At 40.2% G+C, this 69,393-nt stretch overlaps 8 protein-coding genes across 9 annotated transcripts in view; 2 read left to right on the forward strand and 6 right to left on the reverse strand.

Annotated features, from left to right (window-relative positions):
• Nucleotides 1-15,355: 15,355 nt before the first annotated feature.
• Nucleotides 15,356-21,366, reverse strand: tspan34b (tetraspanin 34b). Its single transcript, XM_085453390.1, has 8 exons — nucleotides 21,143-21,366; nucleotides 19,265-19,342; nucleotides 18,638-18,853; nucleotides 16,635-16,709; nucleotides 16,436-16,543; nucleotides 16,228-16,347; nucleotides 16,041-16,133; nucleotides 15,356-15,932 (listed from the first exon to the last, which is right to left on the reverse strand). Exons 2-8 carry the CDS (start codon nucleotides 19,319-19,321, stop codon nucleotides 15,873-15,875), a joined length of 729 nt encoding a protein of 242 aa, XP_085309516.1. The 5' UTR covers nucleotides 19,322-19,342; nucleotides 21,143-21,366; the 3' UTR covers nucleotides 15,356-15,872.
• A 6,166-nt stretch (nucleotides 21,367-27,532) lies between these two features.
• On the reverse strand, nucleotides 27,533-35,310 carry znf653 (zinc finger protein 653). 2 transcript variants are annotated; one of them, XR_014920040.1, is made up of 11 exons: nucleotides 34,887-35,310; nucleotides 34,416-34,456; nucleotides 32,760-33,077; nucleotides 32,126-32,652; nucleotides 31,862-32,039; nucleotides 30,769-30,853; nucleotides 30,529-30,640; nucleotides 30,336-30,450; nucleotides 30,153-30,252; nucleotides 29,555-29,939; nucleotides 27,533-29,448 (listed from the first exon to the last, which is right to left on the reverse strand). XR_014920040.1 is itself a non-coding variant. In XM_085453391.1 (10 exons), the coding sequence occupies exons 1-10, from the start codon at nucleotides 35,189-35,191 to the stop codon at nucleotides 29,762-29,764; spliced, it is 1,959 nt and encodes a 652-aa protein (XP_085309517.1). In that variant the 5' UTR covers nucleotides 35,192-35,310; the 3' UTR covers nucleotides 27,533-29,761. The 2 variants fall into 2 exon arrangements, 1 of the variants encoding a protein (XP_085309517.1); XM_085453391.1 differs by having other exon boundaries at nucleotides 27,533-29,939.
• A 13-nt stretch (nucleotides 35,311-35,323) lies between these two features.
• Nucleotides 35,324-37,711, forward strand: swsap1 (SWIM-type zinc finger 7 associated protein 1). The gene is made up of 2 exons (XM_085453393.1): nucleotides 35,324-35,803; nucleotides 36,810-37,711. The coding sequence occupies exons 1-2, from the start codon at nucleotides 35,534-35,536 to the stop codon at nucleotides 37,368-37,370; spliced, it is 831 nt and encodes a 276-aa protein (XP_085309519.1). The 5' UTR covers nucleotides 35,324-35,533; the 3' UTR covers nucleotides 37,371-37,711.
• Nucleotides 37,486-42,914, reverse strand: epor (erythropoietin receptor). Its single transcript, XM_085453392.1, has 8 exons — nucleotides 42,595-42,914; nucleotides 42,346-42,481; nucleotides 41,916-42,082; nucleotides 41,421-41,572; nucleotides 41,176-41,332; nucleotides 40,937-41,024; nucleotides 40,717-40,804; nucleotides 37,486-40,594 (listed from the first exon to the last, which is right to left on the reverse strand). The coding sequence occupies exons 1-8, from the start codon at nucleotides 42,698-42,700 to the stop codon at nucleotides 39,851-39,853; spliced, it is 1,638 nt and encodes a 545-aa protein (XP_085309518.1). The 5' UTR covers nucleotides 42,701-42,914; the 3' UTR covers nucleotides 37,486-39,850.
• A 2,322-nt stretch (nucleotides 42,915-45,236) lies between these two features.
• Nucleotides 45,237-57,975, reverse strand: rab3db (RAB3D, member RAS oncogene family, b). Its single transcript, XM_085453394.1, has 5 exons — nucleotides 57,671-57,975; nucleotides 55,076-55,312; nucleotides 49,934-50,052; nucleotides 46,321-46,445; nucleotides 45,237-46,163 (listed from the first exon to the last, which is right to left on the reverse strand). Exons 2-5 carry the CDS (start codon nucleotides 55,310-55,312, stop codon nucleotides 45,976-45,978), a joined length of 669 nt encoding a protein of 222 aa, XP_085309520.1. The 5' UTR covers nucleotides 57,671-57,975; the 3' UTR covers nucleotides 45,237-45,975.
• Nucleotides 57,976-60,459: 2,484 nt separating this feature from the next.
• Nucleotides 60,460-63,577, reverse strand: tmem205 (transmembrane protein 205). Its single transcript, XM_085453396.1, has 4 exons — nucleotides 63,444-63,577; nucleotides 61,859-61,966; nucleotides 61,607-61,770; nucleotides 60,460-61,480 (listed from the first exon to the last, which is right to left on the reverse strand). The coding sequence occupies exons 2-4, from the start codon at nucleotides 61,956-61,958 to the stop codon at nucleotides 61,178-61,180; spliced, it is 567 nt and encodes a 188-aa protein (XP_085309522.1). The 5' UTR covers nucleotides 61,959-61,966; nucleotides 63,444-63,577; the 3' UTR covers nucleotides 60,460-61,177.
• A 2,059-nt stretch (nucleotides 63,578-65,636) lies between these two features.
• On the forward strand, nucleotides 65,637-68,210 carry elof1 (elongation factor 1). The gene is made up of 4 exons (XM_085453398.1): nucleotides 65,637-65,720; nucleotides 66,781-66,903; nucleotides 66,975-67,045; nucleotides 67,494-68,210. The coding sequence occupies exons 2-4, from the start codon at nucleotides 66,788-66,790 to the stop codon at nucleotides 67,556-67,558; spliced, it is 252 nt and encodes an 83-aa protein (XP_085309524.1). The 5' UTR covers nucleotides 65,637-65,720; nucleotides 66,781-66,787; the 3' UTR covers nucleotides 67,559-68,210.
• cnn1b (calponin 1, basic, smooth muscle, b) overlaps nucleotides 68,208-69,393 on the reverse strand; it is a 13,374-nt gene continuing 12,188 nt past the window's right edge. Inside the window, exon 7 of the mRNA XM_085453397.1 lies at nucleotides 68,208-69,393. This exon is cut by the window's right edge and continues 1,364 nt beyond it. The gene's annotated coding sequence lies outside the window, so the exon portion shown is untranslated.

Consider the following 69,393-nt stretch of genomic DNA (forward strand, 5'->3'; position numbering starts at 1 on the left):
TCCATACTTGCAGGAAGAGAGTGTTGTGGGGTGTCACTTTCTGGTGGCACAACTGGCTCTTGGGCGTGAACAGACAGTTCATCTGGGTCCATGGATGTGTCCTTGAACAGACTTGGGTGTATTTTTCTCAGATGTCTCCTGTTCCTCCTGAGCACCTCACCCTCTGGTGTTTGCACAGTGTAGGAGCGTGGTTCCTCTCGCCGATGAGCTACAACAGCTCGCTCCCAACCGCGCCGTGTTTGCATGTGCACAGTATCGCCTGAGGTCAAAACAGGCAGTGGTCTTGCATGCTGATCAAAGTGGTATTTCCGCTTTGACTGCAGTCCACGCACTTTATTGTGAATGTTCTGTGGGGTTGACTGTCTCAACACAGCACTGGCGCATGGCAGCGTGCTGCGGAGAACCCTTCCCATCAACATTTGTGCAGGTGACACATTCAGTCCTGTGACTGGAGTGTTCCTCAGAGATAACAGCACTAGATGTGGATCTGTTCCAGTTCGTATTGCTTTTTTAAGTGCATGCTTAACAGTCTTTATGGCTCGCTCCGCCATTCCATTTGAAGAAGGAAAACCGGGACTGGAAAAAGTTAGCTTTATCTCCCAAGATGCTGCAAACGATCTCATCTCGTAGCTGGCAAATGGAACATGATCGCTCACTATCTCTTTGGGAATCCCGTGTCTTGCAAAGACTGATTTCATCTTCTGAATCACAGAGTGTGCCGTTTTGTCAGGTAAGTTAAGAACTTCTGGGTATTTGGATAAATAGTCAACTAACAAAAGATATGGCTGACCGTTCAGTTCGAAGATGTCTGCTCCGATTTTCATCCATGGCAGCTCTGGAATCTGATGTGGAATAAGCGGCTCAGCCTGGTTCTTTGGCTGCATTTGCTGGCATTGTTCACACTTTTCAAGCATAGTCTCTATATCGTGTGACATGCCAGGCCAGTACAGTACTCTTCTTGCTCTGGCTTTTGTGCGCTGTACACCTTGGTGAGCGAAATGCAACTTCTCCAGGATCACTTGTCTGAAGCTTTGGGGTATTACAATCTTGTCCCCTATCATAATAATGTCATCGTGGATACCGATATTGTGTCTCATAGGCCAGTAGCTGTGGAGTGTTCTGTCTAAACTCTTCCTTTTAGCTGGCCATCCGTTGAAGTGTCTTCCACGCACAGCTTGTAGCACGCTGTCTGCTGCAACTGCCGTTCTCAGGTCACTCAGTGTTTTCTCACTCAATGCTGCTGTGGCCTCCAGAGCATACACAACTCTTTCATCATTTGTGTTTTCACTCACATTTTCATTGTCACTGGTGGTTGTGGCATGTGAAAGTGCATCGGCTATGAACATGTCTCTGCCGGGGGTGTATGTGACGGTGAGATCATATCTCTGTAGTTGCAGCAGCATTCCTTGTAACCTTGCTGGTGCCTTGCATAGCGGCTTACGCATTATCACCTCCAGGGGTTTATGATCAGACTGCACGGTCACTGGTCTTCCATAGACATACTGGTGGAATCGTTTAGTGGCAAACACAATGGCTAGCAACTCTTTTTCTATTTGTGCATACCTTTTTTCTGTGTCTGTGAGTGCTCGTGACGCATAGCACACAGGTTGCCCTTCTTGTAATAGGCATGCACCCAGCCCATCTTTTGAAGAATCAGCCTGCAATGTTAATGGTTTCTTGTGGTCATAAAATCTCAACACTGGTGCTTGTGTGAGCGTCGCCTTGAGCATCTGCAACGCTGCTGTGTGGTGTGGCTGCCACTGCCACGCTGTGTCCTTTTTGAGTAGCTGTCTTAAAGGTGCTGTGAGTGATGCTTCATTTTGAATGTACTGTGCCAAAAACTTCGTCATTCCCAGCAGACGCTGAAGGCTTTGTTTGTCTTCTGGAGTCGGCATGTCGACAATAGCTTTGATCTTTGAAACATCTGCTTTCTGCCCTGCTGCTGTGATAATATGGCCCATGTATTTCACTGTGTCAACTTTGAACTGAATTTTGTCCTTGTTAAACTTCACGTTAGCTGCTCTTGCTTTCTCCATGACCTTCTGCAGGATTTCATCGTGTTCGTGCTCTGATGTAGCTGCAATTATCATATCATCTGCAATGATAAATACACCAGGAATGTTGCCAAAAGTCTCACAATTCTTTTGTTGAAAAACCTCGCTGGCGGATTTGATCCCGAATGGGAGCCGGAGGAAACGATACCGGCCCCAAGGTGTGTTAAAGGTACAAAGCTTTGATGACAGCTCGTCCAGCTTGATCTGCCAGTATCCATCTTTTTCATCCAATATGGTGAAGATGGATTTTCCTGCTAGCTTGCTGCGAACGTCCTCGTGTGTGGGGATGGAGTAGTGCTGGCGTTTAACTGCTTGGTTCAGATCACAAGGGTCCAAACACACCCTTAGTGTTCCGTTCTTCTTCTGTGTGGCGACAAGACTGTTGACCCAATCTGTAGGCTCATTGACAGGTGTTATGACATCTCTGTTTTGTAAGTCCTGTAGCGTCTTCTTCAGCGGGTCCATTATGGAGAGAGGCACGTTCCTGCATGCATGAATCACAGGTGTTGCGTTTGGGTCAGTGTGTATGTGGTGAACTCCAGGGAACTCACCTAAGCCTGTGAACACATCAGCATACATCTCCACAAGCTCTTCCTTGGTAGAAGGTGGTTTGGCTAGTTTCGTTTTAGTGGATGTTATGGCAAGGGTCTCAACTCGTTTCACCAGATGCAGCTCTTCACAAGCTTGTCCACCTAGGATCGGTTTATCAGCATGGCCTGATACAAGAAAGTCAAACACAGCCTTGTGGTTCCGTGCTTCACACTCAAGAGACACCACACCATCTGCACGTATGCGGGCTCCACCAAAAGCTATGAGTACAGTCTTTGTGGGCTGTAACCGAGGCATCCCTGGTAACTTGTTGTAAACTGATCTGGGGAGCACATTTGCGTCCGCACCTGTGTCTAGCTTGAAGGTGACTGATACGTCTCCGATTGTTACACTTTCATGCCAACTTTCAGTTTTGTGCTTGTCACTGCACACCACGCCAATGTACAGTGAATCCCCATCAGTCTCAATGTTATTAATAGTTTTTGTTTTCTTGTAGTTTCTACTTTTCTCTGCGCCTGCTCTGCATACTTTTGAGAAGTGGTTATTTTTCCCACACTTGTGGCATGTTGCCCCATAGGCTGGACACTGTCGGAGCGCGTGTTTGTTGCCGCATTTGTAACAAACCATTTGCTTGTCGTTGCTTGTTTTGTTTTTACTGTGTCCTGATTTAATGTGTCCTGTTATCTTTCTTAATGCGTCCACTGACGTATCTTGGGCTGCAGTTGTTGACTGCATAGCCTGAATCTGTGACTTGGCCACTTCTGCTGATCTGCATATTTCTATCGTTTTGCGCAGTGTGAGGTCGTTGTCACGAAGTAATCTCTCTTTTAGTCTTGTGTCATTTATGCTGAACACCAATTTGTCCCTGATCATGTCGTCCCCATTGACCCCAAACTCACAACTTTTACTTTTCTGACGGAGTTCTGTGATATATCTGTCCACTGTTACACCTGTTGACATTGGGTATGACCAGAACTTATGGCGCTCAAAAACAACGTTCTTTTGTGGACTACAGTAGTCCTTAAACGCTTTCAGAATGTCCTCCATTGCTAGCGCGTCTCCGGCCGGGGTTACAGTGAGTGTGTTGTACACATCAAGCGCCTCCTCGCCGATAGCGTGGAGAAGAATGGCTGTTTTAACCTTTTCATCTTTCTCCAGCGCACCCGTAGCAGTCATATATAGTCTGAATCTTTGTTCCCACCTGCGCCAGGTCTCAGATAAATTGCCGGTGAGCAGTAGCGGCGATGGTGGCCTGAATTGCTCCATGCCGTTAGCAACGTCTACCGTTAGCTAATCTACGGCTAGCTTACTCACGTCGCGGTCCCCGTTCACACGGTCTCGCCAACTTCTGACACCATGTTGTAACTTTATGCAGCGTTGTACCAACTGCTGGTTTGACGTGGGTTGCGGTCAAAGTCAACTTTAGATCAAGCACAGAGGACTGAGACAAGGCTATGGTGGAGGTCAGGTCTTTTACTCAGCTCCCTTTCAATCACATACAATACCACAGTACCACCTACTGGTGGGAGGTAGTAATAGCTGCTGCTTATTACAATATACCACACAGTCCAGGAAAGGCAAACAGTTATCCTTTGTGTCTTCCCTGGTGAACTTGATGTTTTTATCCACAGCGTTAATGAGCGCAGTGAAGGATTCCACTTCTTGTGTCTTGATTTTGACCCAGGTGTCGTCTACATATCTGTACCAGTGGCTGGGTACTCTTTCACTGTACCAGCCAAACTAATACTAAAGTAATACTTTCCATTTACTTTCCAGTTAATCAAATGGCTGCAGACATACCTACATCAACTATACCCTTTAAAATGGCTAATTTGGGGTTTAAATATCTCAGGATTGCAATTTCACGATCTCTGAGATTAGTGCGGGAACAAAATATTACTTTACTTACAATGAAAGTTAAGTCTGATCTTCAAAGATGGAACTACCTACCGCTGTCTTTAGCTGGTAGGATTCAAGTTATTAAAATGAATGTATTACCTAGATACAGTATCTATATGTATTTCAAAGTTTGCCCATTTATCTGCCTAAACAATTTTTCAGAACTATAAATGACGCTATTTCATCATTTATTTGGGCCGGTAAACGTCCAAGGGCTAGTCGCTCGCTTCTTTATAGGGATAGATCAGCTGGAGGATTAAGACTGCCTAATTTAATTGGGTATTATTGGGCATCTAATATGTATAATATATTATTGTGGTGTACGTCTCCCTATACTAATTGGTGCCAGAGTGAAGCGGCCTCCTGTTCCTCGTCAGTGCTTTAGCATGTGATACCTCACAATCATCCCTATCAATCCAGTTGTCACGGAAACATTAAAAATTTAGTCACAAATAAGACTCCACTTTGGTTGGCTCACCCTCCCTCTTGCAACCCCGATCTGCAACGATCACTTATTTGTTCCAGAAAAGACGGACTTAAGATTCTCTGTTTTAGACGATAAAGGACTTGGTACTCTAGGTGATCTATACATTAATGAGGTTTTTGCAAGTTTTAACAAACTAGTTATTCGCTTTAATTTCAATAAATCCGATTTTTTTTTGGTACTTCCAGTTGCAAAGAAATGTTCAACTTTATTCCCACAAATCCCAACTTCCAGAGGAAGTGGCTCAAGAGTTGGGAGTTCGCCTTGTAATCGGAAGGTTGCCGGTTTGAGCCCCGGCTCGGACAGTCTCAGTCGTTGTGTCCTTGGGCAAGACACTTCACCCGTTGCCTACTGGTGGTGGTCAGAGGGCCCGGTGGCGCCAGTGTCCGGCAGCCTTGCCTCTGTCAGTGCGCCCCAGGGTGGCTGTGGCTACAATGTAGCTTGCCATCACCAGTGTGTGAATGTGTGGATGACTGGATATGTAAAGCGCTTTGGGGTCCTTAGAGACTAGTAAAAAGCGCTATATAAATACAGGCCATTTACCATATATTTGGTTCTCAGAGCCAAAACTTTGGTAAAGGGTCATATTTCTTACCTTTATAAACTAGCTTCTCCACCTAGTGAAGCTCTTTCATACAGGACCAAGATGAAATGGGAGTCAGAACTCCATATGAGTTTCTCTGAGTCGTTCTGGGAGGGAGCGGTAAGGGCCATTAATTCCTCTTGTAGTTGTGCCAGACTTTCATTAATACAATTTAAAGATTTCCACAGATTACACTACAGTAAAGAAAAAATGTCACAATTATACCCAGATAAATTTGATGATAAATGTAACAGATGCTCACAGATACCTTGCAATCTTACTCATATGTTCTGGGCGTGCCCTAGGTTGTCTGTATTTGGCATCAGTTCTTCAAAATAATTTCGGATATATTGGGTATAAAATTGACTCCGATATCGATATATTTGGCAAACCACCAAATAACCTTCATACTACAGCTATTCAAAATAACCTTATTGCCTTTGCTTCTCTCATTGCTAGAAAAAGAATTTTGTTGTTGTGGAAATCGTCTCAGCCACCATTAATTAAAGTCTGGCTACAGGATATCTTAAGACTCTTAAAGCTGGAGAAGATAAAATTCTCCATCAGAGGCTCATCGGATAGATTTTTTACTCACTGGAAACCATTACCGGTACTTAAATACTTAGAAAAGTTACCAGCACGAGAAATCTCTCTGTAGTCCACCATATGACAGTGTACAATTTTTTCTGCTATTCCTGGCAGTGGCTGTTCTACCTTAGTAGTAATCATTAATATTAATATTAATATTGTTACTATTGTTAATATTGGTTAAGATTTATATCAATACTGATTAATGTTAAGACCTTGTTTTTTGAGGCTAGCAGATGTTAATGTTAATATTAAATTATAAGGATACGTACTACTAACTTATTGTTGGATTTTTATTTTTTTTTTGGTTTGTTTTGTCTTTTTCTTTTTTTGTTGTATGGGTTTTGTATTTTTTGTATGGCTCTATTCATTTTCTCTGTAACATATTCATTTTTACATTATTGGGAGGGAGTGGGGGGTATTCAGGTACACAGCAAATCCAGCATGTCCAAATTAACACTGTCAGATTTGATTTCAACACTATTTCACAAATATTTGTCCGTTATTTGAAAGATTGAACTGTTAAATTCAAATGTAATACTATGGAAAAATATATAATATATATTTCATATATCTGGAGAACTGGTGCCAGAGGAACAACCTAAACGTCAGTAAGACAAAGGAGCTGATAGTGGACTTCAGCACTAAGCAGGAGAGGAACTACCAGACCCCCGTCATCAACGAGTGCCCAGTGGAGAGAGTGGACAGCTTCAAATACCTCGGAGTTCACATCACGCAGGACCTGTCATGGTCCTGTCACATCAACACCGTGGTGAAAAAGGCCCGACAGCGTCTCTACCACCTCAGACGCTTGAGAGACTTCCAACTGCCCTGCAAGGTGCTCAGGAACGTTCACTCGTGCACCATAGAGAGCATCCTGACGGGAAACATCTTAACCTGGTTCGGGAACAGCACCATGCAGGACAGACGAGCTCTACAGAGGGTTGTGCGGTCAGCTGAGCACACCATCCGCTCCGAGCTCCCTGACCTGCACTCAATCTACAGCAGGCGGTGCTGGACCAAGGCCAGGAAGATCATGAAGGACCTCAGCCATCCCAACAACAGACTGTTCTCTCTGTTGAGGTCAGGAAAGCGATTCCGCTCCCTGAAGACCAACACAGAGAGACTGAGGAGGAGCTTCTTCCCGCAGGCGATACGGTCTCTCAATCACACCACCACACAGTACTGACCCACACATATAGTTCTTACACACACTGGACATTCTGGACATTGTTTTCACTTCATCACTTGTACAACTGCTGTTATTGTGTATATATATATTTATATTTCTTCATACATTCTTATATATTTCTATACTGTGTATTGTGTATTTTGTTGTACAGTTATTTTATTTTCAACTTTAATTTATATATTTTATCTTATTCTTTCCCAGTTATAATTACCCTTCATTTTAATTTGTGTTGTACAGTTATTTCATTTTTAACTTTAATTTTTATATTTTATTTTATTCCTTCCTAGTTAAATTTACCCTTTTTAATTTTCATATTTATTTCATATCTTATTCATAGCCCTTTCTTTTTTTCTTTAGGTCACGAGCAGTTGTCTAAGCGTTTCACTGCATATCGTACTGTGTATGACTGTGTATGTGACAAATAAAATTTGAATTTGAAATAAAATGATTCTTATAAACTTTTTTTTTTTTTTTTTACATCAAATAATGTTATTTAGGGAGATCGTGGCTCAAGAAATGGCAGTTTGTCTTGTAATCAGAAGGTTGCCGGTTCCAGCCCCAGCTCGGACAGTCTTGGTCGTTGTGTTCTTGGGCTAGACACGTCACCTATCACCTACTGGTGTTGGCCAGAGGGGCCGATGGCGCGATATGCAGCCTCGCTTCTGTCAGTCTGCCCCAGCTGTGGCTGCCTCCACCAGTGTGTGAATGTGAGAGTGAATGAATAGAGGAATTGTAAAGTGCTTTGAGTGGCTAGAAAAGCACTATATAAATGCAATCCATTATTATTATTATTTAAACCAACTGTTAACTGCATATTTCTGTACATTTAAGCATTATTATTCATATTGCCGCATTCATTGACCTTGTTTATAGGTAATTTCATTGTTTATTCACATTAAAATGTTCCTAATGTTTATACTTGAAAAAGGCAAAATCCCATGTAAAATTAGGGCAACAAACTGTATTGTCATTACTGAAAATAACCGTATTTTTATGAGAAAGTTATTTTCCTGTTATTTTCTGCTATTATTTTGGCGCTCCAGCTGCCGGAATATTACTGTTTTTTTAGGATTCTTTTTTTTTTTTTTTAACAGTGTAGTGTACCGTGAGAATACCCTTAACAAGAGTACATGAGACTTTTCATGGACTGCGAGGGAGCAGATGTCTCTCATGAAGTGTGTTAAGCTAAACGTTTACTAAAAGAAAAGGCAACACAAGGACTAAGGACTTCTTTTCAGGACAAGCAGTCAATGATGTATTTGTCGTTTGAGAAATGTTTTTATTTGTGTTTGGACTTAACATGCGTACTGTAAAGTTATTAATTGGTTTGTAAGTTCACTCGTGACCAGTTCTAACGGCGTCTTGGCGTACTGGCGATGGTGAAGCTAAGGAGGAGAGAAAGCCCAAATAATAAACGCCCATTTCAAAGAACCGACCTGTGTCTGTGTTGTCGTGAAGAGAGCTACACTTAACAAAGTAATTAAAAAAGAAACAATTATGAATAAACAGTTTCTGTTTCTCGCTTTCTACTTCCGAAAATTCTGTTTTTAGCTTTGTTTGTTTTTATGAGTAGAGTTTAAAACAACAACAACAACAAACAAACAAAACAAAAACTGGACAGTCTGAGCTACCAGAACTTTTACTGTAATTTTACATGTTTATTTCTTACAGTTTAAGCCCAAAGAGTTGTGCTGACAGATGTCTTTCTTTGTCACAGCAGCTTTTTCTTCGTCCTGTGGAAAAACAGTTAAACGTGTAACTTCTTTATACTGACTGACTGGTGCGGCCCACTTAAAGTCAATGTAAAAGTTTGACAAACCGCAGCTAAACTGTAGCTTTTAATTTATTGTCACATGCTACGGTGTACCTAGGAAATAACCCAACAACGGAAACTAACGGGTGTCATCTTTTTCTTTTCAATCCATTAACTTACACATTTTGTAGACTGAGCAAGAAAGAAAGTAAGCGCTTCATGGTGACCCCAGAAAATTTCTTGTATGACTTTCTAGCATACAGCTGACACTGTTGGACGTCTTACACTGCAGTATAAGAGTCCCGCCACTAAGAGGCACTACAGGCTTTCAAACCAACTGTTTGCATCACATTACAGGGGTTGAAAAAAAACCCCTTTGCACTGACTATAGAAGTACTACAACCCGGCCTTTAAAAAAAATTAAATAAATTGCAGTCCTCTATTTTACAAATGTTGGTCGTTATCTGCTAGAATAAGGGTTCGGGTAAACACTTGTGATTGTGTGTTTTTAATCAAATATGTTTTATTATTGATATTGAAATGGGTGTTAATCAGGTTGGTACAGTTCTTGTTGTTGGATTTTCCCACACATATACCTCTGGGATTTACAGAGAATGGTCAAGATGAGGGGCCCTATTTTGTGGCCAGTCCCCTTAATATCAAAGGACAGTCTTATATCCTTTATATTGGAAGCCCTTGTTAATGTTTTGTGTGTTCGCTGTTCAGCGAGTTCTGGTTGCAATGTTTTGAGGTCTGGGTTGATTATGTTGTATTCCACATGTCCAATTGATGGTTTATAATTTCTATAAAATGCTGTCACTAAATGTAAATGGCCTGAAAAGTCCCATTAAAAGAAGCAAACTAATTGCCAAATTGAAAAAGGAGACAGTAGATAAAGCATATTGGCAAGAAACCCATCTAGGCAATGCAGAACATGAGAAATTAAAAAAAATGGGTTTCAGACACACATTTTATTCATCGTATAGGGCGAGGAAAAAACGAGGAGTGGCTATCCTTATCTCAAACAAAATAAAATTTGAACATATATCTAACATAAGCGATAAGGAAGGTAGGTTTGTCTTAGTAAAAGGCAAGATAGATCACAAGGCTGTCACACTATTAAATGTCTACGCACCCCCAGGAAGCAACACAAGTTTCTTCAAAAAGATATTTGATTTGATCTCTAAGGAAACTCTGAGAACTCTCATTCGTGCAGGAGATTTTAATTTACTGTTAAACCCCCAATTAGACTCAAATAATAGTGGCAGGAAAAGCACGTCTGGAGAGAAACAAGTTAAAGGAATGTTAACAGAATTAGGGTTTATTGATGTGTCTATTCATGGGTCAGCATCAGGGTTTACCTTTTACTCTGCTCGACATCAAGTGTACTCAAGGATAGATTACTGTTTTATGTTTAATAGGGATTAAATAGATGTTTACATCAATGCTGTAACTGCAATAAGTTAATTAACCGATTCGCACTACAACCTGCTTTGCCTCTTATCTGTAGTTATTTTTATTGAATTGAATAACTGTACAGTACTCTCTGTATATAGTAACCACTGTGCTTGATGTAAATATGTAAAAATTGTGTAAGTTCCTGTTCTGTGTCCTGTGTACTGTTTGTTTGTATATGTGTCTCTTTGGCTGCTGTTACAACCAAATTTCCCCTTGTGGGACAATTACAGGATTATTCTATTCTATTCTATTCTATTCTATTCTATTCTATTCTATTCTATTCTATTCTATTCTATTAAACAGGATAAAAGACTACAGAATAGGTCCAAGAGATTTCTCTGACCACAGTGGAATTTATATAACATTACATTTGGATGGGAAACGGAGGACAACCTTGTGGAGACTAAATACTGGTATGTTAAATGATCCCGCTTTTGTGAAACAAATGATAGCTGATCTTAACTTGTACCTGCAGGACAACGATAATGGAGAGACAAACCCCAGTATCGTGTGGAATGCAGCTAAAGCTGTCCTCAGAGGAAAAATAATTGCATGGTCAACCATGCTTAAAAAGAAAAAGTCACAAGAACTGTTACAACTGCAGGATAGATTAAAGGTCTTGGAACAGTCAGGTCTGAAGGATAAAAATACAAGAGTAACCCACCAGATCAGACAGATCAAGCAGGAAATAGATAAGATATTAGGTGAAGAAGTAGAGGAAAACACAAGATTTATGAAACAGAGATATTATGAGGCGGGACCTAAAGCTGCGAAGCGGCTAGCATGGCGGATTAGAAAACAGCAAGCTGAAAATACTATTTATAAGATTAGAGACCCAGTTGGTAATAAAGTTGTAACTGACTTGGACAAAATTCAAAGAGCATTTGAAACGTATTACAAATCGTTATATAGCCAGTCTATCCAGGGTGACGTAAATAAGATAACTGACTTTTTGAACTCTTTAGACCTGCCTACAATTGGTCGGGAAGCAAATAATAGGTTAACGTCTTTAATATCTCAGGAGGAAATAATTAAAGCTATTTCTAGCCTTAATTCCAATTAGTCACCAGGTACCGACGGGTTCCCTGCCGAATGGTACAAAACCATGAGTTCCTTCTACCCTTGTTGGAAACCAGTTTTAATTATATCTTGAAAGGAAGACTGGTACCTCCCTCCTGGAAGGAGGCCTTCATATCTGTTTTGTGAAAGGGGGGACAGGATAGAATAAATTCCAAATCTCATAGGCCAATAAGTGTTCTGAACTCAGATTACAAACTATACACAACTATTCTGGTAAAAAGAATGGATGCTGTAATGCCTTCATTAATTGATGAAGACCAAACGGGTTTCTTGAAAAATAGACAAACCCATGATAATATTAGGAGAGCTTTACATATCATCGAACACATTAATAATAGGAAAAATAGCTCAATTATTCTTAGCTTAGATGCTGAAAAAGCTTATGATTCAGTGAATTGGGACTTTCTCTTTCTAGTGATGAAAAGATTTGGTTTCTGTAGTGAAATTATAAAATGTTTCCAAGCTCTTTATTCTCTCCCTACTGCCAGAATAAAAATTAACGGTAGTCTCTCCAATACCATATTTTTAGAACGCGGATGCAGGCAGGGGTGCCCAGCAAGTCCCTATCTCTTCAATTTGTTTATCGAACCCCTAGCCCAGGCTATACGTCAGGAAACATCGTTGAAAGGGATTGTAATAGGAGGGGACAAGTACAAGGTATGTCTATACGCAGACGACGTCTTGGTAACAATCACAGACCCCAGCTCAGGTGTACCAGTATTAATGAAGATGTTAGAAACATATGGCTTATATTCAGGGTATTTTCTTAATGTCAAAAAAACACAAGTTCTGACATTTAATTTCTCTCCAGATCAGACACTATTGTCAGAATTCAAGTTTAAATGGAAGGCAACCACTATCAAATATTTAGGAGTGTTCCTGCCTAAAGACCTAACACAACAGTCGTCCTAATAGAGAAATATACAGTGACCTCAACATTTGGAGCCTGCTCCCTCTCGACTTTGGCAACAGGATACAGATAATTAAAATGAGCATTCTTCCTAAATTACTCTATCTCTTCCTTGCTTTACCTATTCCAATTCCAGAGAAGCAGTTCAGGGAATGGAATAAACAGATTTCGAGATTCATTTGGCTTAACAAAAGACTAAGGGTAAAGTTTTCTACTTTGCAGTTGCCGAAGGAGAAAGGGGGCTTGGCTCTACCTTCATTAAGGGATTGCTACTTGTCTGCTCAGCTGAGGTCTTTGGTGTGTTGGTGTAACCCATCCTTTTGTGCAAGGTGGAAGGCGATTGAGATGTCTCTCTCGGACACACCGATCCAGTCTAGACTTGGTCACGCAGCTTCTGAGTTGGACAATATCTTGACAACCAGCCAATGGGTCAATTTTACATTAAAGATATGGAGGGGAGTGGTCAAGCAGGCACAACTTCAGGAAGAGATAAAACTTCTGAGGTGGCCAGTGTACGACCCTGATTTTTTACCTGCCTCCCACGACAGTAGATTTAGACAATGGGTATGGCATTGAATTACTGCTGTGTGTTCAGTTATCATAAAATCTAAAATTATGGCCTTTGATACCTATGCAAGACTTACGACCTCGAGAAACAAGACTTTTTCCGATACTTGCAATTCCGTGACTATATTGGCAAAAGAATAAACAGCTGTGTCCCTGGAGACTTCTCGATTGTTAACATCTTCATTGACGCTTATGACTCTGGGAGTAACAAAGCCCTGATAAGTAAACTGTACAAATGTATGACTAAGCTCAAAAGGGACTCAACAATTTACATAAAACAGAAATGGGAAAAAGAAATGGACATCGAGATTACAGAAGATGGGTGAACACGGATTTTGGAAACACAGTTTACCACAACTAACTCCAACATGTGGCGGGACTTTTGTTGGAAGAACATTATACGCTTTTTCATAACACCTAAACAAAAGTCTAAATTCAGTGCTACACCTGCGCTTTGTTGGAGAAACTGTGGGGAAGTCATGGCAGACCACAGACACATATTCTGGTCCTGCCCATCCATACGACCCTTCTGGATGGAAGTTGTAAAAATAATCACAAAGGTACTTGGATTCAATGTGACTTGTACATTCGCATCATTGTATCTGGGATATTTTGCAGAAGATTTAGTTACAGATTATGTTTATCTCCTGAGAATTCTCTTGGCATCTGCAAAAAGGCTATAACAAAACGCCGGCTTTGTAAAGACCCTCCCACTATAATACTTTTTAGCTCTACAGTGGAAGACATCAAATTGATGGAATGTATGACTTTCACCCTGCGACTTCAGGGAGACTTGGGAAGGAGACGTTGGAGAAAATGGCTGGGCTTTACAAATTGTGGCAGCGCTCTTTAATGCATAGAACTTGCAATACCAAAGTATTGATATGTATGTGTGGATGTGCAGCTGTATACACGGGCATATATTGTCTTCCCATGATCTCATAATATTTTGTTTTTTTGGGGGGGTTTTCTGCATAAAAATGTTCCTAAATAAATAAATAAAAAGTATCAAAAAAAAGAGAGAATGGTCAGAAAGGCAACAGCAACTCAAATAACTGCTTGTTACAACCAAAGTATGCAGAAGAGCACCTCTGAACACACAACAAAGCAAACCTTGAAGCAGTAGAGCTCGCTAGGTGCCCCTCATGTCAGCTAAGAACAGGAACCTGAGGCTATAATTTGTGCAGGCTCACCAAAATTGGACAATACGGGACTGGAAAAATATCGCCTGATCTGATGAGTCTCTATTTGTGGTATTGGGTCAGATTTTGGGGAAAACAACATAAAAGCATGGACCCCTCCTGATCAGCTCAGGCTGATGGGTGATATTTTCTTGGCACACTTTGGGATCATTGATACCAGCTGAGCATTGTTTAAACATCACAGCCTTCCCAACTATTATTGCTGACCATGTCCATCTCTTTATGATTACAGTGTATTCATCTTCTGCTGCTTCCAGCAGGATAATGCAACACATCACAAAGCTCAAATCATTTCAAACTGCTTTCTTGAACATAAATGGCTTCCACGGTCACCAGATTTCAATCTATTTTGGGATGTGATTTAACAGGAGATTCACATCATGGATTCATATCAAATCTGCAGCAACTGTGTGATGCCTCCATATCAATATGGAGCAAATGATCTGAGGAATGTTTCCAGCAGCTTGTTGAATCTGTGCTACAAAGGCAGTTCTGAAAGGGAAAGGAGGGCCACGGGTGTAACTAATGTAATGGCTGTTAAGTGTATTTACTACATGGTGGAAATCTTTGCAGGCAAATTGTCTTAGACAAGTCATTTAACCCTTGTCCTGTACTTTTATTAACCAGCAAATTCCAAAGATCAACTGTTCACTCAGCACCAGGAAGTTTCTATCCAGACTCTAAGTGTCCAATGAAGCCAGAGTCCAAATTTATACACGACTAAACTAGGATGAGAAACTTCAGCTCTGCTAACAGTTTCTATGTAGGTAATTCATGCTGCCTGAGTCAAACATAGAAGCCTTCTTATTTTAAATTAAAGCTGCCATTTGCTCCAAGTTATACAAAAACATGTAGAATTTCACATTTAGGCTCATGTTTCCTGTCTTAATGGTTTCAGATAAGTTAAACTCTCTAGTTAAAAGTAAAAGGTCTATATGTCCAATGTGTTTTCTTGTGTAATAAAGTGTAATAAATAATAAATTAGTCCCTTCTTACCTCATAGCTTCTGTAAAATGGCACAAATGCTTGCAGCCAGTTCAAAAACTCCCAGAAATGTGGACTTTATTTAAGAATCAGTCACTTTTAGACCATATAAACATATCATGTATCAACTTTGGTGCTAATTTACAAGCTGAATTGTGCAAAACGAACACAAGCAAACAAAGAAAAAAATCCCCCTTTCAGTGCCCAACATTGACAACAGGTTTTGTTTCATTATCACAATGAATACATTTATCACTGAATTCCTCATTAACGGACTACATTAAATAATCATTGGTCAAATACACAGTGTGTGTGTGTGTGTGTGTGTGTGTGTGTGTGTACAGTGTGCTTAGCTGATTAAGTAGATAGCATACATACATAGATGTTTACATGGATAAAATACATTTGTTAATCGCATCTATTAGCTAGATTTAAATGTAGCAAAAATAGATTTGTTACATTAAATTATTAAATCTGATTGCACAAGACTTTCATTACAGGAAGTGATAAAAAAAATAGAAAGATTCCAGTGATTTAAAGGATTTCTCTCAGGCCTTTGTCCTTTGTAGTTAGACACTTTCAGATTTTATCCTGCAGTAAAGGATCATTGAGACAGCCATGGCACATAACTGAAGGGAATAAAATTTCAAAAATAAGGTAAGAAAAGGTGCCAAAGGGAGAAAAATGAAACATCCATTTACCATATAGTTCAACCTAATGTAACAGTGGTGTCATACCTCCAGAGCTGCAATCCCGAGCGCCACTCCCACTATAGCAGCGGTGTTATCGTCAATCAGCTTCCGGATCTTTGGGAAGCAACCAGTGATTGTCTAAAGAAAATATGTAGTAGGTTTAGATTAAAGATATCGTAATTATAAAGACATTTTGAATTATTTTTTTTCTACTACTTTGAATTGTCCTTACCCCATCAGTACATGTGCTTCCAGGGTTCAAACAGCACTGTGGTGGAAATGTATTGTTGTGGTTTTTATAGTAAGGAGACTCCTTGAATTCTGATGAGTTGTAGAATCCACAACATTTAAACTAGTGTAGACAGAAAAAGTGGGCACGTTACCAAAAGTGTTGCTGAAAACAGAGGCCACTGACTTTATTGTTTAGCAGATTTTTGTACCGTGCTCATTGTCGAATTCCACAGTCCTGTGATGTCAGTATTGTTCCCATAGCCCTGCTTGATGCTCTTCACTGCTTCCTGACCAATCTTGTTAAACAGCTCCTCAGCCTAACATACACACATGAAGCAAATTTTGCATTCAAATAGTCATGATAATGCAGCTACTAAGATTATCTCTGTAAGTTCTTTGGAGACTTACCAGCGGTCTGAATACCAAAATAACCACTGCTCCTGCCACCTCTGCTATGAAGATCAACAAGACTATGATAAAAAACTGTTGAGGAGATAAGAATATCCATTACTGGAATGGGTTTGTTTAAAGTGTAGCTTAAATAAAAAAGAATAGAAAAAAACTTGTTTGAGAGAGCATTTTAAAAGAAATTTTTTGACCTTTTATTTTCACAAAGTATCCATAAATTAATTTTCTTGCGTAAAGAATTACAAACAAACATGGAGATATAGCCAGCAACTGGCTATACCAAAAGTGTTGGTGGGGAGCTTAGTAGCCCTCTTCTAACCAAGCAGCAATCTCAGAAGGTGGAACATGAAGCCAAAGCTGAAGTGCGAAAACTAATTACGTTCCTAATAATTTTGCGTGCTTCCTGTAACAGACTTCCAAAAACGTTTGTTCTTCATTTTGGTGATTAAACAATACAGCTATTCATCTTGTTACTTATGCTTTGATCCATTTGAGGTGGAAAGTCAGGAATCATGAGTTTTCTTTTGAAATGATCAGGAAGTCAGACTTCCCACTCTGATGGTCAGAGCAGCCACACCAACACCAACTTCACAGTTCAAGATAGCAGAAGTGGGCGTAAGCAGACAAACCAGTAATCTGTCCTGCCACTGTTGTGTAATTTTCTTGGTAAATTATCCATACAGAGATCACGGATCAAGCTGTATTCGTTAACCTGCTGCAGCAGTGTTTTCAGTACAAAGATTAAAGGCAATGGATTGTACTCCAGGTCAAGCTGGTGTCGGATAGATGGCTCCACATATTCTACCTTAAAGAAAAAGAAACTCCACTATTACTGCAGTGATTGCACTTATTACTTGCTATAGCTGGGGGTAACATGTGGTCTAAGTAGCAGGTAGCACACATCTGTGTTTGTCTGTTTCTCTTTTTCAGGGTAAACTATTGCTCTGTAGTGCCTCTGTGCACAGACTAGAATAAAGTTTTGCAAACTGTTGTTTACATGTTGTAGTTGTTTACTGTCTCTAGAGAACAGTGTCACAACCATCCAGCCTGTGGGCAACCCTAGCTTGAGTTGTTGGTCCTTGGAGAAGCGTGGAGAAAAGCTGATCTCAGTTTGTGTACGAGAGGAAGAAAATGATGGTCTGCATTGTTGATATAGACATTACTTTTATTCCTATTGCACAAAAGGACAAGGGTGCAATGGTAAAGTGCAAACTGCATCTAGGACAGAAACAACCACATTACGCTTCAGGTCTTTGCAAGCATCTGCATGGACAACACATTAATGCAAAGCTAGCCAAGAACCCTGAGTGATGTTAAAGTGTAGCACTTGCTGACCCTAGCCCAGCAGCCATACCGTGAACTTCAGCAGGTAATAAACAGATGAGCAGTGAGGCTCCAGCCTGTTTCTACCTGTTTATGTTTCTAAAGTAGGATCACTGTGGTGTTCGCTTTGAAGTCTCTTTGGGCTGGTCTTCATCTTTGTGTTGTCGGCTTTGTGTTTATAATACTAAAAGAAAGATCCTACATGTGTCTTCATAAGGATAGGGATTTGAACTGAAGCCCAAGGCTTATATTGTTAACTGGTAATTATGTACAATTCAGGTAATTTTATAGACCATACATTTGCTAAAGGTCACAACTGCTGTACCAAAAATTCTCAGTTAGAGTTTATAGATATGTCTTGCTAATTAAGCTTGTTAGCAATAACTGACAACATAGTTCCTTAACCTTTATATCGTAACCTCTGTATTGTCACTCAAACTCAAACTCAAAACTGAAACCAGGCTGGTGAGTCCTCTCCCTTATTTGTTGGCTGTATGCATTTTACACAATGAATTATTATGTTTGTACTAGATGAATGGACTTGTGTACTGAGGGTGATTTGTTCCCATAAAATAAAAATTACTGCCCTATTGACCTTCAAGGGCTCTACAATCAAGAAAGTGTGCCAAAATGTCAAAGTATTTCTTTAAGCCTCTATAAAATAGCAGGCAACAACCTACCAGCAGTAGCATACACTTGCTCTCCCTCATGGCTCCACAGCAGCCTAGAAAGCCGATGACGACTAGCAAGATCCCAATTGCAATCAACAGGTAGCCCACATTGAGCACCTGGCTTAGCTCTGCTGGCATGTTGTCAATTTTCCCAAGAAAGGTAAGGACGGAACCGCTATCCACCTTCACCCAGATCCCAACACCCAGGATGGCAGCACCTGCCAGCTGAAGAAGAAACATGTGGAGGGTGGAGAAGTTAAAAGAGCACTTCACAGATTTTATGCATAAGAGACAGTCTTTTTTGTCACGGTGACTGCTACCATGCTTTTGTCTGTTAAGACTTAGGCAGGGAGGGTTTTGCCTTGAGACTGTCTTGTAGAAAATGCATTTTTACTCTAATAACTTTAAAATAGATAAGTCCAATACTCAATGTTCTGAAAATATTTGTAATGTGCAATTTACAGTTTACAACTCTTGTTGGTGGTGTAAAAATAACCAGTGATTTGTATTTGTATGCTTTTGTACAACATTCAGACTACACAGTACTGCTGAGTCACACTTAAAGAAAATTGTAAGTAACTGTCAGCATCCTTCAAACTTAAATAAAATTATAAAACAATGAGAGTCTTTACTTACAAAGATGATGCCGTTGAACACAAACATCATGAATTTGAGGAATTGAAAGCATCCCATTTTTGCTGCTGATATTTCTACCTACAGTCAGAGGAAGAATGATAGAGACACATTTTTAAACTTTAGTCTGGTTTTATCTCACTAAGAGCACTTATTTAGCAACACTTTGCTTTTACCTGCATGAATGTGTTTTTCTATAAAGAGCATTAATCATCCTGCTCACCTGTTGTCTCAGGTTTCACTTCTTCCTTGAAGAAGCAAATTAGCCAATGAATTAGTAGAGCTGCTCTGTGAGCAGGGAGGCCACAGGGTGGGGTAGCTTCAAACTCTTGTCACCTTTTAGTCTTTGTGAGCTTAATAACTTATCTTAAACTCTTGAGCCTGTCATTTATACTATAAGGTCACTCACGGTGCACATGTAACTGTGAGCGCTTTTGGTTTAGCAGTAATCGGAGAAGAGAGGTGACGATAGAGGAAGTAAATCTCACTCTATACTGGAAAGTTTGTCACCGCACAAAACAAAACAAAAAAGCCCAGCGGCATGCAAAGGAGGGGAGGAACCAAATTCGGAAGATGAATACTATTGATAAGCAAATATTCCTTATTTGTGGACTTTTTTTTTTTCATCTCACCAGTGCACTTGCTATGTCCTTTCATAATATTTTTAAATGTTAAGAATAAAGAGGGTATAGATCCTAGTAAAGACACCAGTGTATGTATTTGCATAGGCAGCGAACTCTGTGGCCAGCCAGCGCACCATTCCCTGAACATGCTGTGGGGGTGAGTTGATGTTTGAGTTTAGGCTAAACTGAGGTGTAGTGTGACAACCCTTTCGCTAACTCTGTACAAGGCTCTTTACTCCAATGCATCATCCATCAAACTCAGGCACACAGATGACAGCATGCTGTCACTAAGTCTTCTCCTACCACCCTCTGTTTTGAGTCACTTAAAGATTGTCACTTACAAATGTGTGTGTGTGTGTGTGTGTGTGTGTGTGTGTGTGTGTGTGTGTGTGTGTGTGTGTGTGTGTGTGTGTGTGTGTGTAGATCTCCCAGAATGGGAACAGCACTCTTTGTGTGGTGGGAGGAAACAAGACAAGTTGTTAACAGCTATGACTGAGCAGAATCCGCCTGTGTACAGCAGCAGGCTGTCTTCTGCATTACCTTTCTTGGAAAATTTAAACCACAGCAGCCTTTATAGTTCTTCCCTATCAGCTTACACCAAACATCCATTCATCCAAACATATCACATTAACCAAAATCAGGAAGTAGTTTCTCTAATAATTTAGCTCTGCTGCTCTGTTTGAGTAAAGCTGGTTGTCATCAAGTTAATCATACATTCAGATGCCAGGATACTGCTCCAAGCATAATGACTTGTTGCCTTGACTCCCCCAAACTTTAGCTTGTTCACTCCTTCAAGCTCTTCCTGCTTCCTTAAGGTCACTGATTCACTCTGACACTGAGGAGTGGGCCTGGTGATGTATTAATGAGCCCAAGTCACAGAATAATCTCAAAATGCCTCCGTGATTACTGTAAAAGGACCCAACGGCGTACTGACTGGAAGAAGCAGTCTTGTCTGGAGGTGAGATATTTTACATTTTATGCGTTAAACATGACGTGCTGTGTTTGTGTTTTTAAATGGAACCTCTAAACTGTCTCCAATTCGACAACCACCATCAAAGAAAACACAGATGGAGAAATCTCAAAGGATCCCATTGAACAGAATAATTGCAGGCAGGTCTCAGGAGACAAAGGATCATTGTTGGGTGGATCTCTCCCTGTGCGGGTACAGCTCTCATACAAAATAGCCAGACTTGCACGCTCACAAGAAGCAGCCTCATAGAACAGTTAAACAGCAACGAATCCAAGTGAAGCGGCCTACCTTTTCTCAAGTGTTATCCGAGGACGTTCTCCGGCTCCTGCCTTCACTGCTGTGATTCAGGCAGCTGCTGTGGGAGCGCACCGTGAGGTAACAGGAGCACAGGGGTTTGTTGTTTTGCTGTCCTCACAAAAATGACCCACACTGTGAAACGTACGTCTCGCTTCTGTGGCTGTGGCACTGTGTTATGTGTAAACAACTTGCAAGAGACTTTTTCAGGATTCTGCTCTTATTTTTGGGCTGTTGGCTGATTATAAGCAGAGTGAAGGGAGGGGAGGGCACAAGGTGGGTGTGACCGAAGCAGCTGAGTAATAGCACATCACTATGGATCTAGCTTTGTAGCTCCCAAGGGAGGGAGGGAGGGAGGAGGGAAATGAGGGAGGGATAAAGATCACCTGTGCATGGTCAAAGCACCATTCAACATTTGCTCTGTTTCAAGGTGTTAATTTGAGCACAGCATGTAAATATGGCCTAATTATGTGACCAGTTGTAATAATTTGCAATAACCACAGGCTGATCTTAAAGTTACTGAAAACTGTAAATGTTTTTTTTTTCTCTACACAAAAGAAAATGTCTAATATGGTTTCAGATGTATCTATATACATAGGTCTGAGAGTTTAACTTCAACATGATGTAAGTAATACATTACAAACAAAAAAAACACACAAGCAAATAAGCTCACCCCTGAAAAGGTCATGGACCAAAGGAAGCAAGGCCCCATGGTACACTTTACACGCATGTGCTTTAAAGAAAATATGAAATCAAATGGAAAGATGCAAATCTAAAATCATCCTTTCCAAAGGTTTCTCTGGCTCATTTCCAATCACTGAACTCAGCTTATCAAATAGGGTGTCATATGTGTATTCTCGATCCAGCAATTTTACTCAACGATACGTCATCGATCCAACGATCCAGCCTAACCCTGAAATCCTTGAAAAAGCTTTTGCAAATTACCTGTACCTCCTTGCAGTCGGGGCATACAGCACATCATATCACAGAATCAGAACTGGTGAAAGTTGCTATTGATCTTCAGACAATAATATTTTTTATTTTCCTGTCAGATCTCAATGTAGGTTGGAAGACCACTGATGAAGTTTTATTCCACACAGGAATGTGTCATTGGGATTAAGGGATATGCACTACTCTGGTTTAAGTCATATTTCTCTGAAAGATCATAATTTAGTTGTGTAAAGAATATCTTTAGCTTTAAAGTTTCACACAGTTCTCTGCAAGTACCGGCGCTCATCCATTACTTAGATGGCTATGATAATGTTCTAATTTGGAATAAAGAGGCAGGTGGGATATATCACATGCTGTGAACCCAGAGACCGTGGTCTATGTCTGAATTCACTTGCTGTTTATTACCTCCGCAGAGGAGGTCATGTAGCGTGTGTGTGTGTGTCATTCTGCCAGCTGCAAAATTTGCTTTACATTCACCAAAGTCTTTAAGGTTAACTTAATGATTCATGAGTAAAAAAAAGGCCTTATCATTTAGAAAATATTATTCTGAAAAGTGTTGTGTGTACTGTCAACATATAGAAAGACTTTAGATGAGGGTCACGTGGTACGCCGGCCCAGGATGGCAGCTTAAGTCGGAGCAAAGCTCGTATTCCTCCCAAACTCTCGGAAAAAAATAAGTTAAAGTCCATTGATTTTTTTTTTTTGGTCTAGGTCCTGCAATTGCAGTGGAATGAGTTAGAAAAGTCATTATTTCACACATACCCGGCCGAGTACCTCGCAAAGGGAAAGCCAACAATTCTCAGGCTACTTCGTTATCCAGAATAGCTGAATCACTAGATGGAGCTGACGTTAGGAGTTCATCCAAAGATAATGTGGCTGCTGAGTTGACTTGCATAAGATCTATTCTGGAACTGACAGCTCATGACATGAACGCAGTGAAAGGTGGAATTGAGTCTCTTAATGAAACTGAACAGAATCTCCCGCTTGGAGGAAAAGATGGAGTAAAGATGATTGTTTCCCCAAAGCTCCAGTATAATCTGTTTAAGTTACCTATAATGTTTCCACACAACCTCTTCAAGCTTTATAATACAGTTGTGGGGGGGTATGTGTGCGCAGGCAAAAACACAGTCTTTCTTTGGTCCAAAGTACATGCTGTCAAAGATAGTGGTGGATTAGCACTATCCAAGATGGACTGGTTATGCGTTTTCTCTCTCCCAATTAGCTAAGATAAATAACTCATGCTGGGTAGTGACTGAGGAAAGCCTAGTGACTCAAACATCTTTAGAGGCCTTTTTCTCTCACAGGGGAAGACCAGTACTGGCTTTTAAACAAGAGACTTGGTTTAGAGCTCACCAGTTCATTAATACCAATCCTTATCTTACCTCTAGAGCCTCTATTTGGTATAATAAGAAATTATTAATTGGTAAGAAACCGTTCACGTAGTCTAGTGCAGGAATTAAGTTGGGGGATTTATTTGGTAACCAAACCGTCTAAATTCTGTGGGATCTTCAGAGAGGCACAATCGCCTGTCTAGAGGGGCTGAAGCTGGGCTGGGAGAGAGATTTGGGAATCCAGATTTCAGAGGACAGTTGGAAGAAGCTGGTTATATGTTGGTATGGTTGCTCATGCCACACGCAATCACAGCGTATCCAGTACAAATTACTCCACAGAAGCTATTGGACCCCTAGCAAACTATTCAGACTGAATTTAGTTGACAAAGACACCTGCTGGAAGTGTCAGAAAGAAGCTGGGACTTTAGTTCATATGCTGTATGCATGTGAAAAAAATGTCCACATGTGCGATGGGATCATTAACCTTTTGAAAGGTCCTTTTCAATTTGATCTCTCGAAATCTCCCGCTTTGTGTGTCCTGAGTCTGTTACCAGATAGCATGAATCTATCTGGAAGACAGAAGCTGTGGGTGCGTCTGGCCACCATAACAAGGTGCAGGATAATAATGGGACACTGGACGTCATCTAACTCTTGCTGCTTTAAGGAATGGACTGAAAAAAATGGCTATATATGAACAGGTAACTTAGAGGAGAGAAGATATCTTTGATCAGGGTCCCTTCTTGCACTACATAGAGGATAGGTCTGTTTAGACAGATATTGTGATATGTATTTTGTATTGGATGTAAACGTTTAGTATATGCCAGAGGTCAAGCTCAAGCTAAGTTTATAAATACTCTGTTTTTACTTTTTTAAATGTTTGTTTGTTTGTGATTTTGTTTTCACTTTTGTGCGTTATGGTTTTTTAAGTACTATTCAAAAAACAGGACAGAGACGTGACTGTATGGGGATAACTATTCCTGTAGTCAATGTTTTTATGTTCTGCTGTCAGACAAAAACATGAACAAAAAAAAAGAAAAATAATTTATTTAGAATTTAGATTGAAAAAAAAATCATGTCACATCTGGCCTTTGACCTTTTCTCAAAGGCCGGTAGATTAATCTGACGGTTAGTGACAACAATACTACATAAAGCTTTCTAAAACTATGTTTAGCACTGCCATTGCTTGTATTGACAATATATAGACAAATAGAGAGTGATATATAGGGATTATAAATATAATATTCCTTTGACCTTTGACCTCTTCTTCAAGGTCAAATAAGGTCAAATGTTGAGAGAATGTCTTTTTTATATTTAAAACTTTGCTTTGAATTCTGCTGCCGTTGTTTGTATTGGCAAGACTTTGGAAATGATACTACTAAATGACATGTCTAAATATCCCACTATGTAGTTGGCATCCAAAGATCATGCCACACACTTGACCTCTAATTTCAAGTCTTCCTTTCTTTCAGGTTGTCATTAGAAAAAATGTGTTAAAGAAGAGAAATAAGAGAAACAGAATGCTGCCTAGTTAGTTAGAAATATACTGCAGTATAATATTATATAGTAAACTCAAGTTATTCATACCCGATTATTTATAAATTAGAACCTAGTATCATCCATTACCTACTCCTTTATAAACTGAACATTTGTCATGTTACCCGTATCTGATATTTACTGCATCACAAACTTCTTAAAGTACACTTAAAAAGAACAAAGAAAACAACATGAATATGTACAAAATACAAAATGATTCGCATAAAAGTAAATACAGCAACACATTACAGTGCTGTGTCGTTAGTTATTTAACAAAAGTGAGCTAAAATGCGGTAGCAGTGTGTGGAAAAACAAAGCACACCCTTACAGCTTCCATAGGAATTAAAAGGGTAAGTACCGACCAGGTGCTGATAATCAAATGCAGTTGCTTAACTGATCATCAGCGAGTGTGAGCACCTCTATAAAAGCAGGAGTTCTGGCAGTTGTTTGCTGCTCTGCAGCTTTCACATGTGTGTTAACACAATATCGTATCAATATCTTCCAAACATCAGACTGTGCAATGCTCAGAAAAACTGTCAAAAAAAGACACCCCTCCCCCCCCCAAAAAAAACCCAAAACAAAACAAAACAAAACAAAACAAAACAAAAAAACAAAACAAAAAACAAAAACAAAGGTTATCTCTCAGACTCTACAGGCCTTAGTTAGCATGTTAAATGTTAAAGCTGATGACAGTATAATTAGGAACAGAGTGAAAAGGTGTGACTTGTTTATAAAACGAACAAACACCGTTTAGGTTTGCAAAGCTGCATCTGAACAAATCCTTTGGACTGACGAGACCAAAGTGGGGATGACTGGCTATAATGCACAGCGCCATATTTGGAGAAAACCAAACACAGCATATCAGCTCAAACACCTCATTACAAACTGCTCAGTTATTGCTGCTGAAGGTTATTCTACAAGCTATTGAATCATGAAGTATACGTTCCCCACTCTGCCGCTGGATTAGGTTTTGTTAAATAGAATAACACACATGCTGTTGTTCATCTGACGTTGTATTTACCTAATTTTAAGACCTGGTAAGGTCAAGATAATTTATTATGTCTTGAATCATATACAAACTTTAGAATCAACAAAGAGTTTAACTTGCTTTAACCTCCTAAGACCCAAACTTGTTTGTTAAAACTGAAATGACCATTTGCAGAAATTCAATTAACTGTCAGCTCACTAATAATTAACAGTGATTTTTATACCAAAGTGATATGAGCTTTTTCCCAATTGGACCAACAAACAAAAGAAAAACAAAACGATCTGTGTCTCGTGCTCAATTGGGGCACCCGATTATTCCATCCGAGCAGGGCAGGCCACCTATGAAAGAGGCAGGGAAAATATGGGACAGTGCTTTTCTATTATAATGTGAAAGAAGTTGTTTACCATGATGACGTACTGAGGGAGTGCCAGTTTGCACAAGCATCAGCAGAGCGGCTATTCTCTGTGATATTTCTCAGAACAATAGGACTGCTTCTTGACATTTAAATAGAGCTTTGTTTGTACGCATACACACATCAAATATATTCCGTCCTTCATTACAAAATCTTCATCACTACATTTGGTAGTCCTACTAAGGTGTCTGTTTATGATGTGTTTGTGCTTATAGAGTGGATGGAAACTGTTCATCTGTGAGTGGGGGGTATTTTTATTTCCCTTTCCAGTTGTTGCTGTTTGCCATGTCCTGTACTTCCTTTCCAAAGGTTTTGGTCTCATGAGTTTTGATTTCTGCTGCATCAGCAGTTCACGCTGGTGGTGCCATAAGGATAGCTTCTTGGCAAATTAACACTAATTGAGAACTGTTTAAACTTCACAGCCTAACCTGAGTATTGTTGCTGACCGTGTCCACCCATTTATGGCCACAGCGCACCCAAACTTCTGATGGCTGCTAACACACAACGTAACAAAGTTTAAATCACCTCAAACTGGTTTCTGTATATGAAAGCATAATAGGTTTACTTTAAATAAATGGAAAGTTAGTACTCAGCAAGGTGACTGCTCCTGAGACTTTGGCCTCATGTTGCTTACACTGTGACTTTTGTTTTACTTGAAAATCACACAAGCTAATAAAAAAAAGATCAAAGAGGGTCAAAAACCACTCACTCAAAATTGTTAAAGAAAGAAGAACAGATCAAAAACACTAGAAAAATGTTGAGTTAAGGCGCAGCAGATGTGAAGACTAAATAAATCTTGGTAGCCTATTGGATGACCTCATATTTCACTTGGAAAACCTGTAATTTCTTTCCTAAGCATCTCATCTCAATATTTTAATGTGACCAGGAGGATTCTAATGTGCCCCAAGCTAAACGTTTTACTGAAACCATTTTCTAATGTTCAATATTCTTCTGACTCACAGGGTCCAGATCCTGTGAAAAGATTTCATAACTAGGTGTCATCTGCATGGTTTTCATGATGTTGCTTATTCCTTATGCACACCCACTCAAAAACACACACATACACACACCCTGGGTTGCATTATGTAACAGGCACAAACAGCCTGCATATTAATCATGTGTCAAATAGATGTCATTAAGAAAAAAGAAAGAAATGGCACAAACATGAGTCATGGTGACATATTTTTTACTGATTCACCAGTTAGCCAAAGTGACAGAAGAGAAGAAAAAGTGCATTTTCTTAAAAAAATAAAATAAAAATACAAAAAAAATATCACAGGACAAGAAGACAAAGGTGAATTTTCCTGAGAAACTGTCACATCAATCTCACAAGCTTTCCCATTGGACTCTGTCAAATAAATACTGCTCTCCCGAGCAACGCAGCTAACAGTCGCCTTGAGTGACTAAAACAGAAAAGCCTACATTTGAATTTGTACATGCAGTGTAGACAGACACAACCTACAGACCAGGTATGTTACCTGGATCGATCAGTTCTGTGATTCTGCCCATAAAAAGCAAATCGCTCCTCTCTGCCAACGTGCCAAAACCACTCTCTTCCAATTTGAATTTAGTTTTGGCGCATAAGCAGGAAGCCAAATGAAGCAAGTAGAAGGGTTGTGAATTAACTTTGTCAGGATGGATAAAAATTTGAATTTTACTGCACTGACAGAGAGCAAACAATAGTTGCTGTGTTTGAGGAGGCCATTTCCAACTAATCAGATGGCTCAGGACTTTAAACTCTAACTTGTAAATGACAAAGAAAACTGAAAATGGTCGTTTGTTTTCCAGGTCACAGACAGAGATACAGGTCTCCTTAACAGTTATGACTCATAGGTCAGTCTAGTGAGTCCATGGTGTTGTGGCTAGCACATTCATCTTATGTGCAAAAGATCACTAAATCAACTCCAGGAGGAGACACAAACCCAGCCTCAGGTGGTCCAAAGCTACTGTAGTCCTGGTACTGCTCCCAAGGCAAGATATATGCTAGAGTTGCACCAAGCTCACATAATATCTGTGCTACATTAAAACCTGCAGATTCATCAACTTGGAAAATACCAAAGGAACTGAAAGTACTTTCTTAGTCATTTTGACACAAAAGTCGATTTTACCAGGAGCACAGATGTAAGTGGTCAGAATGAGACTTCCAGGGATCGATTCAAACGTAGCAATGGTGCTTCGGAAAAGGACTGCAAATTTGAGTTTAGCTATATTAAAATCAGCTGAGGATCTTGCTTTTTAACGGGCAAAGCCGAGAAACCAATGAAGTATTTTTGTCCAGAGCAACCCAAATTTTCCTTTTTCATAAAGCTTATAAACTAGGGCTCGTCACAATGAACCATCCCTTAGTTAAGCTGTGATAAACCTAAGCTCCAGGAGGCTTCCCGTGATGCACTACTTTGACCTTTTAGCTCTATGCCATTAGTGTCTTTTGTCCTGTTTCCCACTCACCCACAACCAGTTAAAGCTGGCTGCCCCTCCCTGAGCCTGGTTCTGCTGGAGGTTTCGTCCTGTTAAAACAGAGTTTTTCCTTCCCACTTTTGCAAAGTGCTTGCTTATATGGGGTCGTCGGATTGCTGGACTTTATATTGACTTTACTATTTAAAGCACCTTAAGGTGACAGCTTTTGGGATTTAGCATTGTATAAATGAAACTGAACTGAATTGTTTAAGGAAACAGAGATCTTCATGGTTACACATGAAAAAATACATTTTTTTTGTATGTTTTCAATATGCCCTTTATGTAACTGCAGGACACTTTCCAGAGCCTACAAAAACATTTACTATTACACGACTGTCTGCTCACGCCAGAGGGAACAAATATGGTTGCTGAAAATAATTAGCCAAATCTCAGATCTAGAAGCATTCTGAATTGGTTCCCACAGAGTGGGGAAATACTACACGGTGTGTGGGCTGGTCATGAATGTGACCGGTTCTTTTACTTAATCTGTAACCCCAAATAAAAATGAACATGTAACAAAGCACAACCAGCTCAGAAAGCAACAGTTACTAGCAAGCTAGTTAACGAGCCTTGCTAATGTTTACAGCTATGTTTAATCACTTCTTCTTTTTTAATATCGGAAATTGTCCTGAAAAACAAAACAAAAACAGAAAACATATCAAATTAATTCTGACTGATTTTGCCAAGTCTGGTATGTGAACAGTTGCTTGAAATATTTAGGAATCACTCTTTACCAAATGAGGAAATTAGCCTCTGACACAGCATGCGTCCTGCACAGCTGTTAGTCCAAATCACTCCTGCCTTCATCCTCAGCCTGTAAGAACACGGCTGATGTTCATCGCCCTGGACGTGCAAGGCAATACAGACGCGGCAAAGTCTCTCTCTTCACTGGAAGACTTCCTTTGGTCTCGGAGGTGTCCAGCCAGTAATGCTTATGCACCTCAGGTTGCCTGCTTGTCTGGGTGACTCTTTAACTTGTGGAATTTGACACTGTCCAGCTTCTCGAACCTCTTGTCACAGAACTCACAGGTGAAGTTGTAGTGGGCCTCTGGAGTGTGTTTCTTCATGTGCCAGTTCAGGGATGCGCGCTGGCGACACTGGTAGCCACAGATTTCACATCTGACAGATGATGACGATGACGTGGGTGACAAGATGTATGTGAGAATGTTAATATTTGGGGCCATGTAATAAATTTAGCTCCCAGAGAGACTAGTGACTCAACAATTGCTCCACATTTTAATTCCAATATAAAGCAACAGTGATCTGAACTTCTCAGTGTTTAATTACTAAAAAGAGTAACAATAGGATCTGTTTGAAGCATTAGTAACTTACTGGAGTGGTGTTTCTCCTGTGTGCGTCCGCCTGTGAACCTCCAGGTGATTTTTGCGTTTAAATGACTTTCCACAAGTCTCACAGATAAAATCTCTAACGCCTGTAGGAAGATTCATGTTTACATTTGGAAGTATATGCGGATAACACGCAGGCAATACACAGGGGTGTCTTTTGCGAACTCACCAGAATGGATGATCATGTGGCGATGCAGATGGTTCGACAGGTAGAATTTCTTTCCACAGCCAGGGTGGGGGCAAACCTTTGTCCTTCCTTTCCTGTGAACTAGGTTCACGTGATTCTACAGAGAGCAGACATTTAGAGCTCGCGTGTAGAAACAGAAAAAGCTCAAATGCAGAGCACGACTAATTAACTTTACCTGAAAGCTGCTAATTGCTACATAGACTTGACTGCAACCCTCGTACGGACAGTGGAACATCTTGAGCATCCCATCAGCCTCGATCACCGGGCCTCGTCTGCTTCTCTTTGACCTGACATTGCAAAAAGGGGCACAGTGGACTGAGCGGCACACTAAGGAGACCAACTTAAAACAGTGACCTGATGACAATGGCATTCTCTATTTGCTTTTAAGATGATGTTGAGTACGTGAGTCTCAAACCTGCTCAGACTCCTCTGCAGCTGTCTGTCACTGCCCAGCTCCAAAGTGTCAACACTGGGCTGCAGCAGTTGTTTGTCAGTCATACCTGCAGGGAAACGACAAGTAAATTCTTTTAGAGAAAACATAAAGACTCCCATTAGTCAAATCTGAGTGCTGGGAAGACAATTCAAATCATTTAAGTCAATATCCAAAGTGTAAAGAAAACAAAATGCAAATCAGTGCACATTACACTCAGCTACTCTTTCTTGGTATTAGGTGTTGGCTGGATTTAGTCAGAAACTATCAGACTGGTGCTGCATGTTGCAGGAGAGCAAAAGGGATTCACACAGGTAATCTAGAACTTCCTGTTTTACAAAGTTCATGCCCACTGCGAGCAGTGGCGCTAAAATGCATGTGATTTAGACATATATACACTGGCATGAATTTATATAAATTTATATAAACATAATCAAATATATGCTTATATAACTTGAATTGACACATCTCAGTAGCACGAACATATCATAACATTCAAGTTCTGTGTTTTATTCACATGGAAATCAATGGACGGGATGTTTACATGAAACAGGTATGATTCAAATCTATATAAATATACTTCTCTGGAGTTTGCTGACACTAAATAAACCCAAAACAAAAAGAGGCACTTTATTGCATGTCCAGTGATGTCAGTTATGGACATGTGACAGTCTCTCACAGAGTCAGCCAGCAGACTTAGTGAAGCCGATTACTGTAAGCATCTTTTAAAAGTGGAAATCATTCCCAGAATGGATGTGATTCCTAATAGAACCTAAACTTTCACAAAATGCTTACAGTTTTCAAGATGCGCACAGTTGAATATTTTAATATTTAATTGCTGTGTTTTTATTAGGAGCTTACAACAACTTACAACTTCAAAACTTCTTCAGAGCTTTTATGCTCATTTTTTAGCAACAAATGTTACATTTCAAACATAAAACATCAGATAATTTTAATTATGCTTTATTTATTACAATAAGACTGAACACTTTGAGTATCAAATGATCATCAAAAGACTGACAGATATAGGAACATTTCATCTCAAAGTCCAGAAATTTCGAGTTCCAAAGTAGCGCACCTGTCATGGAGTCCTCATCCTCTGCTGTTCTGATTTTCGAGTCAGCCGTGCACACCTGGTTGTAGGTGACGCCCCCAATGACGGTGCAGGTGACTTCCTCCACATTTCCGCCTCCCATGTTGAGTTGGATTCCCTCGGATGCCAGGGCTTCGTAGCTGGGGCCAGTGATGATAATTAACTAGGAACGATGGGAAATGTAGTTTATGAAAAAGAGTAACACACTCCTCCTGCAGTCTTATTTCTGTGAGATACTCGTTTACCTACCTGTGAGCCCTCCAAAGCCGTCCTCTGGTCAGGAATCTCACAGCCGGTCACCACCGTTTGCAGAGTCTGAGGCTCAAACAGTTCGCTCTGCTCTTGGACCTGCATGGTCGGTGGGACTGACAGTTCTGTCTGAGCACTGAGGCGCACTGAGCCACTCAGGCTCTGCGACAGCACCAAGTCCTCATCAGACTTGTCAAGTTCATCAGCTAAGGATGCCGTCATAACGCACTCGTAATCGTGCCTAACAGTCCTGACTTCCTCTTCTGTGAGGCGTTCTTCTTCCCCTCCATCCTTACCTTGCCTCAGATCTTCAGTCTCCTCCTCTTCCTCTGTGGGGACGGAGTGAAAAGCCGCTGTGAGGGAGCCTTGCTGTCGCACCATCTCCACTTCCCAGATAGGCTGCCCTGTCAGCGGAGCATCCTTGGAAGAGGCCAGTACGCTGGCTTCAGGGGTTGGAACTACAACCTCTTCTACCTGGCTTACAGCTTCCTGATGTTCCTCAGAAACATCCACATTTTCTCCCACGTCTACAAAAAGAAAATGATTAATAAAAGGGCAAGTTGGTCATTAAGAAATGTAGGATTTACTGAAGTCTACACAACAAAACAAACACTTACAGTACGATTCTACACACCTTTCAACTGTCTGTGAGCCTCCTTCCTTCTCTTCCGGCTTACTATGTTTTTTGCTACAGACACGTCTGTTTTGACTGCACACTCTCCATCGCTGTCCCTGTTCACTCCCTCCTCATGCTCAGAGTCACTTGCCTCCCCCAGAGGTGAGAAAAGGTATTGCACAAACGAGTGGTTGCCTTCACATTGCCAGACTGCAGTGGTGGAGAAGTTGGACTGGGTCTCTAGAGCTCTAAGCTGGGGCTCGTGTGGGCAAGAGTGCGAGTGCTGCTGGAACCAACACACCAGGCTCTGGAGGCTGGACACACATTGCTTCCTGCCTGAGCGTATATGCCGGGGTGCAGGGTGGGGGGCATATGAGATGGATGATGAATGGCAGATTAATTTTTGTTGGATAACAGTTTATAGAATGAGATTAACCACATATCAACTAAGACTCAACACCTGCAGTAATAGCGTACATGAAAGTTGATTCCTTAGCAAAGAAGAATAAATGTTGAGTCAGTGTAAACATCCATAAAGCAAAAAGATTTAAATTTGGTCACAGTTGGCTTCAAGGTGACCTTTCTTTTTGCAGTAATGCTGCCTATTTTAGATCACTCCATGGAAGTCCTGGTCTAACATAACTCTTGCACTAGATCTCCTCCACTGAAGCAATGCTTCAAGTACAAGTTCACTTTGGTGAAGCAGGGATGCAAATGAGGCAAGTACTGCAGGTAGTGAAGAACAATATTGCCCTGAGCAGCATGATGGCACAACAAGTGCCAAAGTGCCACAGATCAGGAAATATCCTGATTTCTGATTATTGAAGGATTTCTCCATGCAGCACCACAGAAATGAGCATGCTTCTCAGGCTTTGACATGGAAGACATCTTCCAATGTTTGAAAGTGTCTTCTGAGTTGCAGACTTGGCTCTAATGACTGGTGAACGTCTGATCAGTCTGACACAGATATGACTGTTTGCTCTATGCCACAGGTTTGAAGTAGATGGATAATTTGAAGATGGAGGGTGCAAGCGTGCAGAACAAGACACCTACGGTGTGATCTAAGAATAGTAGCAGCACTAAAAGAGGTGCACAAAGAGATCAATCCCCTTGAAAAGGAGACCAGCCGAAATTTAAAGAAGTTCTAGTTGTTTGACTGCTTTGATTACATTTCACATACAATTATGTAATTAATACTATTTTTATTTTTTCATTTTTCATAACATGTTGATAATGTTGAAAACTTGATTTTTAGTTATAAAACATTAGAAAATGCAGTAACATTTGCATTCACACGTAAACATTATGAAAAACATTTCATGCATATCCGCTTTAGGATAGGGATTTGTGTTGGGATGTGGCACTGTACTCAAGTTTTATGTTGAATAAGTAAATAAATACTCACACACTGCTTAAAAAATAATGACAAATGTGTAATACAATACTCATTTTAAGTTATAACCTCAAAACTGTTCTTCTGGATCTTTGTGAAATTTTGGATCTTTATTGTCTGTGTATTTAACTTGATGCATGCACTTTTGTCTAGAAAACATTTAGGCAAGCTCCAGTTTGATACACCAAATAACTGAGCCGCTTTAAACAGACTTCATTCCCAACCTCAAACCCTACGTGCTTAATTTGGAAATATTTCCATGTAATAATGGCTCCACACACCTCTTTTCTGTTTTGCCGAGACTTCTGGGGCAATCTTCTTCCTGCAACACAGAAACACATCATTTGGAAAAAACAGATTAGTCACAACAAACAAACAGTACTTATCTAAAGTTGAACTATTGTGCTTTTGCTTGCTTTTTATCATACTGTTACAATGGTGGGTACTCGTATTAAATATGATGTTACAAATTGCAACATTTATTTCAAACCTTCCGTTTGCTATATGCAGCAAATCAGGAAAGAGTTGGCTTAAGGGGAGGGGGAGTGAGAATGAACAGTGAACTAGGACATAAACAAAGATTATTTTTGAACAGTGAATTATGAAAATATACCCTCGTGGAGTCCAGTTATAACAGTAAGTGCCCTTTAAGATTAAAACTAGCACAAATGTGAAGAGCAATGTCTGACAGAAGAAAACAGCTAGTCAATATACCACTCTGATTAGATAACGTGTCTGCAGCACATTCCTACCCGCAGTATTTCTGCTGGTATTTTTCTCCATAGGTGGAGTTGAGTAGGATGAGATATTCTGCCAGCCCGGCGTCGCTCAGACCGGTCCGCCTGCGGAGATCACTCCACAGCTTGTGCGACTCTCCGAGGTACACCCTCCTGACATCGTACTTCTTTCTGGATTCCAGCCGCCTCTGCGCTCGGTCGGAGTCTGTGAGCCTGGGTCGCCCCCTACAGCGCCTCAAAACACCCTTTCCTTGCTCCCCGGCTTGGTTTGTGTCCAGGGGAGCCTCCACTTCTGCCAGCTGATGCGCCATCTTGGCCATAACAGCTGATGCTTTGATTATCCGACATGCCGGAAGTTGTGTAAGGACTCGCAGGAAACACTGATATCAATGCATTTTGAGCTCGTCTTCCTCGCGCTATAGATTCATAAACTTTGCGTTGGCAATATCTAGTTTTTCCTTTTAAGCTAGGCGAAGACATCGGTGAAATGCTAATAGAAATATGAACCGTGTGGACCGAGCGGAACGTTACAATGGACACAATGCGTTGCATCCGGACTACAGTAGCACGAACACCATCGTGCACCATGTAAACAAACGCGGGAAGCTTGAGCCAGAGCATCATTTTTGGTTAGTAAAGCGTTGATTGTGGGATTGTGACACATGGCTGATATTTTGTCGCTCGTTTTTCGGACGTTTATGTCACAATCCGATTTAAAGAAGGACGTCAAAGTTATTACTCCGTCACCAACGACCTGCAGCACCCTGGTGGTCGGAGACCACAGCCTCAGCCGCTCCGTGCTGCTTTTGGCTTCCGTCACAGCTGCCGCGGAGATGGGCATAAAAGTGATGTTCTTTACCCAGACTCAGATCCAGAGCCTTCCACCGTCTCTGCAGAGATGTGTTCCCAACCTGAGCCCAGAAAGTCTAAAGGTAGGGGTCGTTTTATGTTTAAACTGTGCCCAAATTCGCAAAAGCTTGTTTTTTTCACTACTCGTGATAAACAACATTTTAGTAGCCCAGGTGCCTTGTGTGTTAGTGTTTTGAGGGTTGTTGTCATGGAAGTTTTTTCATCTTCCAACATAGGTGCTTGCATTTTATTTAATTATTTAGTCATTTAGTTGCAGATCATCCAATCCGTGAATGCTATGTACGTTTTATGATATGAATATATAAACGTTACAGACATTTGTAAGTGTTTAAAATGACATTTGAGCAGACGTGATACCCCTCTTTTTTTAACTCCCGTTTTTATTGTTATCTGTTAACCTTTTTTGGGTCAGGGAAACAAATAAATATTATAAGAAATAACTGAGGTCTAGTTTAGGTTGAAAGTGGTTTAGGGTTGCAACACAGCAGAAAGACACCAGCCACTGCCATGGTTACAATTACTGTACGGCTCAATCAAAGCACATAATAATTTAATACACTTTTACAACCATGGATATGGTGCATAATTTTAACTGGTCACTGACTTGTTAATATCTGTTATATCAATATCTTTGATTGCAGTTAGAAAATTAGAAACTCACATGTAATCACAAGTAATTGAACAATTGAGCATTTATTACCACGTGTCACGTGGAGCTGGATAAAGCAAAAAACACTAGTATTATAATTGTGTTTTAAGCCTTTGTAGATGAAATGGAGCAGGTTATGATTATAATACAAAACAGGCAACAATGCCATAATAATTTGCTGATCAATTATTAAAATGTCAAAACAATTATTGCCTGAAAAGTTACCCAGCAATTAAAACAAAAATGTAATTGTAGCCCCAGATTTAAAAAGTATTTTAGGTGTGATAAAATTAGGTGGTTAAATCAATAATCTACCATGATTTATTTAGCTTTTCATTTTTTGTGTGTTTATGTATTTATCATTATTATTATTGTTGTTGTTATTAATAATCTATTTATTTATATATTTTTTGTCAAAGAAAATCAAGTTTTCCTATCCCAGGACAGTGGAGGAACTCCTCCAGCAGGTGGCTAGCCTTCATGAGCCTACCAACACGTCCCCTACACCTCCTTCACTCATCATAGTCGACAGACTCGAGAGCTTCCTGTCTGGTCCTGGGGACAGCAGCCAAAGTGGATTTCACCCTGGGGAGAGGTCTTGCGCTGCGCACATTGCTGCGCTGCTGTGTGACACTGCTGCCTTTCTCACGCAAGTCCTGGAACAGCGGGGTTCAAGTTCAGCCCCCTGCCGCATTATTGCCTCTTTCTTGTCGGAGGTGAACGCTGGTGGGGATCCATCTGGAACAGATCCTATCCTTGATGTACTTGACCGCTATTTCCAGGTACGCTGTACTCTGGACCAGGACAGCGGCTATGAAGCTACAGCAGCTGCTGTACAGGAAGTGTGGCACATTTACCTTTCTGGGAGAGGAATCACAGACCCTTCTTTTACTGAAGACTATAACGACAGGCCAGGTGTAGCCCAAGAGTGGAAGCTCTTCATTTTTCCTGATGGTTTAATGGAGTTTAAGTTGGTCTGAGAGAAATTTTGTGTAGAGACGGTAGTCACAGCTACATTACAGTGTCACAGGATTATCAAAAAATGGGGGGAAAAAGCTCTTCCTTTCAGATATCAGGTAAAACGACCATAACAGCTGTAACAGTACAATATTTAATGAGTTTGAATTTTAAATGACATGAAGGTTAATCAAAAACATTAACAGTCTTTACAAAGACGTTTAAGGAATGTGAATGTCTTAAACTAAACAGTGGTTTTCCAACATTTTTGGCTGAGAGTGCCTTAATAACAAGTCAAAATGACACAGAGCAAAAAGTCTCTAAAACACATTGTAAATTCCAATAAACACACAGTGTAATGCTTTTCTGTTTGTCTTTCTTTTATCATAATTTGTGAAACTCGAGACTTCAGTAGCTGATATCACATTCAAATAAATTACAAAATGAAAAAGTTTCTCTTATTATGTATATTTAAGCATAAAGAAATACACATTGGGGAGTTCCCCCTAGTAAAGAGCTAGATCCTGTTTGTAGGGGAAAAGACAACTTTATTATAGAAAAGCTTTCGCAAACTAACTGAAAGCTAGCGAGTTGTCAGTTTTTGCGCTATAAAATTTGTTTTCCTGCCATTTCACACTTTGCTGGACTAAAATAACTCAACAGTGTTGAGAATCGTGCTTTTAGAGTAACTACAATTTCAGTTGCTAGATGTTATTGAGCAACAAAATCAAACAAGGATGTGCAAAAGTATGGAAATCAATTTTTTGGAGTGATTGATGAAAATGGATATTGGCTTAAAATGTCCCCACGCCCTGCATTAGTAGTGGTTACTAGATTTCTTTTACTTCAAGATCCAAGGTTTTCTTGGAAATGGCAGCAATTTACAGATTTGATCATCCTCTCAAACAATTGTGATAAAAACAGAAAACAAAAACTGTATTATTATGTACAAGTACAGTGAGTTTCACACTTGGATATGATCCAAAATATCCAAAAGTTCTTAAAATTTAAAAAACCTCAAATGAACACCTACAAATAACATATTAAAAATATATATTACTTATCAAAAGCAAAGCCAAAATGCAGGAGCAGTATAGAAAGACTGAGTACACCTGTCACTTAAAGCTCGAGAACTCAGATCAATTCAATTATATTTTTATAGCGTCAAATCACAGCAAGATTGCCTCATGGCCCTTTATATTGTGGGGTAAAGACCCTACAATAATACAATGGAGGTTCCATTAACTGAAAGAGGGCATGCTTTTTCATAACTGCAGATGGCTGCCAGATTTGCCATAATTATTTTTAAAAAGACAGAGCGTTATAGATTTTAGCAAATGTTAGCCAAGCTAAGTTTATTTGTCGTTTTGGAATAATATACACTTGATGCTGAGTAATCTGAGTTTGAAAAAAAACAACACAACTTTCTTTTTCACAGCAGTGATGATGAAAAATTAAGTAGCAACAGCTGTGATGACGAGCTTGTTCTTGCACAATGATGATGTTTGTACAAAGTTTCTTCTGGTAATTGGATGATTGAGTACGTAGGTGCTATTTCACAGTTTAATGTCAGTAATGATACAATTTATCAAAGATTGCCGAAACTTGAAGTTTGACTTTATAACAATGTAAAAAATGTGAAAGTCGCATTACTTCTAACAAGAAGACATAACTCCTACTGCTTTGTTCACCTAAAATTCTGTTATGCTGCACAGAAAGCATTATATAGAGAATGCTGCTCTAACCAAGCAGCATGAACTGCTTTAAGCAAGTTCATTTTTGTCTGTGTAGCTTTTGTGATGTGTGAATTAGGGTGCTAAACGGTGCCACATGCTGAGAAATATAAAAGCTCTATCAGCTGAAAATTATAAAATTTAGTTAAAGCAGTACATTTATTCTATACCTTAAACATGATATGAAAACAAAAGTATGCTATCAATTAATAAGGAGAATGGTGTTAGCTGTGCCAAGTTTGTACTTCTTGCTCCTTTGCACCTCTGTGAACCTACAGGTTTTTTAACACTATTAACACTTACTTTTGTGCAGTCTTTCACAAGAATACCCCGTATTCATTAAATGCTATAAAAGGAAAACTGCTATTATATTGGCAATAGGTTATGAATAACTACTTCCTTATTTACCATCAATGAACAGTAATTAGATAGCAAATTAATTATATTTGTAGAATATGGTGCAGACTGCAGCATCAGAAAGTGCTTTATAGTGACTAATAAAGAACCAGTCTGCTACCAGTATGCATGCTAATAAGAAACCTGTTAATGGTCAATATGTATGCCTTAACATGAAGCTTTACAAAATTCTTCATGGTGGAGAAACTCAAGAAGTTCAATCCCTCAGTGTCCTGTACAGAGTTCTTTAGCTTACACTGTGGTGTCAGTCACCTCCCCAGTTACTTTTGTAACAGTTGATGGGAAGCCATGTTGCCTTGGGTGAATATCCAAATTCCCTTACAGAGTCTGTTTTAAAACAGTTTAGCTTCCTCTCAGCCATCACCATGGACAGGGTACTGCCTCACCAAGAAGGGTTTCCTGTGAGCAGGGATCATGTTCTTGTACTCGTTAGTGTAGACGGGCACTTTTCCATTTTCATCAACTCTGCTCATGGGGCTATAGTCCATTGAGACCCCAGAGTCTGCCACTGCCATGTAGGTGTACCCGGGGCCCTTGGCCATCCAGGCATGGTTTGGGTACTCAAAACTGGACTGGGAAGAAATGCAACCTGATCCAGAGCTTTGAGGCGCTGATCCCAGGTCAGAGTGAGATTCACACAATGCTGTATTTCCAGAGGGAAAAAGAGCCTCAAGGGGCAAGGCTTCCTCAAGGTTGCTATCCACGCGCTCATCGTTACTGTTGTTGTTGGCACTGAGGGTGACGTAGGTGTCTTGAGACTCCAGCAGAGAAGACTGCGAGCAGGGAACCTGGTGCTGGTGGAGTGCCCGCAAGCGGTCCAGTAACCAGTGGTGGTGCGGTGCGGCTCTTTCCCCATCTGTCTCGCCATCTAAATTGTCTTTTACCAACAGTGCTCTCTCTTCAACCCCATTCCTCAATTCCCTGCCCTCATTCCTGACTGCACTCAAAGCTCTAGAGGCCTTGGGTGGCAGAGGTGGAGAGGGCAGTGAGGGGCATAGGCTCAGTTCTGAGAGTACTTCCAGAGGAGAGGGGCATTCTTCTGAGTAGATGAAAGCTGGCGTCAACCACAAACCTCCATTGGTTTGCCCTAACCACTCCTATAGAAAAACAAAAAGAATATGATGGTGTTGATGTGAGCATGTTACATTAAGCTCAAAGTGTCACTGTGCCAGGCTAAGGCTCAGTCTGCATGGCTGTAGACTCTTAATATTTTTCTTACCTGAAAGTTCCCACCATAAATGGTAAAAAGACCCTGAAATTTGCTGTCAGGAGTTGGAATAGCTGGCCAAATCTTCTTTATAAGGAACCTAGAAAAGGAACAGACTCTTAAGATATATTTCACAACTTGTGTTTTCTGTTATTGCCACTTAAAATTCTTGAAGGACATTTTTTGAGACCAGACAGTAAGCAATCTGTTTGTGTGGGCCAGGCTGACTGACCTATGATGGGACAGGAGCATAGCAAGACACAGGACAATGAAGATGAAAGAGATGATGAGCGTCAGGGAGATGATGAGTGGATCAAATTCTAGGGGAGGAACAGAATGATCAATGTGTGTTAGATCACTGAATACGGTAAAAAAAAAAACCCATGGCATCATTTAGTCCCTTTCATGAGTTGCCAGTGCTTTTGGGGTACATAATACATTTTTGTTATGCATTTTGATGTGAATAACCACCTGTAGGAAGAGTTTCCATGAACACTGGGTCACTCCAAGCACTCCAGTAGCCATTGTAGCTAACTCCATCCAGTTTTACACGGACTTGAACCTTGTACTTTCTACTGAACTGCAGGCCTCTCAAGATATATTCTGAGCATGCCCGGGCCACTTCAACCTGCAAAAAAGCCCCAAAAAGTCCATGTGCGGCCATCATTAAACCTGCTGCTCAGAGTTTAATGTTCAAATGGGTGAGGCTGCTTTACCTGCCCAATGTGGCTGTCAGCCAGAGAATAGAAGACCTCATACATCATGCTGTCATCCATGTACTTCAGAGGAGGTGGCACCCAGCTGACATTCAGCTGGCCTTGCTGACCTGTGCTGCTCACTGTTACATTAGCAGGAGGATCCAGAAGAACTGCACACAGACATAGAGTTGCATAGCAGTTAAGGGAAGACTGTTCCCTGCAAAGTCTCACTTTGAAACACTTCCCCTCAATCTATAGGTACCTTGATGCAATGCTGCATGCATACTTAGTAGAAATGGGCAGATGATGGCAGTTATTTCAACCTACAGTACACAATTTTGTTTTTAGGCACTCAGCAGGTGCATAGCCCCTTTAACCATCACTTTGAACCATGTTAGTGCAGAATGTAAGGCACAAATACTTAAAAACGTATTTAAAAAGCATTAATCTAGTGCTAAGCTTTGCAGAAGTTGTTGGCAGGAGCACCGTTTGCAGAAAAAAAACATCACTTACAGACGAGTTCGATGAGGAGGCTGCGATTGTGTATCAGTATTCCCTCCCGATGAACTTGGATGTCCATTTGGACAAACATCTGAATTCGGTTCAGATGGCATACAATCAGCATTTTCCCACCTGCTGCAGGGACGGCACTGAGGGGGCACCTGCTGCTGTTTTCATTTCTGCTCAGGATAGAGGAAAATGGGAACATTGTGATAATAATATTGTATTTTAGTTTTTGTTTTGTAAACAAATCAAGCATTTGGATTATTTTTTAATAATAGGCTCTGGAACTGAAGCGGTAAAAAAAAACCCTAAAAAAGTATAAGGGGTATCTCCTGAAACCACCCTGAAATACTTTCATTGTAGGTTGTGTAATATGAAAAGAGATAAAAGGAAAAATCACCACATAGACTCATTTTATCTAATAATAAGTGTGACTTACTGGTAGGTGTATGTAAAGGAGTACTGATGCACAGAGCCAGCTCTCTCCTCATCTTCCTCCCAGAAGCACGTGAAGTCCTTCCTCCCTTCAGCAAAGCATTTGGGGGTTTCTGGTTCTTCTTTCAGGAGAATGGACACTGAGGGTGGCAAATTGGAAATGTGAGAGCACTATGTGAAATGGCATGATAGGAGCACACTAACGCCTTCCTGAAAAGTTCCAGAAAAAAAACAAAACCAAAAGATGCCTTACCTTTCTCCTCGAAATCTCGAGCGTCTTGGAGGGTGGAACCCGCTCGCGCGATGCAGGCTATCGCGCAAAGTGCCAACAGTCTACTCAGAATCTCACATGTCATCATGTCTTCTCGGGGAACAGAACGACCTCGGCCCTCTATTGTCCACCTGCATCACCGGAAAACAACCTGCCACAAACACATCTGCCGCAGCTCTCTCCTCGCTTGTTTTGTGTTTCGATACCATGCATAGCGCTGCGCGGTTATTACGCGCCTGCTCGTGAGCGATAAGGTGCTTATACGCCGAGCTGTTTACTTTCTCCTTGAGTGAGAACAGAAGAGGTGGGGCAAATAAAGTCTTTCAGAACTTTTTGGCATGGTGGGCGGGAATCACGCGCTCATTGATGTTTACAACATGTTTGCGACGTCTGAGATCTGTATTGCGTAAAGGCGCGCAGATAGAGAGTTCGATCGATAGATAGATGGTTATTTAGATGGATAGATAGATAACAGCCCTTTTTGAGGAAATGGTGCGCAAACACTGACTGGCCCGAGGAGGTGGTCTGTAGTCCCCTGCTGTCTCCTGGGACAGTTTCATTCCTGCATGTGCTCATGTAACAGAAACCGCTGAGTACCCACTCACACTCTGTACGAAGCAGGCCTAAACGGTTCCTTATCTACTCACTGCACCCCCGTGTTTTCTTGGTTTGGCTAGTATTATCAGAGGTGCAGACAGCCCTGTTTCTTCACCCAAGATAAGTAGTCTCAGCCCATCCCCGTCAGTTTAAATGCAATTCAGCACGTGTTTACATCACTTACAAAGGGCAGTATGATGACTGTGAGATGGGCACCGACGTAAAGAGCTACGTTTTGTTTAAATAATGACACATTTGCATACATTTGCTCACTTCAGTTTCACATCCCTTCCAGTCAGCTAAGTGAGAATTCTATTTAGAAGCAGAGGCCTCCCTTGCATAGGGAAGTTGTGTCTTATGGCAGGAAGAAGACATCTGTATTGTTGCGGAGGACAAGGACAGAATGTGGTTTCTCTGTTTCTTCAGATAAAACAGATGTTTGGGGTTAGGATGTGTGATTCCTGGTCATAAATTAAACCTTAGATGTAGCCATGACCGCAAAGACACGTGTGCAGGTTTCAGAACTCATTTATGAGCTGAAGAGACTATTGTGCTCCCCCCCGTCTTTTTTGTAGTGAATATATTCTTTATTTTCATAAACAGATTTCTACATTTGTCCTTGTTTACAAGATGCACTTTTTTCTTTCCAAACAATGGGTTCACCCTGCACATTCAGAATATATAGTAAACAGCACAAAGGGTCTAATCTCCCATCTTTTAGAAAGCTATCAATCAGGAATGTAAGACATTAAAATATATATGCCATAAGCATAAGAAAGAAAGAACATCTCTAGGACTAAAAGCTGAGGTTCAAACCTGTTTGCACAAGAGCGTCTGAGCACAATGGCAGATACCTGCTGAACTAAAATGTGATATCAGTGGACAGAGCAGAACAGCATGTTTCAAGCAGCAGTCCCCATCAGAAGCTCAGTAAGAGAAACATGGTTTTTGCATGCCATTTTAATACACTGCAAAACTGCATGATATAATACAAATAGTGTTATGAATTACTGATCTTGCACACAACTTCCCTATTTTAGACCCCTGCATCAAAGCGCAGCATGCCACAGACACGTGATATGATAACATCTAATACCTGTCAAACTATATCACTATTCAGCAGCACATGCTGACACGAGCGATAAGTGGCCGCAGGCTCGTACAGTAGCAGGGAGTGGGCTGACCAGCAGTTAGCAGTGTGAGGCTGCTATCGCTGTACAGAGGCTATGGTTAATACTAACTGACAGTCAACAGTCTGCAAAACAACAACACACAATTCTTGTATTCCCATCCCTGATTTGTGGTGAAATCCAAAAGACGCTCCAAATTTCAATCTTTCCCATCAGGATGACGTTTTCAGGAGGGTCAAACTGACCTTTCAACACTGAAATCTTGTCCAAACAGCAGGAACAAAACAAGATGTATAAAATACAATTATGTGGAGTCATTCTAAAACTGCATTTTATTCACATTGATTTATAACAGTAATGGGGAATAAAGTGATGCTCTGCACCGGCTCACTGTTCCTCCTGATAGTTGCAACAGCACGGTTGGTGTCCGGACTTATCGTCCTCACAGATCAGTGGTTGTCCCCCTTTCTGGGCACAAACACACATAATGTGCTGCACTTCTTGATAACAGTCGTGTCAGTAACAAACAAAGGGAAAAAAAGATAATTCACCACATTGTAACTGCTCACCTACTAAACACAGTACCATGCTACAGTTAAGGGAGCAGTATGTGTGTGTTTGTGTGTGTGAGACAGAAGGCGGACAGAGGACATGTCACATGAGGGGCTTGCTGACACTAGTACATCACACTGTGTGGCAGACCTGACATTTAGTAAACAGCAAGAAGAAGAGGTGAAGGGAAGCTCTAGACTGGAGTAGACTGGTCACACGTGTTTGTACAGTAGTTATTACACTTCTACTGACTTACTATATTCTAAGTGAGTCTAAGTATGTTTTGAATATGAAGTTTAGTATATCGATGTCTTTATGCTTGGCTAAGTTAACCAGCTCTAGGCAGTAGTTTTACTTACCATATGCAGCAGTGGTACTTTTTTTTTTTTTTTTACTCCTGACAAGAAAGCAAAGTTCTTGTCAAACTTGCCCTTGAGGGTTGGCAATGCTGAAAACTTTCAGCACGCTGTGCAAGACTCCTTCATGTTTCCTTCCTTTAATCAGTCCCTAGAGGGGAGCATCCTGGACAAGACTCATTAAGCACAAAACGTCTCGGAGCTGCTAAAATCCATCAGAAATCAATACCTTAATAAATATTAGACCGAAGACAAGTCCTATTGGAACTTGACATTACTGGTTTCTACAGTATAACACATTTAAACAGTTCATCGATCAAATCAAAAATTTCAAGATAAACTGATAGCTAGCTTGTTGCTGTCTATAAAAATATTTGTCTAAGAAAACTGAATGCACTGAATAAATGTTTCACTAGATTTCACGTGGTAGTTAATGGGGCTACAGCAGTCAAAGAGGTGTATGTGGCGGCTTAAAGTCTGCAGGCTTAAAGTCTCCCTTAAGAGAAAGAAAGTGACAGAGTGGGTCTCTTCGAAGGAAAGACAGGTCTGAGGAGGAGGAGGATGTGCTGAAGATTATCTGTGCTGTGTGGATGGGGCAGAGCTCGGTATGGCTCAAGTGAAAGGGGAGGTGCGGCACTTTTCATGGTTGAGGCACAGACAAGTTATTCTTCAGTGTGTGTGTGTGTGTGTGTGTGTGTGTGTGTTGGGAGACTAAGAAGGCAGATGGTTTAGCAAGCACAGCCCCCGTGGCTCTCTGAAGGTGAGTCTTTAAGGCCCTGGTTGCTGTGGTTGGCTATGAGGTTGGCGTCTCCTTCCATGCTCTCGTTCATCTTCTCACAGATAACATCCACTAGACGTTCAAACACCTGCTTGACGTTGATGTTGTCCTTGGCACTGGCCTCAAAGAACTGAAAACCTGACATGAAGCAAAGTCAAAAAGCTAAATGGTATTTCAATTCATCTGCTATGAAAAATAGATGTACTAATGTCAGAATCTACAAAAAAGACAAGTCAAACGTGTCTGCAGACTCTAAGCTAAAAAGAAATAACACTGTGACACTAACGGCTTTTACCTAGCTCCTCAGCCAGTCGCTGGCCATCCTCTGTGGGTATAAGCCTGTCATCCTCCAGGTCACACTTGTTACCAACCAGGATCACCTGAGCATTGTCCCACGAGTATGTCTTGATTTGTGTTGCCCTGAAAGACAAAACCAGAGTTGCAAAGTCTACATGATTAACAGCAGAAAAAAAATGCATATATATAGGACACTCTGATTAAACTATTCTTACTATAATGATCAAAGTATATGTATATACATATGTGTGCATGAACTGTATCTCTTAACGGGTAAGCCAATCAGAATAACATACAGTGGTCCCTCGTTTATCGCGGGAGTTACGTTCTAAAAATAACCCGTGATAGGTGAAATCCACGAAGTAGCCAACTTTATTTTTTACAATTATTATAGATGTTTTAAGGCTGTAAAACCCCTCACTACACACTTTAGACAGTTTTCTCAGACAGGCATGAACATTTTCACTTTTCTTTCTTGTTTAAACACTCGAAGTTCAAACCTTGCAGACAAATAAGTCCAGTATTATAGAATGAAACCAAAGGCACCCGCAGGTGATGACGTCTCGTCGACATTGTTGTGTTTGTTGGGGAGAAAACTTACAAACACACAGTACAGCACTTCAGAGTCATGTTGCTAGCGATCGAAGATTTATGTAAATTTGACAAGCTGAACGCATTCTGTACTGTGCAGGAGACACGGCACGAGATCAACTGAAAATAGTCAACAGCCAATCAGGATGCAGAACACAATGCGCTGTAAAAAGGTATGCAAAATTGCACACACACACAAAAATAAAATCTGCGAAACAGCGAGGTGAACCGCGTTTTACCGAGGGACCATTGTATATGCAAAACATTGTTACATATACAACAACTATTAATATCTATATGTTAAAAAAACCGATTTATTATAAACCCCACTGTTTTACATCTTCATATACATCCTTTTCATTCTGTTATCTCCTTGCCAATGCAGTGTTGGGTCGCCAGCGCCCAAAGCCAAAGACATTTTAGCAACCATCACGACTGAATGAACCCTTCAGCAAGTAATACTACATTTTATCTAAAATTTTTCATTTTAAATATTTTGTGCTTTTTGCTAATCATTCTTGTTTTGAATAAAGAAAAAAGATATATAGGGCGAGTTTTTCCTAGTGTCAATAAAACTGTTGTTTTGAAAGCTAAATGTTTTCTCTTCTTTCTTGGTAAAGGATTCCAACTGCACAAAAGTTTTCATTTTATAATGCACCAAATGTATTGATTATGTGACATGTCCCTGATACCAACCCACACAGTCCCAACCCTCTTTAGTCTGAGGACGTGGCATCCATGATTCCCACATTTTGAATCATCAGTCACAGAACAGTTTTCCACTTGACCTCAGACTGCCCTGAAGAGGTTTAGGCCAATCACCTGCCAGCCGCATGACAGAGATTAAACTGCATATAAGGACGCAGTGAAGAATTGTGTTCACAGAGAATAGTATTCAGAATTGTTCCTGAGATCATAGAGTTAAACTCCTAGTTATGTCTGTTGTTAATGACGTTTTTTAAAATGCATTTGAAATGTATTTGAAATGCATTTCAAATACATTACTGGTCTCTCATCTCATCTCATCTCCAATGAGCATTTTTTTTCTAAAAGCTATATGATTTCTCAGTTTCAACAGTTTATATGTTGTCTTTGTACTTTTTGTATTGTCTACTGTACTTTGTACTACTTTCAGTTAAATATAGACTTTATTGTACATTATTTACAAATTCTTGCATTAATATAGCACGGCAATGCATTTCTCATCTAATTTGGGCTGCAACTCCAAACCACAAGAATCTAAACCCCCTGCAGGGGGTTCACCCCTCAGGCTCCTACTAGATACATTTATGGAATCAATTTCTAAATCCTGGGTGACGTCCTTCTCAAATTATCGCATTCACAACATTTTCAGAAAACTTGTCCTCTGCCCACTGATCTTGACGCTGGGATCACTGATTTTGAACTGTTTTGAGATTTTTAGTAGATATACCTACGGTATCAATTTGAAACTCCTACATCCCTTTGTTCTAAAGTTCACAAACTTCAGTGTCTACGTCAGGGTGACGACATTACGGCTGAGGGGTAAAAACCAGCTATCCAGTGCTGTTGAGTGTTTTTAAATAAACATTTTTATTTAGAATCATCCAAATATGATAAGTAGCATATTTGCTGTAGATTCACTAAACTCTTTGGGAAATCTGGCAAAAAAATTACATTGAGGTCCATACCTTGTTAGACAGTGACACAAATTTGAAGTTTGCCCACATACACCATTGCAGTGGGTGTTAAATGATCAAGATATGATTGAACTGCAGACTTCCACCTATAACTCAGCTATTTTTATACACAATACATTGTTTTCAGATGTTCAAAATGAATGGGACAAACTAACATGAATTTAAATATAAAGACTTTTTTAAACTTTGTTGAAAATCCTTTTCAGACAGTGACACCTGAAGTCTAGAACCCATGGATGTCACCAGATGCTGCCTTTACTGCGGCCACCTTCAGCTGCTCTTTGTGGATCATTCTGCATTCAAATTTTAAGTTAATAACTGGGAAGCGCTCTGCTAGGTTGAGATCATGTGACTGACTTGGCATTTGAAGTATCTCCAATTTCTTTGTGGTATGCTTCAGATCATGAGCAGTTTTCTCCTTCTCCACACTTTTCTCTTTCCATTATTCTGGTACGTTCATCTTGGTTTCATCTGTTCAGAGAATTATTTTCAGAACTGCACAGACTTTTTTTAGATTTTTTAGATGTTCTTTTGAACTTCCTCTTCTTGAGACGAACAGGAAGTTCTATATTCACATTCACCCTTCGTGAATGTAAATATAAAAGGACTTGTTAGATACCTTCTATATGTACATTCACAAAGGATTGATTGTAGACCTTGACAATGATACCTTCTCAAGAGTGTTTTTAACTTGGTTAGATGTTGAGAGGCTGTTTTTCTTAATTGTGAAAAGAACTCTCCAATCATGTATTTTGTCTTCTGTTGTCTTTCAGGCTTTTTGGTATTGCTGAGGCGGCCACTGCATTCATTATTTTGAAGAATGGCTCCTCCTAAAATAGTGCTGTCTCAGCGATAGGTTTACTTTTATTTTTCTGCCTTTTGATGGCCTCCCTCACTTGCACTGACATCAATGGCACCATCTTTGGGCCTCATAAGTCACGTTACTATTAAACCATTAAAGATTTTGTTTGTTCATTTCTTTCAATTAAAGCTGAAAATCTGCACTTCAGTCATATCTTGATTGTTTCCACTGTGGCTGTGTACAGAGATAAAACTACTTAACTTTGTACAATATATTATTGCTCTAACTGTATATAAAAAGGACAAAGAAGAACAGGGATGTCACGTTTACGTCTCAGTTCACAACTGACCACATGATGGCACTAACATACCAAAAACCCCTTCATGTTCCATCAACTGGCATCAACTTCACACTTTAGATAAAATACTCGAGAATGTATTTTTTTAATTGTTTTTTTTTTTAGATAAAACAAAATTACAAATACATAATCTAATGTAGACAGTATTAATAGTAAAGCTTTTCACTCATTCCACACTTACCAGTCCTGAACTGCGTTGAAGGAGTCCTGGTTAGTGATATCATACATGAGCAGGAAGCCCATGGCTCCTCTGTAGTAGGCTGTGGTGATGGTGCGATAGCGTTCTTGCCCTGCCGTGTCCTGCAATTATACAAAAATACACAGTCCATGAAATACTTCATTCTATCTGCTTCATTCACTTTACATTTTTAAGGTTAAAAATCTCCAGTATATGATTTTAAACCACAAGGGGGCAGTATTGCCAACACTAACCCTGGACTCTTTCCAAGTAACAGTTATCTAAGGTGTCAGCTTTGACTTGACACTACACAGTCCAAGTAGAGCAAGTTTGACAGTCATCCATTACAGCATTAATGCCCTATAATTGCATTTACATCCTATAATTTAGAAATATCTTGCAGGGATGGCTATTTTAAGCAGAAGGTGGGGATAGGGTTATTTTTCATGTAATGATGCTACTAGTACTCCTAGTTTCAACAGCTTTGATGATTCTTGTTAGTACTGGTTAGGTAAGTTCTTTTCAATTGTTTTTAAGTTAAATTCAAGTCAGATTTGTATTTGGTTTTATTAGACATGTACTGGTAAATATCAGGGTAGGTCAAGGCTCTGCTGCACTCTGTGAGACCTTCATGTAGTTTTTTTCTTCCAAACCAACTGGCTGCATTGCTTCAAAATGCCATTTCTCTGCACCACACAGTCCAGGGGAAGATGGCATTTAGATACGAGCTCCTGCCACAATCATTTCTCATCACACCGGGACTTGTGGCTTGGATTACTAACCACCTGGAGGCTGTGTAATATCACAGCCAACGGCTCAGTTTATTTATTGGACAATTAAAGCATAAAATATCAAAAAGGTAGAGTGAGTTGGTTGATTATCTCGCCGCCACTCTCGTGGTTACCTGGTAACCTTTCTAAAGTCCTTAATTTGCATCAGGGGCCTGTGTGTGTCTGATGTTTTCCTCATTTTGATGAGGAGGAAGAGTGGGTTGTCCAGGTAACCAGAGGGCATTGAAGGTTATGAATGTTCCATTACAGCTAGGACTGCTCTAGGTGGACAACCAGAGCGATCCTTCTCACTTTACGAAAACAACCAACACAGAGGGCAGTCTGCTGGTAAAATCCCTCGAGCAGAGTGCTCAAGCTTTATTCTTTAATCTTTCCAGAGCCTGCTCTGTCAGAGTTTATTTTTGTTTCAGTAACGTGTGATATATCCCAGGTCCATCTTTATCTCATCCACGAAGGGATGATCAAATATTTGGCAGCATAATAGCATTACTAACCAAACAGTCAGTCTCCAAGGTTGCTACAATAAACCCCAAACAAAAGCTGCTCCCTCGTGTGCATATATGCGATGACAGATAGGGAGGAGTTTAAATTAGGCTTGTGCACAATCAGAAGCTCTGACGTCTCTGGGACCCTGATCTTTAAACATGCGTCACCTGCGTTTATATAAGCGACCGGCATGAAGCAGTGGCACACACAGGACATCATCCCCAGGGATAGCACGCCCGGGCATATGTGCGGCTGTGTAGTGCTAAATGTGCAAAAGGTGTGTGTGTTTGCTTAAAGAAAGGAAATTTATTTCCATGACATGAGAGCAGGGATGTACACAGTGTGTGTGCACAGTGTGTTCATATTGTACATGAGTTCCTGTATGTTCATGCACTGTGCAAGGGCCACGTGGTGCGTTATCAGACTACTTTCCATGATACACACAGTGAGGCTGGCAGCTGGCACAATGGCTTAATCTGCAACTCTCTTTGTCAAAGGCTCTGGTGAATTCTCTTATGTTAGGTAGCCAACTTTAATTTAGCATTCCTGAATTATTACAGAGTTAAATATTAACACGATGTAAGAGAGTGCTTGTTTTAAGACATGCCTGCTGCTCCCACACCCTTTAAATACACTACTGAGTTCGCAGTCGATCTTCGCTATGGCTCAGTGAGACGCTGATAAGGAACTTCCTCTGCTTCCTGAGTTTAGGAAATACCAGGTTTCTTTGTCATCCAACAGCACCATCAGTACTGCTGCTTCTGTAGAACCCCATAACAATGTCCTCTAATTATTGAATACAAAGTGCACAGTCAAGTTAGTTACTGCTGTTTTTTTTCTCCCTCCTGATCAGCTGTTAGACTAACACCACTAACACTGCATGTCATTTATAAGAGACACAGTTTTAGTAAATGGTAAAAATGGCCTGTATTTGTATAGCGCTTTACTAGTCCCTAAGGACCCCAAAGCGCTTTACACAACCAGTCATCCACCCATTCACACACACACATTCACACACTAGGTGACTGTGTGTTTTGGTGTGGGCTCCTCTCGGCTGCTGATTCATTCGGGTCACTGTTTGTGGATCATACAGTGGCTCACAGATTGCTGGTTTGAATGAATCATCTGTTTGATCAGCCTAAACAATGTATATAGACAGGATTTGTAGCATAGTGTGAGGGAAGGTGAGCTGCCAGGATACACCTTATAGTACAATATGAAAGCCCATTCCAAAGTTAACTTTGTTAGTAAAGCTGTCAGTGGGGCTGATCAATCATAGAAGCTGATTCCTGCTGTTTCTCAACTGCTAACTGTAAAAAGGTGGAAAAGTATCATCTCAAAAACTGGCACAGGCATTTAAAGGTACCCATTATAGTTCTCTGAAGGTGGAAGTTTAAAAGAAGAACAAAAAGAAACTGGGGTGAAACAACAGAGTTTGACTTTTTTTTTTTGCCCCAGCCCTGGTCCAACACTGAATCCTAGATTTCCCATAATGCAACTACCCATCGATTTTTTAAAAACTAGTAATCCACCCATGCCATCCTGTCACCATGTTGCAGATAAATTTGAGTGACTTAACCAGATGTTACCATATAGTTTAAAAAGTGGGGTCAGCCACTGAAGTTCCTTTTGAAGCCCCAACTCTACAGTGTGGGGTGGATCCTCATATAATAGTGACCTGTCAAAATGCTCTTTCATGTAATTTACTCTAAATAAACTAAAATTTAAAAAACAAGCATAATGTTGTGTTGACGTTAATAACTGAGGCGGAAAACTCATTGGGAAAGTGTTTACTGAGGTCATAAATCAAGCGAGAAGCAGGGTTATTCTTTCAGAGACTTCAACTCAGTTTGACTTCTTTTTGCAACTACGGCAGTAGTTCCTGAAAGCCAGGGTTGTGCAACTACATTTAAATTAAATTACAATTAGAACTTCTAATGATTATGGCCAAGATGACAGAAAGAGAGACTTTAGTTGACAAAAAGTTTTCAAATGTAGAGTTATTGTGTTAAAGATTCGAGACCTTAATGCTGAACAAAATAATTATGATTTTTTTCCCACAATCGAGCAGCTCTATTCAGAAGACCATCTCACCAACTTCACTTTTCAGACCTTCCCGGAGTTTGCATCCGCTCTACAGTACATCATCTTTTAGTTATAGTCTACAGTGCTGACCCACAGTAGACATTATACAATTAATGTAAGGCTTAACAGTTTTATTCATAATAATCAAACTGTTCACAATCTAATTATGTGTGTTTTGATATTTTTATCTTAACTGTATGACTATTAGGGGAAGTAATGTCTGCTTGCCCGTCAAAGAAATGACAAATTCATGAAAAGCATCGATAGCAAATTCTCCAAAATCATGATCTTGTGTGATAAACATGCATGACAAAATGAGTTAGCAAAGAGGAATAGTGGTGTGAATTACAGCAACAACATCAACTGTCGAACGCAACACGCAACAATACTACAAACTGTAGCTCAGAAAAACAGCTGAATCAACACCTGAAGACTTCAACAACAAGGAAGCATTATGTGCTAATGTGACTGTGGAGCTACTGTACTGTTTCAGATGGTGTTTAACTTACAAACAACACCATCACAACACCTTGCCTGCTATAAATGCTGCACACAACGTATTGCATCAGTGTCTACATGAAATGTACAGCAACTAAACAATGAATACATCTTACTTTCTCAACCTTGGAAGCAAAAGAGGAAGGAATTTGTGCCCAATTTGTCAAAACACATTTTATATTTAAATGAAGAGGACATCATAACCCACGATAGAGAACACTTTTCCACCTTGGCATCCAGGTGACACTGTAATCAGCAGATAAAGTTAGTTAAAGCTAGTGAACAGTCATGTGAACAGTAACTAAGTATCCAGAAATTTATCTTAAGATTTAGTAGAAATTGTATCTGCTTGGACAGTGATGTCAAACATAAGGCCTGGGCCAGAATTGACCCGGGAAAGATAATCCGGCCCACTAAATGGCTTTGGAAAAAATTTTCTATTAATTGACAGAAACCTTCTGTTTTATAAATACAGCACAGTCTGGAGATTGAGCTACCAGAACTTTTTCAGTAATTTTACACATTTACCTCTTACAGCTTAAGTCCAAATCGTATGGACAGATTTCTTTCATTTACCACAGGAGCATTTCTTTAGCATGTAGAAAACTTAAGAAATACTGTTGAAACTGCATGTATGTAAATGTGTAGTTAAACTGACAGAAAAGGCAGATCCACTTGTCCAGCCCACGTAAGATCAAAATATGGCCCACGATGTAAAATGAATCTGATGTAAAATGAGTCCGATGTCCCTGTTCTAGGCTAACACGTTCACCATACCGATACAAAAGGTGGTCAAAAAAGTGTCAAAAAACATTCATACCATAACTTTTCTTAAAGGCACGGTACCACTAGATCTAAGGTAAAACAGGCAAACCCTGGCTTACAACTACAACTAAAACTGTAGTAAGCACCACCATCCATCTCCTTTAAACAAATGTTGACACTTAGCAGATGCGTGATAATGGGTAGGAAGTATAAATGCGTATAAAACATGAGGAAGTCATGCTTTTTACATTTACACAATTCACAGGGTACACTTGCACAACTGCCAAACCACAGTTTGAGAAAAATGTATTTTTAAGACTTTTGTTCAGTAAGAGGTGAAAGACTTAACATGTTCTAAACCAATAACACCTTTAGAAGTATGGAGCATCCACTCTGATTTACAACAGCTTATCACAGAGTACACATGAAGCTCCTCTTCATTCTGGCAAACAAAACGGCAGAATGAACTGATGCTGTAGCTTGGCAGAGAGAACTTCTCATTTATCTCAAATCTACCCACCCAGATCTGCAACTTGATCCTCTTGTCATTGCGGAAGACAGTCTTGACCTTGAAGTCAATGCCCACGGTGCTGACGAAAGCGGAGGTGAAGGAGTCGTCGGCATAGCGGAACAAGAAGGAAGTTTTCCCCACGCTGCTGTTGCCAATGATCAGCAGCTTGAACATGTAGTCAAAGTTCTGGTCGGCTGCATCCTTCTGCGAGGGCTGCTGCTGGAGCCGCGACTCAGTTGATGCCATCTGGAGCATTTACGAGAGGGCAAAGTCTATGTGAAAAATCAGGATAAACTAAAGCACTTGCTTGAAACATCCTACCAAAATCAACTAACGGCATCACAACTGCATTATCACATCCCTCACACTGGTTAGTGGTTACAACTAGCAAAGCAGCAGCTGCATGGACAGACAATCAACGCACAAACATAACACCTCTGTTCACAGCTCTCACACACATAGAAAAATGTTTCGTTTGCAGATTTCTACTGAGGAAAAGCAGAAATCATCATTAATTTAAAGAAGCAGAGAGGAGGAAGTGATTGGCATGTACGCACGCTGAATGACTACTTCAACTAGAAGTTGACTTGATGATGTTGTGAGTTAACTAAACAAAATTGCTGATTGTATATATTTTCATTCGATGTGCCATTTATACACACACTAAAAACCTGAAAATTTCCTTTAAATGAAAGTACAGGACGTCCTGCCATCTGTCCAATCGTTTCATTACAGCCATTAATCTCAGTGTAATCTCTTCTGGGGCAAGTGTGAGATTACCTGCCATCAAACCTTTTATTGTCAGTCAACCAAACACAGGGAGGAGGAGGGCAGAGAGCTGGCCATGTGCGTCCATTCAAACAGACACACACACACGCACGCACGCACGCACGCACACACAGCAGATCAATCGTTGCAGCTCAGCTGTGCCTCTCTCTGGTCAGACCCGTCTCCGTGGAGACCAGACTTTGACTCAGCTGCCCGCAAGACCCATTAGCGGTCAAGGCAGTCAGTACGCTCAGCTTTTAACTGGCCAGATGGAGGTCTCCAGAGCTCAACACAGATATCTATCTCACTACCATGAGAGCTAAAGAAAACAAAATAAGGAGGAAAGAGTGTCTTCACTCTGTACTGTCAGAATAATTGCCATACAGGGCATAAGAGGACAAGTCTGTGTGTTTCACTTGTTAAGAACTCTGTCTGTATATAAGTGTAAGACCACCTTTTTAAAAGTAGCTGCAGTTTAGCTGGAGGGTTAATCCAGACTTTAAGCCTCACTTCAGTTGAGCATTTTAAATTGCCTCTGTGGGTTTTGTATTGTAAAACTGTGTGAAAGTAAAACAAGTTTTCTTTCCTGCTGAATGTGAGCCCTAGGCACACCTGCTATACCCTCTCACGATCCTTTTAAATGGAAAAATGTGTTTCTGGGTATTAAAGGTCCTGGGCCCCACACCACGTCTCCCAATTCTTTCTAATCTCTCAGGATACTGGCTCTGAAACCCTGAATCACATGATGCCTGTGCAACTTGAGGTACATTTTTCTGCTCAGAAATCACATAACATTGATTCACTCATTTTAAAGTGATGTTTCTTAACTGTCTTAACTTCCACTCTACTGAGCTCGGCTTAAGGCTGCAGTACACCGTGTCACTTGTCCTTTGTGTTTACTGTGCAGTGTAGAACGCCTGCAGGCAGAAGCAGACTCACATAAGCTTGCTGACGTTTCATAAATTTTTAAGAAACTAAAACTTTAAAACTTGTTCATTACATGTTGTAGAGATTACAAGAATTTAAAGTGCTTTTCCTGTTGTGGTGTTGCTCAGTTCTGCAGAGTCAAGTTACTTCTGGGTATGCAAATGATATTTAAAAAAAAAAAGACAATTGCAAAGCAGGACAGTTATAAAGATTTCTTTCTATGGTCAAAGTACCCAATGGTGTCTCTGAAATAAGTAGAACAATATGAGGAAATAAAAGCAGCTTATTCAAACATCACCACAGGACCAGGTCTCAGTGAGCAGCTGGGAAGACTAAGACAAGCACCTGCTCTCATACCACAGACCAGCCATCCTCCATGAAGTGAAACTGGCCATTCAGGGAGCTGCTGAGTGGATGAGAATGGGAGCTCCTTTATTGCACAAAGGAGCGTCATTATCCCCAGTAAAACAAATAGAGGCCATTATGGTATATAGAGCCTGATGGCAGTGCGGCCAGATCCCTCAGCTGGCATTGTTTGCTGAGCCAGAGGCAGCAGTCTGCCTGAACCAACAGGAAATGACCATTATCGATTAGTTGGCAGCAGCACATCTGTTCTCTCATTAGGAGCAGGACCGAGACACAAACACAGATGGAAAATTCAGGCTTAGGCTTCAGTACTATCTCGATACTGGGTGAAAACAAAACAAATAACAGCTTAGTTTATGTCAACATATTTCCTGCAAAACGAGAGTGTGTATTATTACTCTGTAGGGATAAGCCTACACAGATAAAGGATAAAGCCTAGGGATAAAGCAGGAAACATTGAAGTTTTAGTAAAGGTTCCCAGTTAGTAGTCGGACATGAAGGAAGCACTGTGCAGGAAAACAGCTGGGAAAGGGAGAAACGTACCTCTTTTTTTGCGGAAGAAAGGAAACGTCCAACTCGTTTTCCTTTCTACTTCTGGTATCTCCCGTCCGGTAATACGCGGAGCAAACGACCTATCAAAGTCTGCTAATAAAGTGCACCTGAAATATCCCTCCGACCTGTTTCCCTTCCTCAACAACTACTTTTCTTTTCCTTCGCTTCGCTGTTCGCGTACTACAACCTGCTCTCGGTTTGTGGACAGCTGGGGCTGAAGCCGCGGCTCTCGCTGTGACAGAGTTGGTGCGGACACTCAAGCACCCTAAACGCCACGACACTGTGTAGGTCTGCCACCAGCGCGAGGAGGAGAGGGCTGTCCAGCGTGCGTGCGCAAGTGCACGCGCGAGAGCCACACACCCTGAATAAACAACACAAGCAATTTCTAATATCCTTACGCAGACGTGAACGACTCAGTAGTTAGTTCAGAATATTATATTATATTATATTATATTTACTCCTGTGTTTTCACTATGTTTTTCACTATGCAGTGAAAACTCCTATGTTTTCACTATGCTAATGCAGCCCTGCATTAGCATGGCGACACCCCCCAGTTCGCTGTGTAACCCTGTGATATTTACATTAATTGTTTCCTTTTTTGTGAAAGATGTGATACTTAGGTTATTTTTCTTTCCCCCAGAGAGTTTGATGATAATATCACTCTGCCCCAGCAGCTGTTGCACGTATGGAGATTAGAACTGGGGGTGGAAACAGCTAACTCCTCTTTGTTTAATGAATAATAAATCCCTGTACAAGCACCTTTAAAGGAGTACAGCAAGAGCCTACTATGAATGGATAACAAGCAAATCTTTATTTGCTTTATTTGTGGTCAGGCTTAAAGCTTACTGTTGTATTTTGTTCAATTGGTGCCAGTAAAATGATACTTTGTGGTTCTATGCTGAGTGCCAGACTGACTTGTCAAGGTATAGTGGGGGTGGGGGAGCCAAAGGTTCACCATGTAGTATTCACTGTAACCAAGATTCATCCTTCCAAACAATCACAGCCTTTCTGTGTCATTTTAAAATAAACTACCAGTAATGGGCTCCACAGCTAAGTGCATTTGGATTGCAAGCTCGGTGGTGTGAAGTACAGCTGAGTGTAAGAGAAGTGACCAGCTCTCTGCTTTCAGAAGGAACTACATCTGGGGGGGGGGGGGGGGAAGACAGACAGATATACACATTAAATATACAGGGATCTAACCTGTGCTTGCAGATTTTTGTAACCCCCCCCCGCTCCCCCATCCCCTTTTTTGTCCTGTGATTGACCCTTTAAGCTTATATACAAGATAAGATAAGATAAGATAAGCGATAACATGAGAGATACAAATGAACCTGTTAAGTATAAGGATAGATAAGAATAGATACTCAACATTAGAAGAGAGCCTAAATGGTGCAAACACTGGCATCAGGAAAAATGTCCAGCAGCTATTATCACAAAATCTCAGTTAAGACGTGGAGCTTTGCTCATTTTTTTTCTCTGGTGCACACTGCAGAAAACTTGATCATGTCTAAGGTGAAGCTGTGTGAGACCTGGCCCTTAATGCTTGTATCAAAGTGAGCAGCAGAATCCTTTGACAGATGGTTCTATTAGGAGCTCGGTGTTTTATGATGCATAGGTGCATTATCCATCACTGAAATCAGACAATTGCAAATTGGACCAATTTCTCCACAAGACATGATGGAATAAAGCAGCTTGAGACTTCTAGACTCATAATTAATTTAACACACTATATTACTGCAGGGCTGCACTGCAATACCATCACGACTCCACAAACTAGCAGGCGTTTTCAGAATACCGACTGCAGTAGTATTACGTTCTCGGAAACAAATACAGACTCATTTCCTTGTGTGACTCAGGAATGAGGGAGGAATGGTTGGACCTGTCTGCGAGGAGGCCCCAACAATTCCTTTTGTTCTTAGCTTTCTTTTGTTTTATTTTGCACACCCAGAGTTGAGGAATTTTAGCTGTTTTTAACATTGTGTGTTCATCCATATTCTGTGTCCAGCTTTTTTCCTCATACAAAGAATTCTTGTACCATTATTCACTTTTTGAGATAATCACTAACAGCTCTGTAAATGCATGAGAAATATTGAAGAGATCAGTGAATAAACCTCTTCCCTGGTTGAAAAAGGTTTATTTCCTGATTCCACTGCAGCAGATAACCTGATAGGCAGGTAAAGCTCTTACACTCCTCAAAAGGTTGGCATGTGTAGCTGTGCTGTTTCCTCAAGACTCTTTGACTAACTTCCTTGTTTATTTTGTGACATGACTGCATGGCACATCAGTGTTTTAGTAAGATAAAACTGTATGCTCAACAGCAATTCTGCCAGTTTATACAATGCTGTTTTCATTGGGTTGGAAGAAAACATTAAAAACCTGATCACAGCCTTTAAAGGACCAACATTAATTGCATTGGGGACAAGGTAATTCATTTACTTTCAGCCTCTAGCCTATGCTTTTTATATTGAAATGATTTCACTACAGTCCATTAGTGCTCATATTCTAATAGCAATGGTGCCTCGCTTATCCTGTAGTTGGCCGGCAAAGCTCTGTTCCCCGCATCCAAGGCTGCTCTCCTCACAACCTGACGTGCATCACCGAGAATTTAATTAAAACCTGCTTATTCTGAAAGCAGGCACTGTCTGTTTGGCCTGGCTTTATTCATCCACAAGAATCACAGGACCACTTCTTCCTAAACCAATTCTTTGAAATAAGTGTTTGCTTTTAAAGCTCGTGTCACTAGGCCAAACACCAGAAAGACTTTGACATCACTCGGTTGATCCAAATGGAAGAATCAAAACAACACTTTAATCATCCAGTCATAGTTTTCATTAAACAGTGGTGACAAGTTTAAAATGCACTACAAAATCAAGAAAGTCATGGTGCACATGAAATAGCATTATGTTGTGTGCTACGATGGATCTGAAAGCTTTGTCCAAATATCGCCCCCTACTGGGGAGGGACGTGCATTGCTTCCATGTCGCTTGGTACTTTTCTTTGCTTTCTGAGAAATAAAACCAACTACATTAAAAAAAAAATACAAAAAATAAAATAAAATTATACAAGATAAAAAAAAAAAACATTTTGTAATCAAAAAGGTTAAGAGTGCTTAACTGACAGCAGTGAACAGCACATGATGAGTTCTGCATGCTCACTGGAGATAGTTCTTGCACATAAGGACACTTGGGGCAGATAAAGTGATGCAGAATTCTCTGTAATTACATTTGCAAAATGTCACATATACTGCTATTTATGATTCACACTTCATATTCAACACTGATATGATAGAGAAAGAGTTGGCGAAATGATTTTTGTAAACTAAAGTACTTCCAATCCAAGTCGTATGAGTGTGTGTCCTAATCCTACTGTATCATAAAGTGATAAAAGAACCAACAAATCCTGCACATTTATCAGTGTTCTGAACCAGAAACACTGTTAGATAACAAAGTACAAAAGTGTGCACGGCATTTTGGTTCTTTAATAACTAAAACATTGTCTTTAAATGGTGGCTAAATTCAAAGCTGTGTAGACCAAATTAGTTGTGGTGCAGAGGAATCCTATCAGGTTGCAGAGGCTGGACAACCCATGGTAACTGCCAAACTTGCTCCTGTAGGCTTTGTACTTGGGATCCTGTTCTTTGAGCTTGGTGTAAGCCTCTTTCTGGCTGCCCAGGCCGATCTCTTCCCCGAGGTTGTGCTCCTTCTCTACCTCCCTCATCAAGAACATCAACTCAGTGGTCTCTGGGCCAAACCACTGGGCGTTCAGACCTGCAGTGATCAGCGCCACGAAGAACAGAAGCATCTGGAAGATGAAAAGGGAAAGCTTGCAACTCGATGACGATTCACTCACAAAATGTTTAATTTTTTCTTTTTTCCCCCAATCAAAAGTGCTCAGTTTTTTCATTCCTAGCAGCGTGTGATATTTCACCTGTACACTTTCATGCCAGTCCAGCAACTCTCTGGGATGGTACACAGCATACACAGCCAGGCTGACAAAGTTACTTCCAAGCACGCAGTAGAAGTACACTGGGAAAAGCTTACTCTGCACCAGGCCGAAGGTGTGCCGAGTTACCTGCCGAATCAACACAAAGCCTGCAGGCACAGACGTTTAACACGGTGTCAAAACAGGAACGCATGCATTTTGTTGAAGCCATGCCTTGTTGCTCTGTGGCCCACTTACCTGCAATGAAGGAAACCCAAAGCTGCATGCCCCAGGTGAAAGAGAGAACCATGAGGTGCAACACTTTAACAAAATCTGTTGGCTCCCCCTCTGTCACCATGGTGTCACCTTTCAAAAGAGACAAGACATGCTGTGTGGGACAGTCCAGCCAAGGTGTTTGTTTTTCAGGTTTTATGAGTGAAATTCTAGTATTTTAACCATCTGCTACTCCATGCTAAAGATAACATAACACTCCACCCTTGTTCAAATGAGGTCCTGGCTACAAAAAAACTAATAGAGAGTTGGGCAAATTGCAAAGACTTAATTTTTTTCCCCCTTCTGATTTTGTTAAAATTTATATTTAAAAAATGTATTCGAGCCCATGACAGCTGGGATAGGCTCCAGCGCCCCCCCGCGACCCTGAAAAGGATAAGCGGAAGTGGATGGATGGATGGATGGTATTCGAGCCCTTCGCTGTGCTACAAACCAAGTTTGCATTTGACTGAGATAATAAAACAGAAAAGACAACAATTCCAATAACAAAAATCTAAACAGTCTTATTTAGGATTTCTGCTGTATAAAAGCAGTCACAGACGCATGCTCATATGATCATACATGTCCCATATATGATCACAAATGTAGATGCAGCTTCTGGAAATCAATATACAGTGTTCTACAGTCAGAGTGTTTTACAGGCAAACCTCTTGCAGTACTGTGCAAAAATGTTGCATCACCCCTCCTTTCTTTACAGTGTTGCTTGGAAAATGGGAAATGTGTTTAAAGGTTACCTTCTAGGTTGTTTTGGGGAAATTATAAAAATAATGCAAAAACAGATCTGTACAACTCTAACAAGCTTGAAAGTCAATATTTTATTCTTCAAAACAGTCTGAATTCTCTTGTCATTTCTTTAAGTAGTCTTCCAAAATAGTTCTCCAGACTTCTCCAAGGACATTCACAGCTCCTCTGTGGATATTGGCTGTCTTTTGTACTGTTATTTGTCAAGATGATCCCTTACTGCTTTAATAATGCTGAGCAACAGTTTCTGGAGAACTATTGCTCAAGACCACTTAAAATAAATAAATAAATATTCTAAGAAAGTATGACTCATTGAAAGCAAATGTATAAACATACAACTGGGCATCGCATTCATTTTATAATATATTGTTAGGTTTTCTTTTTTTGAGCTATAAAGTCCAAGGCTCTGGAGGAGTCCAAACATTCATCCGTGATAATGAAATTGCGCCAGAGAGATAAACGTGTCATTTGAGGGTGGTTCTCCACATACGCAGCAGACCTGATAAAGTCCACAGATTACGATATGGCAGGAGAGGCAGAGCAGGAAAAATACATATCAGAGTATACTGACAAATGAGCAGCCCGAATGCAAAAGTTCCTTAAAAGACATCGATAAAGAACACAACACGGCAGAGAAGCAGGCAGCATGTCCTCTGATAACAGCAGGCAAAAGTCTAACGTTATGTCAAGCTAGCCAGGTTTAGCCTCAGAGCTGACAAACAGTTGCTTAAGTTTTATATTAGCGGCGGTGCTGGCTTTGTTTTGGACCTCATTGTGACAGGTACAAGCGCTTACTACTTGTTACACAAACCTGCACTTAGCTGTTTTCCTTTCCTCTGCGTTATTCCGAATGAAAAGGACCAACTAATAATGTCAATGGACTCCAAGTTTCAGCGGGTCATCAGGCACTTCCTCTGTCTACTTATCTTGCCTGCAGGTCCCGCCCCTCCACCGAAGACGAGCCAATGGTAGTCTATGAAAATGAACATTTTATGATATGCGTGTTAATCATTGGTTCCCCTGTGATGTTTACATTCAGGGCCCCTCCCCTGTACTTATCCGCTACACAAGTGTGCCCTGCAGATGTTGGGAGGATGATTAGACCAGCGTAATCTGCAGGTTTTTGGTTAGCTCAAAAAACGTCAGTTTAAAAATAAATTTAGCAGTTACTGAACTTGCACTACAATATAGATGTATCAGTTGTTTTTTTTTATATATTTTTAATCAACTGATTTATTTATTTATTCATAGAATAATTATTAAAGGCCACAGTGGATTGAAGATTTACTATCTAATCTGTGCACAGTGCGTGTATAATCATTCTTTTGCAACTTTGGAAGCAAGAAATAACAGAATCTTCCTTTTACAGTTCACATATTAAAATTATAGTGGACGTAATATACTTTAGCCACTGGTGTATGGATCAGTATGATACGTAGCTTATGATAACAGAGAAGATGTTGACTTTCTGTTTTGTTTTTTCTGTAAAATTGAATAGCAATTTATGCAGCTTGATTGAGTGGGTGTTCCCCAGTTTTCTGTGTAACACTATTAGGGATATTATGTTGGACAATTTGTGAAGCAGTTTGATCTGAGAGTTTGTCCTTGCAACCCAATGCAGGTGCAACATTTTTGAAAATGTTGCACCTTAAATAATTTTTAAACGAATTTGAGACAGGAAGTCAAATATTTAATAATCATAATCAGTTATTTCCACAGAAGAAAAGTGATTTCATACAGGGAAATTATTTACTGTCAGTTTGGACACAAGCCTTGCTGTGGCTCATACAGAATTTGATGATTATGCACTCTTTAGTAACCACTTACCTCTAATTTATTAGTCATATGGTCAGGCATTATTAAACCTTCTTACATACTTTCACATTTTCTTTGCAGTAGTGTTCAACACCCTTTGGAGGATGTAATGTGTAATGTTTTCTCAGAGTACATTTTGATTGGAGTGCTTTCACGAGTACTGGAGTGCTTTTTAAATAAAAAAAAACCCTACTTTTATTTAAGGACACTTTTCAGCACCAGGAGAGCACTGCAAAGTAATCTGTAGAAGGTGCTGTGTCATAGGGGGTTAAAATGCAAAGAGGAGATGCTGGGTGCAAATCCCAGCAGCGCCACACAGTTAATATCATGTTCTACGTAAGTGAAAAGTTACTTTACTGATTCATATACAGAACTATATGATCTACAGTAGTCTACATATGTGATGTCAAAGTCATTTTACCACATGATTTTACCATCATCTCGACCAATGAAACACCTCTTTCTATTACAAAAGCTTTAATCACGGGGATATCCTAATATCAGAAAAAGAAGTGCAATTTAGACATTTTTCTACATGACGGAGAAATTGCTGTGGTTGATTCTGCTCATCTGTACGTAGCGCTTTAAGTGGGAAAAACGTTTCGTAACTCATCCAAGTGACTTCTTCAGCCTCAGCTGACTGAAGGTTTCCCTCAACCCTATAAACAGCAGTGATTGAAAGTGATTGAAAGAAATCTGCGAGCATGATTGCAGTTGGGATTAAACTGCAACAAATAAATATGTAAAACTACAGAAAATCTGCTGATTTCTTATAACCTAGGTGGTCCTTTGTAAAACTGAAAGTAGTTCTAATTCATGTAAAATGTCATTTTTATACTGTGGACCCCACATTTCTAGAGTAGATTAAAAAAAAACCCAAAAAACTTTTCTGCCATTTAAGTATTTATCTATTATTTAATTACGGTGGTGTGGTTTTAATGGTCACGGTGGGGTGTGTTTATCAGGAGGGAAAGCTGTAAAATTTACGAAAATACAGGTACAAGTCCAAAATTTCAGCCCTCCTTCACATTTTACAAAGCAGTCCAGTCCTTTGTTGGCCCGGTTGTTGAGTCCGGGGCGGTTTGATGTCCCTAATCTACAGTATCAGCTTGTTTATCAATCTGGAGGCAGATCCACTATTGGACCCCCAGAAGACAGCCAATCAAAAGCCTGACCAAACTCCCACCTAACCAATCAGAAGCGTCCTCAGTGAGACGCTGCATCTGTACCAAGTTGAAGAGCGGAGCATCCTCTGCCGAAAGACATCTCGTTGGTAAGATAACCGTCTCGTCGTCGCTCAAATGTCAAAAGCTGTAGTGCAGAGAAGCGCACTTTGTGTTTACCGGTTACCTTCTAGGTTGTTTCGGAAAGCAACTTTTTGCGTCAGTCAGAATCCTCCTACATGACAGCAGCATGTTAGCGCGTTAGCTGCTAACATATAGCGGTAGCTTTTTGGCGTTTATAGAGCGAGCATCTCCGCATCCCCTCTGTTATTATTTTAGCTCTTTGGAGGAGTGTCCACACCTCGAAGCTATGACTATAATAAAACACATTTCAGGTTTTGTTTACACATTGGCAACAGCGTTGGTTATCTTTTCTAAGATATTTTAAGTAACCCACATCTCGCGGCAGTCATTGTTTTGGAAAATAAACCTTTACTGATAAGCAGCTGCGTGCTGGGATTGCACTGTCTGCTGTGTTAACAGTAAGCTATGTAAGTGATGGGTTAGAGCAGTCTCTGTTTAGTACAATATGTGAAAGATTCATGTGGTGTTGAAATAATCGGAAAAACGAGTTTCCTGTGGGGACATTTTAAACGAATGTACACTCAGGCCTAACTTGGAAATTCGGAGAAATTTTAGTCCAAGACTTTCTCTAAAAAAAATAATCTATAGCAGATGAAAGTAAATAATTGATTGCAATTTTAATCAACATTTCAAGTTCGTGTTTTGTATTATGGTTTTTGCTAATCTTAGCTGCTCATATAGGATAGTAACTAATAGTTGCTGTCTACTTATACTAGTCAGAAAAGTTGTTTTATAACAGCCATACTTGCAACAATGCAGATAAAGTGTTTATATACTGTGTGAGACTATGTTGAATATAAAAACACACCAAGCAATAAAATCGTATGAGATCAATGTAAAGGCGCATAAACACAACTTCAAAGTCCATGTGAGTGCAAGACACCACTGCAGTGACTAGTCAGATAACATGGATCACATAAGTCAGGCAGGACACACAGATACATGTCTAAGAAAATCTTCTAAACGAAATGGAATGTGAAAGCGTAATGGAAACACCTGTTTTTTTTTTGTTTTTTTTGTCTACAGAGATATAATGGGCCGCAGAAAGTCAAAAAGAAAGCCACCTCCCAAGAAGAAAATGACAGGTAACCTGGACACCCAGTTCACTTGCCCTTTTTGCAATCACGAGAAATCCTGCGATGTCAAAATGTAAGTATCGCTCCAAATTCTTGAAACATTCATGCATCGGGGACATCCTGCCTAAAGTAACTGTCTCCTAGGGAACGAACCCGCAACACTGGAATTATATCCTGCAGCGTTTGCTTGGAGGAGTTTCAGACTCCCATAACATGTATCCTTTTAATCAACAAAAGATGCTGCTTGCTGCCAGGGATGTTTGATTTTGCTTTTTATTTAGAAGTATATTTCAAAAAGTATTAACTCTCCGAGGTCTAAGTTATCAGAGGTGGTTACTCGACCCCAACTTTATATTTTGGGAAAAGGGAAAACATACTTTTTTTTTTTTAAAACTAATCACTTGAACGATTACTTTCCTTGTTCTCTGGCTGCCATGACTTGTGACACAGACATGTGATTGCATAGAGTTAGGGTTGGGTTTGTCTGTGATGATGACTTAGACCTCGGAAGGTTAAATACACTCTGCACTTGAATACAGTTCTGGATGCACATGCACATAAAGTACTTTCATTTAAAGTAATACATTTAAGTTGATCTTTGATGCAGCATGTGTATGTTGAATTTTTGAGCACTTGGTTTGGTCCTTAACCTTTTCTCAATAGATCTGTCCGAGCCGGTGGACGTCTACAGTGACTGGATCGATGCCTGTGAAGCAGCCAACCAGTAGCATTCCTAACTGACCTTCTAACCTCAATTTCTGCTTCTTGAAGTAATTTCTGTTGAGCTAGCACAATGTAGCAAATATTTTGTTTTTCTCTTGAGTCACCTGGTGTTCTTAGTTCCTTTTAGGTTTGTTTTTTTTCTTGCTGATTATGACACATTACTCTGGCTGGGCCAGAGTGTGGCCATGTTCTTCTGACAGTAACATGTAGCTATAAAAAGATCAATGTAAATGTTTTCATATCTTATGTTAGTGAACTATTGTAGGACTTAACCTTCCCTTCTTTCGGACCAAATTGTTATATAATAGTTTAAAATATAACCTATGAAATATTTCTTTATATCTTCTCTTAGATCGTTTCAAAGATTTATTTAGCATCTAGATGTTGACATATTTAGATTCTGGTGACACAATCAGAATAACTTGTCACATGTAGATTTTCTTTATTTTTCCCCAACTGTGTCACTATTGCACTGAAAACATTTTTTTCCTTTTGGACCAATTTATATTTTTACTGCTAGATTTTCCTTAAAAAAAACAAACAAACAAACAAACAGACAAAAACAAAATCACTTTATGTATCTCTCGTACACTACTTTGATGTATTTGTGTACTTCAAGTTGCTGACAGTAGTAAGAAAATAAAGTCACGAAAATGCTTTGTGTGTTTTTATTGCACAAATGTTTATGAATGTTTCATGTTTAGTGAAAAGCATATTGATAAAGAAACCAGGAGCCAGCATGTCAGGGTGAAATGTTAATGAATCTGTACTTGTCAGTGCCAGTATCAGCGCGTTAGTGATGATGAAAAATTTATATGCCATTTAAAAAAATAAAACAAAAAACACTACATTCTTAGCTAGATTGTAAAGCTTGTACAACACTAGATGGCACACCTCTACAACTTATAAATCATGGAAGCTTTTGAATGATGGGGAGCTGAGAGGAGAAAAAGCATGCACCACTTTCTGTAATCCAAAGCCAGTCTGAAAGCCAGACAGCTGAAAGTAGCGAACAGTTTGAAATTGAGCTCAAACGGGATTTAAATGTTCTCGGGTTATTCCGCCCCAACAATCTCCAGCACGTAATGCTGCCAGATTTGCCCCCTCAGATCGAACAATTCGACTGAACCTGAAGGTCACTTCCTCTTTCATGCTGTTTTTGAGTGCGTTAATGGGAAGAGTACATACAATAGCTAACTTAACTTATTAAAGGCACGCCCATCTTTGATGGGTAGGTTCTTCGTGTGATGAAGAGGTGATAGCTGTGTTATCCACCTGCTAAACTATTTATTTAAAATAACAGTCTTGGTGCTTATACAAACTGTGCTGTGTGCGTGTGCGTGTGTGTGTGTGTGTGTGTGTATAGACTGTTTTGTTTTGGACAGCAGTCCTAGTTTGCAGCAGTCGTTTTGACATAAAAATAGTAGGGTAGCAGGCCTGGCCAACAGTTCTGTCCAAACTGACGTCAGTGAGGTTATCTAGAGAGCATATTCTCACTTTTCCATCACATGTATGATTTTATTTAAACTGGGATTTAAAAAAAAAAAATCTTTAAGTTTAAAATGTAAGCAAGAAATTTAACTTGCTTATACAAGCAGACACCCTGTGCACATATCATGAACCCTGTGATAGGCAGTGGGACCTCTAGCTTTACAAATAACGTTACATTCAAGACATTCGGTGGGTTAGACAGTATGTTGCAGAAGCTTTAAAAATTCTGCATATTTGTCATGACTCACATAAGGATATATCTGCAAGCGCATGGGTCTGCTTTGCTGTTGCTTTTCACAGCCAGTGGTGGACAAAAAAAAAAAAAAAAAAATAATACTTCATTATAGGT

Source organism: Copadichromis virginalis, linkage group LG4, assembly GCF_057382275.1.
Source record: "Copadichromis virginalis isolate Kocher_CV1m ecotype Utaka linkage group LG4, C_Virginalis_male_GT1.1, whole genome shotgun sequence".
Taxonomy (NCBI): domain Eukaryota; kingdom Metazoa; phylum Chordata; class Actinopteri; order Cichliformes; family Cichlidae; genus Copadichromis; species Copadichromis virginalis.

Bases quoted from the DNA above. Each gene is read 5' to 3' on its own strand.
- tspan34b (XM_085453390.1), bottom strand. From the start codon at position 19,321: ATGGGATGCTTTCAATTCCTCAAATTCATGATGTTTGTGTTCAACGGC. The intron at 16,544-16,634 runs GTAAGTCTCCAA...TGTGTATGTTAG, and splicing joins TTTTGGTATTCAGACCGCTG to GCTGAGGAGCTGTTTAACAA. The intron at 15,933-16,040 runs GTATGACACCAC...TATTCCCTTCAG, and splicing joins TCGGGATTGCAGCTCTGGAG to TTATGTGCCATGGCTGTCTC.
- znf653 (XM_085453391.1), bottom strand. From the start codon at position 35,191: ATGGCCAAGATGGCGCATCAGCTGGCAGAAGTGGAGGCTCCCCTGGAC. The intron at 34,457-34,886 runs GTAGGAATGTGC...TCTGTGTTGCAG, and splicing joins TACCAGCAGAAATACTGCGG to GAAGAAGATTGCCCCAGAAG. The intron at 30,451-30,528 runs GTAAAGTTAATT...TGCTCTCTGTAG, and splicing joins TAGCAATTAGCAGCTTTCAG to AATCACGTGAACCTAGTTCA.
- swsap1 (XM_085453393.1), top strand. From the start codon at position 35,534: ATGGCTGATATTTTGTCGCTCGTTTTTCGGACGTTTATGTCACAATCC. The intron at 35,804-36,809 runs GTAGGGGTCGTT...TTTTTGTCAAAG, and splicing joins TGAGCCCAGAAAGTCTAAAG to AAAATCAAGTTTTCCTATCC.
- epor (XM_085453392.1), bottom strand. From the start codon at position 42,700: ATGATGACATGTGAGATTCTGAGTAGACTGTTGGCACTTTGCGCGATA. The intron at 42,083-42,345 runs GTAAGTCACACT...TATCCTGAGCAG, and splicing joins TCCTTTACATACACCTACCA to AAATGAAAACAGCAGCAGGT. The intron at 41,573-41,915 runs GTAAGTGATGTT...GTCTGTGTGCAG, and splicing joins CCTCCTCATCGAACTCGTCT to TTCTTCTGGATCCTCCTGCT.
- rab3db (XM_085453394.1), bottom strand. From the start codon at position 55,312: ATGGCATCAACTGAGTCGCGGCTCCAGCAGCAGCCCTCGCAGAAGGAT. The intron at 50,053-55,075 runs GTGGGTAGATTT...GTATAATTGCAG, and splicing joins GGATCAAGTTGCAGATCTGG to GACACGGCAGGGCAAGAACG. The intron at 46,164-46,320 runs GTAAAAGCCGTT...GCTTCATGTCAG, and splicing joins GCGACTGGCTGAGGAGCTAG to GTTTTCAGTTCTTTGAGGCC.
- tmem205 (XM_085453396.1), bottom strand. From the start codon at position 61,958: ATGGTGACAGAGGGGGAGCCAACAGATTTTGTTAAAGTGTTGCACCTC. The intron at 61,771-61,858 runs GTAAGTGGGCCA...CTGTGCCTGCAG, and splicing joins TTGGGTTTCCTTCATTGCAG to GCTTTGTGTTGATTCGGCAG. The intron at 61,481-61,606 runs GTGAAATATCAC...TTCATCTTCCAG, and splicing joins ACTGGCATGAAAGTGTACAG to ATGCTTCTGTTCTTCGTGGC.
- elof1 (XM_085453398.1), top strand. From the start codon at position 66,788: ATGGGCCGCAGAAAGTCAAAAAGAAAGCCACCTCCCAAGAAGAAAATG. The intron at 66,904-66,974 runs GTAAGTATCGCT...ACTGTCTCCTAG, and splicing joins AAATCCTGCGATGTCAAAAT to GGAACGAACCCGCAACACTG. The intron at 67,046-67,493 runs GTATCCTTTTAA...TTTTCTCAATAG, and splicing joins GTTTCAGACTCCCATAACAT to ATCTGTCCGAGCCGGTGGAC.